This window comes from Nothoprocta perdicaria, unplaced genomic scaffold, assembly GCF_003342845.1.
Source record: "Nothoprocta perdicaria isolate Ctin4 unplaced genomic scaffold, notPer1 scaffold_32, whole genome shotgun sequence".
Classification (NCBI taxonomy): domain Eukaryota; kingdom Metazoa; phylum Chordata; class Aves; order Tinamiformes; family Tinamidae; genus Nothoprocta; species Nothoprocta perdicaria.
In genome coordinates this window covers 5,282,385-5,354,473 of record NW_020455555.1, presented here as the reverse complement: position 1 = coordinate 5,354,473, position 72,089 = coordinate 5,282,385, and the positions used below count along the sequence as shown (strand labels likewise).

Below are 72,089 nucleotides of genomic sequence, written 5' to 3'. Positions count from 1 at the left end.
TTCTTGGAAGGTAGGAATTGAATGGAATGCTCAAATTTCTCCTCTCTGACTCATTACTACTTGCTTAAACAGTTGTTTGCTCTTTATGACCACCATGATAGTAAAAAGTCCTATCACCTTTACAGTAAGCTGAAGGGCTGACAGGTACTGTTAGGTCTGTACAAGGTTGTTAATACTCCATCTTCAGGGACAATACTTATCACTGGCCTTTCTTTCCATATTGTATTGTGACTTGTCTAATAAAGTGCAACACAGTCATTTTCCTCTCTCAGTCACTCCCCAAACCACAGTGAACTACCGCCTGAGCTGTCTCTGTACTGCTATGATGCTATGCCATCTGTAACACTCTCGTCCCTTCTAATACATTAACCCATCTTCCAACAACAGAGCCTGAATAACGAGATTCAATCCATCACTAACATGAGCACAGCCCTCGTCTGTGCCATTTCCACTCATTTGATTAGCTTTCCTTCCCTTTCTGTTCAGGACAGGAACAAGGCAATATTTTCACTTTCTTATTTTCCACAAGTACAAACACACACATTATTTTGAAGTTCTGCCTAATTTAAGCATTATCACTTTGATTTACTTGAGATAAGTAAGACCCAGGAAAGACTATGCTACCTATTGAAAAGCAAACTGAAACATTATGCATTTGAATAATTTTTATGGTAGCCCTACGCCTTTCGCTTGAGAAACCTGGCTGCCACACAAACTGCACTTGGCAGGCCCAGAGCCCAGTGAGCTATCTCTGCCTATTACTGCAGTCTAAATTATAGGTGCAGCTGAATAATATTCAGTAGAAAAATAAATTATATTAGTGAAGAGATTTACAGTATAGCAATAAAAAGGACCCCGGGAAAGAAGCAAAGAGCACTGTGGGGATAAGATTCATATTTTATCCTAGCTGATTAAACTGATTCTGAATCTGTGCATACAGATACAATGTCTAGAAGCACTAACAAAAGGTATCGATATAAGACATCAAACTGATCATCCAGAGCAGTGTAATTTGAAAAACTCCATTGCTGCTATTATGAAGCTGAAACCTTTCCTCTGAACAGAAATTTCAGTGCAAGGCTGGGTTTTTCTGCAGGATGCAATTGTCAGCTCTATCCCAGAGCACCTCAGACCTCCACACACACAAGGGCAGCCACTCACCCGCATATACTACTGCATACCTTCGCAGCTTCAGTGATCACACCTGACCGTGCCACTTCAGGACAAATTTTGTCATTGCCTCCCTTCCCAACTTCTACTGAAGTATCCATATTAAAGACTAACACTTTAATTTAATTTTAGTTTTATTACCTGAGGTATCCTAAACACTGCTTTACTCTTACTTGCAGATTCACATGCCTTGCTGAAATCTGGATATTATACTGTTCTCAGAGGATAGGTATGTAATCTGATTCTTATTTGCAGCATCCTGAGCAAACAGTATAAATTACACCTACACCTATGGCAAGGCTCTTTACACTGTCACTACAATTTAAAAGATATCTTAGCCTGAGTAAGAATTGATTTTGTTAGAAATCCATGTTCTCTGTCCTGCTTGCTTAGACATACCATTTCCAGTTTCTCTGCTGCTTGTATGCGAGGACAGTCTTGCATGAATATGGGGYACACACACTGGCTTCTTCATAGTAAAGAAAAGGAAACTTAATTTTCTGCTTCAGAAAACAGAATTGCTGGTTCACAAGGTCATCAAATACCAAGCTCCTCCACGGAGGAAAAACAGGGAAAGGAAGTCTTGTAAAGGAACACTCTCATATACAGTTAGATCCCCGCAAGCTGACTTTCTGATAGTATAAGAAGATGGAGAAGGTACAGAAGGCAGACCTATGACTGCAAAAAAAGATCAGTATCAACTTTTGTAGATATGTTCAATATTCTAACACACAGAGTACATGCATACAGAGTACACAATATTCTAACACTTTAGAGTACGTGCTTTCACAGAATGGTTGAGATTGGAAGGGACCTTTAGAAATCATCTAGTCCAACCCCCCTGCTCCAGCAGGGACACCTGCAGAACATGTGGCCCAGGGTGGCATCCAGATAGGTTTGGAAGATCTCCAGAGAAGGAAACTCCACAACCTCCCTCGGCAGCCTCTTCCCAGGGCTCTGTCACTCTCATAGGAAAGAAGCTCTTCCTCACATGGCGATGGAATTTCCTGTTTTTCAACTCATACCCATTACCTCTTGTCCTGTCACTGGCCACCACTGAGAAGAGTTTGGCCCCATCCTCCCGACATTCTTCCCTGAGGTATTTGTACATATTGATAACAGCACCCAGAATGACGGAGGGCGCTAAGGGGTAGTGGCACAGCAGATTACAGCACTGTTCTAAAACAGATTTCTTTTCCACTTTATTAGGATTAATGGCCAAGCTATTCTTACGCAGCTCTTTCTGTTCTCTCAAGGCTGTTCTAGATTGCTTTAAAATAAACCAACCAATTCCACTGCCATAACAGCAATGGGACTCTGGCTGTTACCATCTCTACGGTGTGCCCTCATTCACTGGTCAATTCTCTGCTTTTGTGACCCAGTGGGTATATATACATTTAACTCTGAAAAGTGTCTCAGCTTCAACAGAGAAGCATGACACATGGAAAGCTCAGACAATTAAAACATAAGGTTTATCATGAGTTAGAAAATAGTGATTTTTGCAAGGCTAACAGGACCACACTTAGGAGATTTTTACAGGAGGAAAGTATTTTTATCATATAGTTACAATTATGCTAAATGCCATACTCCATCTCAAAGCCATTTGAAAAAGCACACTGTTACAATTGTAATAAAAACTGAGCAAATAAAAATAGCACAAACAACTAGAGTTTGTCAAAAGCAATATAAAGAGGTAACTTCAGATTTAAGGCCTGCATCTCAAGTATTCTAATTTGGGAGAAAGTGGAATATTTTCTGTGGAAGAACATAACTCTAGACTATGCCTATGTATTCCCTGTTTTTCAGTATTTAAAATGACTAGCTAAGCCAACATTAAACTCACCAGCATCTCCTCAGATAGAGCCAAGCAAAACTTAATGTTTGCTGTTTTGTGATCAAATATCCTCCAAGTATAATTGAGAGAAAAGCTGAAGGTCAAACATCAAAATTCAACTCMTGTCTTTTATCAAGTCATTGTTAAGAACTAAACATGAAGAAATTTGCTTCTGGTTACACACTTTTATGAATATAGGCCCTCCTATGTCCTATGCAAGTTTTAATAGGAAAACTTGTTTCCTAGTACTCACCAGGGAGTATTTTGCTATTGTGCAAGTTCTACTGTGCCATTTGCACAATTGTAATTTGCAACAGTCACAAGTGTTGCTATTCAGGAGAAATATTTCTAGGTTATTTACAACACACACAAAGCAGACACCTAAGTTTTCCTGATTTTTTTTTTATTATTTGTAGCAAAGAATAAAATTTCATGACTGTACGCGTAACTTYTACACAGTAAAGCAGTGCATAACACAGAAGTTCTTATTGTATATTCAGATCAGCTCAGTTGGGATAATTTTGTTTTAATGTTTAGACTTAAAAAATCTAAAAGCCAAATTACCTCAGAAAGCCTGTGGAGCTTGCAGAACAACATATTAATGTATTTAAGAACAAATGTATTAGCAATGAAGCCACAAAATGCTTATATCAGGTTTTCTTGCAGCATGTGGGACATATTTAATGTTCCATAGACAAAACAGCAATGTGCAGCTTTCAGACTTTTCAAAGCAGGAAATAAAGCACATAATTCTATACTCCATATGTGCTGTTGTGCATTTAAAGTTCGGTTGATTGTAGAAGCACCATCCACTAAATACATGTATTGTACRTGAAATAGTTTTAACTGGAAATAAGAGTGGAAAGCAAAGGAAGAAGGGGAAGAGTATGACTTTCAGAGCCCCAAGAGCACACTGTTCAAAGTTCTCAAAAAGGCTGTATTTGGCCAAAAAAGCCAGTGGCGGGGATTTCTTTGGGCACAGAATATCGACTGAAGCATATGAAATAGAGTACGGATGAAAAAAAAGGGGGGGGGGGGGGGGCTAAGGAAATTTTATCCCAGAAAAGTTACGCATGCAGAAAGGTTGCGGTTCCTTCATTTATATTAACTTAACAGTTATTGAGTAATAACATACTGATTATTTATTGCTCCTTATATGACTCTCAAAGTTTGTCTTCCTACCATTCAGAGAAAGAAACAGCTCTTGATATTTATTGCCAGTTAGGCAAACATCAATGTTTTCATCTATCTTGGAAAAAAGGAGATGAAGAAGTAGCTGTGTGGTCTGTAAACACAGGTTAAGCCTTGAAACAGATAATAAAAAAACCCCAAGACGTACATTACACGTAATCATGTGAGAAAGGTCTAGAGGGAAGAGCCAAGGAGAGCATTCAGAAATTAACCAGTGAAGCTGCAGAGAGACAAAAGGGAAAAGAAATAGGAAGAAAAAGATTTAGAAACCTATTTAAGACAGGCAGACAGATCTGCCACTACAGCACCACAAGCTTCAAATCCACATCACAGTAAGATTCMAAGTCAACAGCTGTGTCTCCTTTTTCCTTCATACTGCAGACAATAACAGTCTTTCACCACCGTATTCCTGGATACCAGGAATAAGGCCTTTACAAACACTGTCTAAACATACTTGACTTGATTATCTCTCTCAACAGATGGACAACCAGTCCAAGGAGACCGATTACACACGTCAGTGTTACTCAACACAATAAAAGCTGCAGATCCACAGCTAATACAGGTCTCAATTAAAGAATAATTTTGCAATTCAACTACAAGGTGAATTCAGTGTTTCTTAAAGGCTGGAGTCTTGAGTGATCTGGCTGTCCTCGAGCAAAATGTGCAAATGCAACCATGCTGCTCTGCTCCAGCCCTGCTTGCAGGCATCCCTTGTTGGATGAGCCACTGCTCAGCTTGCATCCACTCAGGGTCTCAACCTCTCTCCCTGGTGACCATCACTGCTACTGCCACTTAGAACTACATATGGTGAGAGCTCTCAACCAAAGGGGGAAAGTGTTATATCTATTATCTATTTTCTAAACTATTCAGTATCCAGCATGGTAATTTTAATTAAATCTAATATTTCATTATKATTATCTAACACACATACAGTGTTAGCCATTATTTTGGTGTCTTGACAAAAGATCCTAATTAATCATTTTGCCAGCATTAAATGTGTTGCTTAATTGCTCAGAAATACAGTTATATTAACACTACCATTAGCTATTGAAAATTGGCACAAATACCATCAATAGATAAAGCATCATTTAAATTAACTGTTGTCTTTATTTTTTTTCCTATGAAAACTAATGCACAGAAAAGAAGCATTCCCAACTTGAAAGACAGTATTTCTTATTGGTGAGAAAGAATAGTGAATGTGATTTTTCCATTAAATAAAATCTGATCACATCTATTTTGTTGTATTTTTTTTTAATTTGAATTACCACTCTTCAAAATAAGTGTAAGTGTACTTTTGAAAGAATCTTTAAGGTCACATACAAGTTGCTTTAAAGATTTAGATATCTCACTCTGGATGTCTACATTTGTAATCTTTGCTTCCATTTTCTATTATATTTTATAAATTATATATTCTTTATAAAAATATTTCAACTTCACAGGCAGCATGTTCAAAACAAAAAGAAGGATTATTTTATTCAGCATATGAACTGTTGGAAATTACTGCCACAAGATGTTGTGAGAAACAAAAATGTAAGTGGTTTAAGAAAGAAAGGAGAAACATGACTTGAGAACAGACTGTCTCTCACTTGTTAGAAGGGTCTGTTTGGTGAACACCTGGTTGAAGGATTACTTCTCTAGACTTAATTCTTCCAGCAAAGGATCACACTATACATGCTCTRCTCTTACAAAAAAAGTAGCATCTGCTATTACATGCTATCAAAAATGACTCCATCAGGAACTAGATGACCCTCTGTGTCTGAGCAAGTTTGGCAGTTTTTATATTTGCACAGCAATGTGTAATGCAGTAATGCTGAGCTGTCCTTGCAGAGGGCATAAAAACAAGCAATTGCCAGGGCTGCAAAAGCTTTTCTGATCAAGAGCATTATTTCATATCCTTTAAGTAATACAGTGATTCACATGTAACTGYGGTTTGCTGTCAGGGATTGTGAAGAGTAAGCTTCATATCGAGGCAATGCAATGCAGAAACCGACAGTCTCTTTCTGCAGAGGCACTGCAAATGTTATGTCTCACTCCAGGATCTCAGTAAGGTCTAATACCATCTGTCAAATACTGCAGCTCTAAGATTATGTTTCATAGTTAGGCAACTAATAGACATTTTACTTTGCAGGCATACAGACTCCTTTGTCTTTTTTCCTATTGGGGAAAGGAGCCAATTGGGTTCATCGTAATATAAAGTATCTATCATACTTAATCTGAGAAGAACACATGTGAATGTAGTTACATGCAATGCATGTAAATGTTAATTATAGTGGGTTCTTTACAATATTACTCAATAACATCCACACAGAGAACTACACAGGTAGAATTTTTACAGTAGCTCCTCCTAAGCTTTTTTCTGCCATGAGTAAGTTGCAAGACTTCTTAACTGCAAGAAGGCAGATACGTTTCTAAGCAAGTTTTCAAATCTTTTAATTTAAGAGTGGCTATTGTTGTTTTTGTTTTTCTTAAATAAACAGAAAACTAATTATATCTCCCAAATAGATCTAAATTAAGTAATACACACTCTAACAAAGAACAACATTTAAAGCAAAATCAAACCAAGTTCAAATATCAAACATGTTAGCCTYAGTGTTGGTTGAATTAAATGGGGGGGTTGGACTAGATGACCTCTGGAGGTTCCTTCTAACCCTAAGCATTCTATGATTCTAAATGAAATAGATCAAAAGAATAACAATCAAAACTTATAAAACTTAAACATTAGCGATCCTTATGAACACTAAACATGGCAGTAAATTCTACCTGTTTAGTTACAAAACCAGCAGAAGAACTGCATTTTTGTTGGTCATACTTCAACTTGAGATACCCAAAAGCTCCTAAGATTGAAAACAAAGTCCAAGTAAGTATGTAAAAGGAGCTACTCCAGAGTAACTCATTCTTTTCTCTCTGTCTCACTGTTCTTCTTCCCCAGCAGGAATARTAAATAAATAAATAAATAAATGAGGTAAAAGGTATTAAAAACTTCTAAAAGGCAAAATGTCATAACCTGTGTGACTTTTAAACACAGGATACTCCCTAGTGAGAACCTCTATGAGCCATACTCCATGAGATCTTTCTGCATTTTCCCTTGCATTCAAATACCAGTGCTCATATACACATGGATGCAGATTCTTACGATAAAGCAGTTATGAAACTCCTTGACCCCTGACCTCTGACAGGCTTCTGGACTGGGAATAGGACCATCACATTTGCAAACACATTTGCCTGGTACAGAGCTATGTGATCTAAGTTTTTTGCCTTTTCCAGAAGCAGGGACATAGGCCAAATGCACATATAGAAACGTCACAACTTCAGGTTGCAACTACCTCCACCTAAGACAGACACACCTTAATAGATCACAAAGTTTTCCAAATTTCCTTCAGTGTTCACTACTCCAGAGGCAACACAGGGAATTTTTCCACTGACAAAGCTTAACTTAGCCTCAGTGACGCCACGGGTTTCACTGGCTTCAACCAGCAAAATCTAGTATAATGCCATCTTGGAACCATGGAACTTTACATAGCAAGCTTATATAGGAAATGTTTGCTAGTGGAGATTTTGAGAAAAGCAATATTTAAACAAGAAATTATGAATATTCATTTGCTTTCTATTAAACTAAATTTGAAGGGATAGCTTTAAAAACATAGAAAATGTATAGCATGAAAAAAAAGTTGCATGCTTTAAATGCTTWAAAAAAAAAAGCAAAATTGTAGTTTCCCTCCCTTGTGCAAAATATGACAGAACAATAATGGATTTCTTAGTACTTACCCATTTAGCATTTATTTTACAGCTAAATTAGAAGCAAACAAGAACAAATTATAAGCAAGAGAGACTACAACAGACAATTTTACAAAGTGGCAAAAACTCCAAATTATCTTTGGAAGTCTTCCCTGTAGTCCTAAGAATCTCTGTGATAGAAAGTGTTAGCTAAGTGAAATGGTAAAAAATAAAGGGATCGTAAGGAGAATGATCACATTCATATAATGTTCATATAAAATTCTGAGTGTTGCAAGATATCTTGATAACAGGGTAACTCATTGGGTAACTTGSCATATTTGCAGCTGCTTTCTTGCTGTTTCCTAAGTAAGAATAAAAAGCAGATTCCTGTCTATGYACTTTTCTCATTAAGGTGTTCTTTGTCACCTCAAGAAATCAGTCAAACAAACAGGAAAAGACTGCACTATTTTTTTTCTCTGGAAAAAATAGTGACAGGAAAAGTCAGTATCATCTTTAAAAAATGTTTAAAGGGAATATCTCATGTCTCAGATTTAATTTAAATTTAATTGAAATATGTCTCTTTGGCTCCGAATGCCCAAGCATAGATACGTAGTGGCATATCTAAGACACTGCCTGAGGCTGTCAGATGTGACAAGACCTACAGGAGCGGAGCACTACGTGCTTGGGAAGCAGCAGATAATTATCTAGTTCTTGAATTGTTCCCCCTTGCTTCCAACAGTGTCATTCTATTGGGATTAACTCAAATTTAAAAATGCAATTTAAATGAAGTCCTAAATTACCTCAAAATAATATATAAAAAGTCAGACTCCTAATACAAGCCAATCTGTATTTCCGCATTTGTAAACMCCAAACCTGTTACTAAAATCACACAGCTCTTGTCAACTCAGCTCATCCTAGTTTGCAAGGCAATTTGCTTATTTTGGAGGTTTTTTAAACTTGAGATTTCTAGCAATTAGCAAATTGTGCCACCAACCTGCATCTCTTATTTATTTCTCTCAGCTATCAAGCAAATATTTAAATAACCATATGCAAGGCAAAACAGTTCACAGCAAAGATTGAAATCATATCTACTCTAGACTACAGACAGGCATAAATTTTGCAACATAAGGATGAATAGTTTCTGGTCTACTGACAAAACAGGGAAAGAAATCTAGGATGTTAGAATCAGTTGAGAAGGTTCAAGAAAATCATTGCAGGGAAAGAGGTGCAGAAAAAGCTCATTCAGTACCAAATTTAATCTGATAAGGTGCCACTTACGAAAAAACAAATATCTGAAAAAGTATCTTTCAGTCCTGAAAAGAAATTGAGAAAGAGAACACAAGAGACAGACCTTCTCCTACCTCAGAACTGTCAGTGGCTCAATACTCAAAAGATGAAAGACCTGAAGTTCTAGCTCTTTTATTTTTCCAGGGCATTTTTTCCTAACAATTCCTTCCTAAAGAAGTTAAAGTGAACTTGAAYGAAAAGTTAAAAGAACATGAAAGATTAAGGAAAACAGACTTGCTGTCCTGCTTACTAAATCCTGACAGTGTATCATCCTTTCTCTACTAATACCTTAAATGCTTGTTTACTTACAAAAAGAGTAACAAAAGGTTTCAATGGACCAAATTCTGGAAATTTTAGCCAAAGATATTCATAAGAATGGTTTATTTTGGACTATTGCCATTTCAAAGGAAAATCCAGAAACCACAAAATTTAATTTTCAAATAGCTTACTAAAGCTCTATTCAGGTCAAACTGTAAGGATTAGACTTTGTGTCAGAGTATTTCTACAAAGACAAATATTTAACATTAACATCCACGAGAAGAATAATTTTGTGCTAGTGATGGATGCTATATTATTGTTGCTATAGGTTAGAGTTACATTTCTACAATTTATAGCCAGATAGTAAAAAAGTGTCAGCAGTAAAAAAAATAAAAACAAAATAAAAAAAAMCCCAAGACTAAATTAGGTCTTCCTAGACTATAAATGCTCTCATCACAGGGCATCTCTGTTACAAAAAAGTATCTTTGTTTTATATTGTATCACTAATCCACAGCCTATAAATTCAAAACTTTCTAAATTTAAGAAGCCAGGAATATTGCCTAACTGCTTTGTAGACATGAATGCAGGCAATTGTGACAAAATACACATATGCACAGTCCATAATGAGGCAAATAAAAATGCTAACAACAGATTAATATTAGAATAATTTATGTACTCTCAAATTGACACATGAACTTTACGTAAATAAAAACTAATCATTAGGGCTTAGCTAAAATAAAAATGCCATCTTTTGGCTTTGTCCATCTCTATAAAAATACATCAGAAAAATCAATTAGAAGAAACCAAAAATATCTATCAATACTGGCATTGCCATCCAATAGCAAACATACATGATGAAACAAGTCCAACATGAAGTTTAACAACATTGTAACTCATTAATTTTTGGTGGACTATAATGCATCATTCGAAGTCTAACAAAACAGAAGAATTTGTTTCTGAAACTTATCACTGAGATTTTGTTCTATTCMATGTTCTCTCAAAAGTAACTGCTTACTACCACACCATAGATCATGATGTGATAGACAATGAGACAGGATACAAAAAGACAAAAAAAAAGACTGAAGAGATATATGAAAAAATAGTGTTTCCATGGTCTCAAAATACAACAGTAACTAAAAATGAAAGACAAAAATCAAACACATAATGATATGTGAGAGTAATAACTGAAGACAGTTAAGTATAGTGAGCAAAATTGTGGACAGGCATAAGATAACAAGGAACAAAACCTCTGCAAGCGGGCAAACAGTTCAAAGAGGTTGGAAATATTTTTTGAGTCAGTTAACAAACACGAGAACATAAATACAATGCATGCATAAATACAGACCACATCCCTTTCAGCAGCTCTACAAAGAAAAGCTCCTAGCCCTAGTTCCATGGCTATCTGTATTTCATAGACTGCTCTGCCACAGCTTGTTAAAGACTTATAAAACAGAAAGCATTTATTCAAATTTATGTTTTATTAGTTTAAGGATGTGATCTGGATTTGAATGTCTTTCTAAAAAATATGCCAAAGGACATTCAGACCATATGGTAACTTTTCATCAAGCTGGTTTTGTATATCTGCTGGTTTCTGCATGTCAAGTGCTCCAAATAAATTTACTTGGGTGTCTTTACCACATACAGAACTAATGTAAGCAAATCATACAATAAGTATGTGTAAGAACACCTGGTATGTATCCAAAGCTGCTAGATAGGAAGCCAGTAGAGTAATTTTTCTTTACATCTATCCTCATTCCATTTCTTTCTTTCTTCCTTTATTTATTTATTTATTTTTAAATAAAGACGCAAGGAGTACCTAATGCCACGTAACACTTTGCATGGCATTAAATTCAGTATTAAATTTTCTAGGTATGTTACTGTTGAAGGATATTATCAACACAGTCCTTAAATAAGTTAACATATAGACTTTCAAGTAACTTGACTCGTGGCAATTTACCATTATCTTTCCTAATTCTGGAATAATATCTTATTTTCCATGTTATAGCTAAATAATTCTCTTCTTTATAGTCATTATTGTAAAACAGCATATTATTACTATGTACTATGTATTTTAAATCAATTATCAGTAATTATCATCAATTTTGAAGATTTAGGATGTTTTTCAAAATAGCCTTGCCTAAAACATGAAAAAAGTTAATTCCTGAGAATGGCCTTCAGTTTCCTAACTGCGTCTGCAGAACAAACACCCTGCAGGCATCTTTTCTCAGCAAGCCCTATATCTGTACTTACTCTAATGTCTGGCAGCTACCATAGAATTTGCTTTTATTAGTTATTAAAAAAAAAAAAGCTGGACATGTCCAAGACACACAGTGCCCTATGTTAACATCCCATTGATCTGGGGTTAGAGATAACAGAGTATATAAACAAGTCCGAGAACACAAAATGAATTAGTTCATAAATGACCTATTAAACTAATACAGAGAGTTTTTCAAACCAGCTTCACAATAGCCCCAGGTTTGGAAAATTGACACCTGCATCTCCTCATATATTCATACACTAAGGGATAAACATAACACCTAAGCCCCACAGCTTAGGCATACAGGAACTGGAACTACCATGTCATGGAGAGATCAAAAGGCATTAGTCTGAATTGGTAATGATCCCAACTTATCCAGAAATAAATATCTTTCTGACATGAAGAAATGATCCAAGTTGCATAAAAAAACATCCTGCAGGTTGAGAGAGACAATCTAATGTTCCTTCTAGAAAGGGAATTCTAGACAAAAGATGCTACCCTGAACTTGAATTTTGACATTAAAAAAAAAAAAAATCTCTCAAATGTTTTTCCATAGAAGTTTCTGTCAATCCTCTGCTCTTGCTTTAAACTAAGAAACCTGCTCTAAAATCCCCTTTTCTTCTAGCATGGAGTTTCTTGTAAGACTCTCACAAGAATGATCCCTGAAGAGGAGAATGGAAGGCAGTCAAAAGGAGGAGCAATAGCAGCATATTTTTAATAGCAGTAGAAGCCTTAAAAGTTATGAGTTATGGTGTGCAAATCCCATTTTTGGAAACTGTAGACTGACAAAACTATTAAAAAAACAGCTCATTCATGAAAGATATGGAGTTGTGTTTTTAAATGGCAAGAAAAAGAAATAAGAAGCAGAATTTTGTAATTCTGTAATATATCCTTGCACATTTTGTCATGGTGCTGAGATGCTCTAGATTTGAAGGCTAAACATACAGATCATATAGATACCATGCCTCCTCCTAAACAGCAGAAACAGAAGATGTGCCCACTAGACAGCACAAGATTTTCTTTATTGTAAAATACAGCACTCAGAACTAGTGGGAGAAGCTCGGAAAGTGGAGAAGTATGAGAAAGGGATGTTAAAAGACGCCAAGGCCCAGGACTCAAAGAAAGAAAGGCTCTCTGTAAGGGAGGCTCCTAAAATGAGTGAAAGAGGACCTAAGAACAATAAAACTTGAGAATAAAAACCAGTAATTAGCCTGAATTGCAAATAAGCAAAGCCAAATCACCAAAAATGCCTCCAGTTCAGCCAGCAGTAGAAAAAGTGGGGCGTTTTCTGTCCCTCTAATGAGCAAATGGTACTACCGGCTGAGGCTTGGAAAGCATTGCTGCACACACAGGTCAACAGTGCTTGCATAGATGATCCTGCAGTGTGACGCACATACAAACAAGCACTTGAAAGAGAATTTATGAAAACATTGAAAGCAATTGTGTGACACCTCCAGGTGTAGCCTGAGGCTCACTGCAGAAGAACACGTGCCTTTCCCTCTACACTGCATTGCTGCTACAGAATTGCCATCACTATAGCTCTACTACTGAATTTAATTTAGTCTGGGTTTTAAAAAATGATATGAACCTTTTACCAATTGTATTCTTGTAGCAGAGCCATAAGCTTCTGATTGCATAAACTCAAGCTGACTTAGGATTTTAGAAGGTGCAACTGGTGCAACCTTCAAAATCAAGTTAAAATCTATCTGGAGCCAGCACTTTGGTCTGCAGATCTTCCAAATATCTGTGGCCCATCTTTTAAAGAAAGGTATTCCCTTCTTTCAGAAAGCTGCTGTTACCAGCCTGGTTAGCCTAAACTTCTCAGTGAAACACAGAGTAGCTGCAGTATGATATGCATATTTCTGAAGAAAGAAAATATCAGGGTTGATATCATASATTTTCAAAATCAAAACACCTAAAAATCATCAATACAAGCTCCTACTCTAACAAGCAAGTGATCGGAGTTAAGTAACAATATTAGGCAGAGCCTATCACGATAGGCACATTAATGAATTCGGCATCATCAACTGACTTTCTGAAAGCTTCCTCCGTCACCATCTCCACCAAAATACACTTCTCAGTGACTCTGAATTGCACCAATACTGGTCTGTAGATCCTGGTCACATTATGTTGCGGATATCAATGGTTCTTTAAATACTATTTAAAATTAATACACACCGTTGGACTAAATGGTTTAGCAGTTACTTTTTTTCTCTCAATTCCACAGAAAGACTGCTGCATTAAAAATGATAGCATTGTTTATGCTATTTTTATGTTTGGATAAAGCATAGAGCATATACGGATATAAACATGCCCGTCTTGACATTTCAAGGATATTTCGAAAATTTGCAATAACAGCAATCCAGGTGGAACAAATCTCTGAAGATTATAAAACAGAATATCCAATCTTTTCTAATTACTTTCAAAAATCTTTATGTCTGCYTCACATCTGCCTCCTCCATACATGCTGCATTTCCCCCTCACAAGTAAATCTTTAAACAGTTGTTGCATTCTCAGGCTAAAAAGCAGTGTGACATCTGGATTCAAAGTCAGCCAGATGGTAGCTATTTATTGAAGACATGTAATTTTACTTTTCATTTGACCTGGCGTAATTGGCAATGCTAACCTCAGTGATACAGGATGCTGTTCTATCCCTGTTTCAGTGATACAGTAAGCTGAATCTTCTGCTGGTTTACTGATCCACACACAAATCTATTGCTCAAAAGGCTAAACCAACTCTAATTTAGAAGTACATTAATGCAAAAGTATAAAAACAATGAAAAGAAAACTGGATTTGTCAGTACTTTAAACCTTTTATCCTTCACATTCAGAGTATAAATAAAAACCTTTTAATAGAAAATATACTAATTCCACAGAGTTCTCACTGAGAATAATGTGTTCAGAGACTGTTAAGCATGTTTAAAAGATTGTATGATCAAGTCCAGAAGAGATTCTAAAGTCAAAGTCTGCATGCGTATCTATATATCTACATGTATATATCTACATGCATATCTATAGATCTTGTTACTTCCAGCAACGCTATCAATACTGCTTTAAAATATTTGCATTAATGTTCTGAGAATACTTTCTTTTGAACTTCAATCTTTCATATATATAGCCCCAATCCAAAATATTTATTCTAAGAACATTTGAGACTCCATTAAGCCATTTTTAAAGACATTTGAGATGCTTAAAAATGGATTTTTATGAGCTCCGAGCATAATTTTGTCACCACTACTGTAAAAAATGCTGTTTATAACTTCAAAGTTTGTATGCCTTTAATATAGTTTCCTAGCTTTAAATGCAGAAAATAAGAACTGGAAAATACTGCAAGAAGTATTACGATGAGTATATGCAGTACTTTTGGTTGAGAACATTAGCCGAACAATGGTATCATAGACTGAATTTCATGCTTTAAATATTTATAATTTATTTATAAAAACACAGTTCATACTTTATCCATTATAGCAGGTACTTCAAAGAGTATTCTTCCTTCAAGTAATGCCCACATGCAATCATATAGGCATTGTGTCAGATACTTGGAGAAAGTCTAGTCCCAACTGTACTATGGACCTACTGAAAGGATTTTTGCTAATTTTAATTGACAGTTTTCTATTAGAGCACTGATTTAGCTGAGTTTTAGCCATTTTTGCAATTATTATGGCTATTTAATTTATTTGTAACTGGTAAAATAAGTTCTAAGCTAATTTCCATAAAATATTTGGAAGAACTCGAGAAGCATCTTTTTTTTTTTTATAAACAGATGTAAAAAAGAATAATTTGAATCAGAAATTGGCCCAAATTTTTGCCAATACACTTAACATGAACTGTTCTAATGTTGCTCTACTGACTTAGGCCTTATTGTTTCTTATTAATTAGAAAACATCATGAAAACATATTATGGCGTATCTTCAATATCATATTTAAATGAAATCACATAAAACAAAGTGCAGATAGGAATAACTCCAGGTTAAACTTTATGAAATGAACAATGTTTGCTATCATGACAAAAGCTCTCATAATCAGGAGGAAAATCCAGATTAATTAGTTCTGACAAAATAAATAGACTATATTTGTAGATCATTAAGATCTGCATTCAGGAACACACATTACTACTACCTAGATACAAGATGCTAATAGAATTATTCAATTCTATGGGCCTTTTCTTATGTAATCATTTAAAAAATATTCCTGATCTAGCACTACAGACAACCAGTTAACTGAAGAAGATGGAAAAGGTTATGAAAGCATAACATTTCTCAAGAATATTTTTATCATCTGTTAAATGGTGACTGAGTCATGCATGAGGAGTAAAGAAGTAGCAGATGCACTACAACACAGGTCTTTATCAAGATAATAAAGCTGGAAATATCTTTAAGCAATGAGATAAAGAGATTTTATTCTAATAATGATTTTCATGGAGGATGTTCAGCTCACTGATGAAACTTCACCTTTGCAAAAAAGTCCTTCTATACAGTGTAACCAATACAGGATGCAATGCACTCATTGTGGAAATTTAGTGGAAAACAAAATGATTCAACTCAATGCAGAATATTAAAATGGCACTGATTTTTTGTTGTAATTTTATAAAACACAAATGAGACAGATTATCTCAAGGACATACTTAACTGGTTCCTCCAGTACAAAATAGAAAATTGAACTCTGCTTAACACTTTTTAATGCAAAGCTCTCACCTTTACCAGTAAGTAACTGATATATGTAATGTCATACAGACTGTGCCAATGGTGTGGATAAGCTTTGCTGGAAGTGGAACTTCCTTGAATTCATGTCAGAAAAACACCTGTGTAATGAGAAATTCTTTAACACTGCACATGACTAGATGACAGAATTTCTAACTGAGAATAAAATATCTTTTAAGCTTCAATCATAGTGCAATTGCCTATTTTTCATAGATTAACACATCCCTTAACTGAAAATGTGGGTTTATGAAATGCATTTTAATAAAGACTGGCATTTGAATTTTTTTGTCCTATGCAATTAATATCCCAGCAAACAGTTGACTTCAGACAAAACTGGTCTATCTGCATATTATTATATCCACTCCCCACTAAAACACTCTGTATTTATCTCTTGCTGAAACTAATATATCTTCTATTTATATCTTTTCCACAAATCATACAGATTTTCAAGATCAAAATTAAACTGAACAGAAACTTAGAGAGACAGAAAAAGACACTAATCCTAAAATTATTTCAGAAATTGCACTGTTGGACATTTAAGAGACCTACTTAAAAATACAATTGTCCACATTAACAGCTACCCTTATGGTCTACAAGGCAAGACCTTTCATTGTTTTCCAACAGGAGCTGCAGTGGCTGCTTGCTGTTGAGGACTTTGGCAATGAAACCTACAGACCAGAGAGCTTTGCTTGAGACCAAAATACCACCAAGGAAAGGACAAGCATTCTTATCAATGAGCAAGAGAGCAGTACCCGTGTCTAATAAGTACAGGGTTTCACAAACAATGCACTCTAAGATATTTGTTCTAGATGCAGTCCCATATACTTCCTTCCTCTTCTATCCCTCCTCCCTTGCAGGATTCAAAAAGAAATCTCAGGAAGAAGGAACATCTAAAGGAAACAAAATGCCATGCCACTAGGGGGCTGCACTTCTTTTTCAGTTGATAACCTGACTCATGTTATATAAAGACAATTATCTGACTTTATTTATCTCCCTGAACATTGTCAGACATGCACCCTAAGAAATTCTGCCAAGGTATATGGTATCTGTACTGTTCTTACTACAGACAAAAATAAGGAAATGGGTCAAAACAAGAGGACTACTGAAGTAACTACTGAGTTTTATGAGAAGAGAGACTATTGAAGTGCTAGCAAAGAACAGAGGAAGCATTTGTGCTGGTGGGTGAGAGTAATGAAGTCTCCTGGGACACAGCACTGTAAGAAAAGTTTGGAAGAAGCTTCGAAGAAAAAAGGCTACAAGCTCTCTGAAGAGGACAAAGAAAGAATTCCAAGTAAGCACATTCATAGGCTCCGACATCTCTGGTAAAAGGCACCTCAAAAGAATTTTCCCGAAGCTTTCAGGAATAAAAATAGACAGGTTTACCCCAAGGCTCCAGACTGAAAAGGCTACACACACCACCAGCTACTGCAGACGTGATGCAGAACGACTATAACTAGGTGGGTCTTTACAGAGGGACTCTTATTTCCTGCAGCGCTGAGCTTGGCTCAGTGTGCCTGTAAGGTCAAGTTGCTCTGTGCAAATATAGTCTCGTGCTTCATCTGTAGCTTTTCACTGACTAACATGGAGAGAGAAGAGAATAAATAAATTCCCAGCAATCTCTTTCTTTTCTTCAACAGAAAGGAAGAGCAGAAAGAAGGAGAAAGGAGCAAAAATGTAACACAGCAGTGAAGAATGAGAAACTGAGGGCCCAGTGAGGGTAATGATAAATGTAAGTATGAAGGGAGTTATTAGAATTGAAGGAAGAGAAACTGCACAGAAGCTATGGGAATGTGAGACAAGAGATGAGAAAAATCAGGAGGAAGGAAAAAATGAAACAGTATAGAAAACATATCCTGACAGTCACTGTTTAACATTGCTCCCAGGGACAGAGTTGTCATCCCTTAGACTAAAGAAACTTCGCTACAGAATCCAAACAATAAAGGGAAAGAACAGGATCAGAGTAGTTTTTCCTCAAACAGATCAGGCCCCCAGCTTCTCATGTATTTTAACAATTGGATATTGGAACAAGTCTTAATCTCTGATCTCAGCTAGCCAGCTCTCCTTCCAAATCTGCTGTGGCTAGCACTCCTGGTAGCATCTCCCTCCTATCTCGCCTGTTTTTTTTCTTTCTATTTTCTGTTTATTACCTCCAACTGCTACCACTCTAAATTTTCCTTTTTTTGGGGTTTTTTTTTTTTTTTTTTTTTTTTGGCAGAAATCATAGTGACAGGCCTGTCTTTGAATTTCTCTAATTCAGAAAACATGAAGAATTCTGAATCTCACCAATTAAAACAAACTGTAACAGTGGTGAAAACTCCTGTCAAGTCAAGTAATTTGCTTGTCTTCCATACTATGAGCCAAAACTAAAAATGCTGCTTGCCTAAGGTATGGAATAAACAGAATATTCTATTAATATTTTTGAGCTTTTAAAGCTCACTTTAGTCAACTGACTTTTAAGAAAGCATAAGGAAATGAATGAGCGGGAAAGACTGTGGATAAAAGATGATGACAAAGAAAGCATAAGGAAATGAATGAGCGGGAAAGACTGGGGATAAAAGATGATGACAAATGACTGAACGGTGGTACAACAAAAGTTAATTTAATATGTATTATGTGTGATTTCTTTGCTAGACTTAAATTAAATTAGCAGGTATTAATAGAATCCACTTGATTTTAGACTTCAGATTTCTATTAACTATGGGTATGGGGGGATTTAATTAGGATTTTGTTAGAAGAATGAATATTATTCATCAGCAAAATACCTTCTTATATTAGGAAGAAAATATTTACCTGACATTTAGTAATTTTACCTCTCCTTCCCCAGCTACTAATATCATTTGCAAGGTCCACTTTGGCTTCTCATTTCCTCCACACACCCTAAATTCAGGCTAAAGATATTATGGCTTTAAGACAATACCTTGAAGAGACTTGACTCTTATTTCCTTTTCTTTCCCCTTGAAACCCTGCCCATTCCTACCCCATTACTGCCTCCCAAGCTCTGCTGACCAAGCTGAGGGAACCCTCCTGTTGCCACCTTGACTCAAGTTAACAACACATTTGGAAAACCTACTGGTGTTGCAGCATTGGCAGAAACTCAGTATTTCATCCAGCTCTAGTCTACTTCTGAAGAATAGAGTGAACAAATTACGTTTGAAAAATTAGAAAAAAATCTGTCTTGTTTTGGTATTATTTGGCTTGCTCATTCTTCAGCATGAATTTGTAGCTCATTTTATTAAGTGTTATCTTCTTGGATTTAGTTATWAAAAATAAAGGAAATAATATACTATATTATTGCCATTTATTCTGGATTTCACCGCAGACATCTTTTTCTCTGCAGGAAAATAGTTCTGGGAGAGGAGGAAGACATCAATAGGTATTTCCAGAAGGGAACCAAGTACTCCTTATTGCATTATTGGTAATTACCTGATCAAAGACATTAAAAGAATTTTTCTAGTGCTAAATACCAAGGAAAGTACAGAATGACCATGACATGCCACACACAGTGACAAATGATGACCTGCAAAAATTTCTGATGGCCACTGTCATCTACTTAGATAAGCAGACCTTATCTACTGAAGGAACTGTTCTATATTATTTTAAAGAATATAATATATTTGAAAATCTACAGTTTCCAAGCTAGTAATCAGTAATTTACAAATTCTAGCTTTAAATAAAGCTATTATCTTTCTCAACATTTCTACAGAAAGTTTATTGAAACACAACTCTTATACTGATCTGAAAAGCATACTGTTCTGAAATGTAACAGCACTGTTTCCTAAATATAAGCTTGTAAACAAGTAACATCTTTTTCTCTAAAAACAAAATAAAAAGCCATGTTTTTGCAAGCCAAAAGTGTGCTCTTGTATTACTATCTTTTAAATTTGGACACGCTGCTAAAAATCTTATCTTTCTGCAAGAGATTTTGAGAAAGAAGCTAAGAGTATCGTATAAAACTATAGAACAGTTCGTGGCAAGAAGTCTTGGCTTAATTCCAAAACAGTAATCAAAGCTACAAAAAAATGTTTATGTTATTAGATCAGTTGTTTTAGGCAGGTAAGATGTAAATTTTCAGTTGTCATTCAGTTTCATTTTTACTGAGGAAAACAAGAAATTGTCTCAATGCAGCCTCATTTTTAATTACTTTTCCTCTGATAGCCTTTCTCCTTACCAGGCTTACATTTTTCCCCATACTGTAAATTGCTACCTCTGCTGAGCACTTTTCTCTCCCCCATTCTCACTGCCAATATTATTAATTAGTAGCTTGGTAAATTCTAGTTGTTAGTATGACTTGTTATTAACAAGAACAAAGCCATACAACTATAATAAATGGCTGTCTCCAGAGGCATTTGCCTTATCTCATCTTGATTAGGTAGCTAAACCCTGACAAAAGTAAGGACCTATTGTGGAAGTGTAACACATTTTTTTCTCTTCAAATGTAAATCTTGGGTTTTTTTTGTTGAGCTAACTTCTGTGAAAATTACTTGGAAGAGCCCATAACAGACTTCAGATACTTCTGGCTAGCCTTGATGAGGGTTTATTTAAGCAGCAGTTCTAAAARCCTTGAAGTTTCCAATTATCTATACATAAACCATCAAAAAGATAAAATACTAAAATATTTGAAGGTGGGCAAGCAAAGATATAGTAAGACAAAGTCAGGGTGATTTCTCATATATGTATTTTTTGTACCATTCATCCATGTCCATGTATTCATAGGTGAATATATGCATACTGGACTGATCATGTCACAACCTACCAAATTATGAAGAAGAAAGGAAAGCAACAGTTTCCAACAAAGCAGTACTCCCTCCTGGAACCAACAGCAAAAACCACATGAAGGAAAGTTCATTCATTTGTTTCCAAATGCAGATGTCCTGTGTAGGTACACGACATCCCAGACTCCCTGTTGCATGGCACTTCTGCTCAGCACAGCAGTGAGATTCCTCCTCTCTGACTAATATGTTTACCTTGGAAGAAAGCAAGGTTATGTGCTACCCTTTGCCATCTGTCAGTAATTAGTAAAACTAATCTGTGGGCTACTTTGCATTCTTGCACCCTGATTTGTGTCACTTCCTTTGCAGTTCTCTTACCTTGTTTTCTGTATGCTCCCATCTGCTCTTCCATGTCCCACTCCAGAAGGCAGCTCGCATACTTCCTCTCTCCTTACTGTAACTGTTGCCACAAGCAGTCCAAGCAGCATCTTGCTGCACTGTACTTGTTGCTCTCCATCCTGGCTCTACATTTGCTTCTGCTTCCCAGCTGAAGGATTCAGAAGATGTGAAGTGTCCAGTTGTATCCAGGTTCTTGGTGTAAGAAGACAGAAATACAGCACAGGGCCCAAGTTCGGGAAAGCAGAGTYACAAAGCCAGAGGATATCCACAGGGTTGGTGCCAGAAAGCAGCACAGTCACTTTCTTTTCTTCAGAGGAACAGCATAAGGCTTTAGATTTTTAAAAGCAAGAGCCTACTTCAATACTTTTCCTCTTCCAGCTCTCCATGCCAGACCGCCTTTGTCCACACTTTGTTTCTGTAACAATTTTTGTAAAAGCTTCCTAGGAGAGTCTCTCCCCTGTTGCGCGACTGTGCATTCTGCACAGCGGGCTCCCACTGGATGCTCAGGCACAGGTGGGAGAGATGATGGGCYCACATGAGCCTCAATGGCAGCAAGGCTGCCTATCCTGTTAGAGGCACATGAAGCTTGGGTGCTACCCATGGTGGTATCTCAGGTAATACAGGTAATTCCTGATATACAGGGAAAATAAACAGTATCTCAAACAATGCCATGCATTTGCTGTCAGCAATTCTTACCTTTCAAAAGATATTGCAACAAATCAGAACCCTAGCTTGTTTTGTTTTTCTTTCGATATTCATTTTTAACATTCAGAAAGGCACTTGCTGGTGTTTTCAGATGAGATGGAAATGCTTTCATTGACTCCTGGAGTGGGTCTAGTATCAGACTTGGAGAGAGCAACTATTCTCTTTCATCCCACTGTTACTATAGGGACAAAGGCTTGCTGAGGTAAACGGGCATGAATTAGGTGGAGTCAGATTATTTTTACAAATAAAGCATGCAGCTCATAAAATCATTCAAAGAAGCCTTTAACTGTCTGTTCTGTATCTGCTTATATGTAACTTCTTAAAGAAATACATTTTCCATCACTACAGTTCTTGTGAATTATGAATGAATGTTGAAAACATTGGTAGTGATTTGATGATAAATTTAAATGGAATAGCTTTCCTAGAAAAAGAGGGRAAAAAAAAAAAGAAAATCAGTGCACCATCACCCCACATGCAAAGATCCTGTTTTTGCAAGTGATGTGTTCTTGCAGTTAGTTTTATCTTTACACATTATACTATCATGTTGCCAAGTCCCCATTCATGCTAAGACCACAAATTTGTAGATAATAGTTCCCAAGTATCACAGTACGATCTGCTCTTAACTACAGCAAATGAGTAATAATTCATTTCAATTTCACAGCAGTTTAAGATGTGTCTATTAAAGCAGCTTGACTTTTTACTGTTTCTAATAATTCAAAAAAAAAAATCTCCAAAACAAATCACAGTGTAAAGAACCTAAATTACAGTGATCAAACCCTACAATTCTCAGTACCAAACCATGCTGCACTGCTATAGGCTCTACACCAGTTTACAACTCTATTTAGCTTGCTGATTTTTTGTTTGATATGATCCAGTTCATAAGTAGACCTTAACACCTATGCAAAAATTCACATATGATATCTTAACAGATAGCTGGACACTTAACCTCCCCTTCTTTGCAACTCATCTACAAAAAGAAAAAGCCCTTCATATTCTTTAGTATTTGTCAAACAAACCTTCTATTTGAGCTCATTCTCCATCATCATTACAGTGTAACAGAAGCCTTTTAGAAGGTCTGAATGAATCTTTTAAAAAAGAAAAGCTGTCATGATCATCAGAGACTAAATAGTCTAATTCCTTTTCTGCCCACATRTTTCTAATCATTGAAATTCAACTTGCTTCTGCTGTTAGTGCTTCTCTCACTGCTACACACATCACCTCTTCTGCCATTTTGTTTTTTATTATCAGAGGCATTTATACTGATAATAGTCATGAGTATTATCAGCATAAATTTCACATATACTACCTGCTGCTGCCTCTCTGCTTCCAGTTCTGTTAGTTCTCCCACAGGCTTGTACAGAGCACTTAGGTGTGAAATATTTCTGAGCTATCTTAATGCAGGAACATTGCTGATAGAATGGGAGCGTTAAGTAAATCAGCCCTCTTTTAGGGATAGTTTACCTTACACTCAGGATTTGTTCAAGCTGACTTAGTGATAAGTCTGTTTCGAGTCCTGTTCTGTTTTAAACACAACTATCATGCTAATCTGTGATTCTTTCATACACTGCTTTCTTTTGTGAGAAATGATATTGTATTGTACTGACATTGTCACTGGAGCTGAGCTAGTACCATTCTGAAATGAAAAGGACAAGCAGGACGCAGCTCTAAGTTGTTACTCTAAATTGAGAAGTCTCTCAGTCATAGCTTCTTTAAGTTTCTTGTAAATCACTGTAAATTCACTTTAGAAGATCAAATCAAAACAGAGCATATGTCTGTAGGGTATGTGGTAGAGTGTATGTGGCAGTGCAGAGAGGTCAGACTAGCGCTGGTATATCTGCACAGAACAATATTAACATGTTAGTGATGCACTGTGTCTGTGCTCACAACTCCTGCTCTCGTGAAGGCTTACCAACCATAACGCAATACCAGCTTGACATAGTCAGCTACAGGTTCCCTGCAGCAGCAGTGATCTGTAATCAGATCGAATCCTTGTTTGGTTCAAAGAAATTTGCTTGTTCATTATCACCATCTTTAATAGCATTTTTATTTATGGAGATGAAGTTACTATGTGAAATCTGCTCACTTCAATGCAAGTATCATCCCATTAGGGGCAAGTTCATCAAAAAATATATAAAAGCAAACAAAACTTGAAATTAAAAAAAAAAATTAAACCAAAACCAGCATTAGAAAACAACAACAATTCTCAAAAAGTGAGAGTTCTTGACATCTTAAATATCTGAAGAGGATTTTGGGGTTTTTTTTTGCATAATTCTTCTTCATTCTTTGCTCTTATCTGTGGAACAGTTCTGCATAAGCTTCTGCTAGGCAGAAAGGGAGAGAGTACACTGCTTCCTACAAAATACCTCTGGCCATCTCTTACAATTTTCCTGTGTTCCTCTTCATCTGCAACACTTCAAATCTTCCTCAGAATATTCTTCTACAGTAACAGCTGTTCAACCTTGTAGTTGGTGTCAGACTATTTTCTAAGTTTTGACTTCTGTGTCTGACCTTACTTTACTTCACTTTGAAAAGTCTTAGGTAATTTTGAGCAGGTGCTTACGATCTTCTTCAAGGCGTTTGCTTTTGTTCATAGTTACTAGGCAGAAATCAGAAATCAAACAGGAGGAACTGTACAGAGGACACAGATCAACAGCAACATCCCAGAGCTGGTGAGTGGGTGAGGAACATGTTACAACCACACTGATTCTCAGTTGGTCAAACAAATGATTATATCCCTATATATGTGTGTCACAGAATTCTGAGAACAATAGTTATCACCAGAAAGCAAGTTTAAAATTAGAAGTATGCGACGATTCACATTAACCCTAAAATTCACAAGTTAACTGAGTAAATATATAGAAAGTGTTTAAAAAAAATAATGAACACAGAATCACAGAATATTCAAGGTCGGAAGGGACCTCTASAGATCATCTAGTCCAACCTTCCTGCTCAAGCAGGCACACCTAGAGCATGTGGCACAGGGCGGCATCCAGGCGGGTTTTGAAGACCTCCAGAGAAGGAGACTCCACAATCTTCCTGGGCAGCCTGTTCCACTGCTCTGTCACCCTAACAGTCACCTGGAGATGGAACTTCCTATGTTTCAACTTATACCCATTAACTTATACCCAACACAAGCAAAATCTTTCTTCTTACGATAAATGYTGCCATAAAGAAAGAAATTAAGACAGGTGAAAAAAAATACCCCTTATAGGGATTCCCTCACAGGAAATTTCTATCTAAACTTTAACAGGCAGATCGACAGGATACCAAGCTTTTTCAGCCCCGGCAAACAAAACTCATCATTAACAAGTAAGATCATTTCAGAAAAACATCTTCTGAGAATGCTAGTTTTTCTGATAACTACAGGAAGATTTTTTTTTTTTCTAAAAGCACCCTTCTGAGATAGCTTTTGTCTGTCAGGACTAAACGAAGGGAGTCCAAGAGATCCTCATGAAAGACCCAAGTATGTAACATGGCAGCCATGTTTCACTGCCACTGCCTTGATGTTAACTATGAGTGCGGATGAAAAGGTTTCTGGTGAGAAGATTAATTTTCTTTTGGTTGCTCTTTTGTCATAGCACCAAGCAGGTAAGAGAAAGATTTTGATTAGAATTGTTGGAAACTATAATCCTATCATTAGTCAAAGGCCTGAAGGTGAGGCTGAATTGGCAGGAGCAAGTCTATGAAAATGAGGAGTATTTTCCAGGGAACATGGCAGTATGATGCTTAAGGTGTTTGGCTAATGCCCAGCTTGATTGCACAGCTCAGAACAAGCCTTTTGTGTTATGAAGCTCAGGTAAAAGACAGAGACCATGGCCAGTCATGGCCTGACAAGCAGTCTCAAACAGATTTGCCTTCTGCTCTGATTTGGGAATTTCACAAGGAGATTCACTGCAATGCTATTTTTAACAGAGATCCAGGACAAAACTCATGAATTCGGTAAGCAATATTTCCTGCTGTCTGTTTCCTTTGAAGAGATGACTCAGTCTAGGTCCTGCCCCTTCCTTCTTTGAAAACATCAGTATTTAAGCTCTAAACCTCTTCTCTAAAGGAACTTAATACTTTGGWCCACACTGCATTTGTGCTGCTATTAGTAATTAAATGCTTAGCTTTTAGAAGCTGTACCTGACTTTACCACCCAGGAACACACTCTTTATCATTAGTACTGTCATATATAAAACTATATTGGACTGTAAGGGCAGAGAAATCATTTGTTCTGCCTCCCCCACACACACCTCTTCCTCTTATTCCACGTTTTATTGTCAGCTCCTTGATCATCTGAAAGCAGCTCCAAGGGCTGCTGAATCTGCCATACTTAATCAGGAAATGAAAGAGAAGATACAATTGATTTCAAAAAAATCTGTTATTTTGGAAAGGGCAGAAAGTAAAGTGAAAAGCACCCAAGGAGTTTCCAAGAAATGAGGACAGAAGGAACAAAGATGTTCTAATTTTCAAATACGGAAGTGATACAGTTTACTTTCACTGGCCCTTGTTACTAGTAGTCCTGATTTCTAGGAAACTGACCTTTCAGAATAATCAGTGACATCCTTCTGATCTTGGAAATGCTACATGTATCACCATCAGCTTTGTAGAAAAACAACCATGTTAATACCTAACTTCTGCAAACAGGTTTCGAGCAGACAGATTCCTGATATACAGTTAGGTCATGATACAACTGCAGAGGCAAGTATGATCTTCCTGAACAATATGAAGATTCACAAGTGTCTTAGTTAAGGTAGAAGACATAGAACAGAGGCAGTCAGGAGAAAAAAATCTTTCTCAGAAAAGGCATTAGACATGGAATTGGACAAATTTCCTTCCTCTGCAAGCCACCATGGATACATGTGTCCAGATGTAATTTAAATATCACAACGAACAATAAATTTCATGTTTGTTGTTAATGAATTTCATAACAAAAAAGAAATGTCACCAATTATCCACAGAAGGTAATCACACTTTGAAATCTACTGTGCTGCAAGCATAGGTCAAAAAAAGCCCAGCAAAATGCTTAGATGAATATCTCTGCATTCAAGGTAGTAACTTTATTTTTCCTTTTTTTTTTTTTTTTTTTTTCCCCTCACTTATATTATGTCACTTAATACAAACAGATTTAGCATCACCGGTGAATTATTACTGAAATGAGATTCCTATTTTGAGAGAGAATTTTCACATTATAATGTATTTGAAGTCAACTTATCCTAAACAAGACATCTTAGGTTAGATAAAATCCTTTTAAAAACTTAAATTACTTTTCCGTTCCATTCTCCAACCCAACAAACCCTCACCTACACCTGAATTACTGCATACATAAAACTTACACCAAAACGGATACCAGACCTCTATGGCATAAAATATTTATCCTCCCTTAGGCCTCTGGACTTCCTAAATTCAGATGAGTTGTTCTCAGTTATCATTATTCACTTCTAAATTGTGTTCTAATATCATGTGCCACATTTCCTGAATGCATAGCGAACAGTGTTTCCAAATGGTTTTTTTACACCATTGGAAGCTTGCTGTCAACACACTCCATTCCCCCAGGAAGAGTAAGAATTGAAACATGAGTGCAGAGAGAGAAATATTCAGGATAAATTACTGCACAGCCTGTCCARCCGGCAGTAAAATGAAATTAATATAAAATAAACATTGGTCTTTATCTACATAATCTTTCTAAAAATGTCACCTTTTGGTCTTATCTGCTTTATTTTATTAAAATTGAGCTATCATTTCTGTTGATATTACCCTAAAGGAAGCTGCAGAGCTAGAAGCTGGATGAATGACCTCTTTCTGCTATACTTCCCTTCCTAGGAGTCCTTTCTTTATCCTCAAGTTCTAGCTCTTCACCATTTCACTTCTTCAGCATCTCACTGGTAAGAGTATTGTAAGAAAACTCATGTATTTTTCTTTTTTAATTAACAAGTTTTTTGTTAATTAATTTCCCTTCATTATTTAGTCTCTAAAACATCTGTTTTAAATTAGACTTAACAGAGCACTGGCAACAAATAGTAATATTTACATACAGATATAAAATAGAAAAGCTTCTCTAAAATTTACCCAAAGATAACATGAAATAAAATGGAAGAAGACATTATGTCTATTATATCACAGTATTATATCACAATAATCAACGTACAGAGAATATCGTGTCAGTTAACTTCTATTGAAGGCATCATCATTACTTATGAGCTGTTCTGTAATGTCTTAGTCTCTATTCTCCTTGAATCAAGAAATTGTAACCTTTAATACACTTTTTTGAAATCTGATCAATAAGCTATTTTTCTTTCTCTGGAACTTATGTTTTCTTCTTTCTTATTCTTTTTTGCCTCTTCTTTTTCTTTTTTTTCCCCTTACTGTGTTCTGTTTCTCCCTGATCTATACTGACATAACTACGGTACCTGCTGCTGTGGGTTCTGCTGTTGCTTAGCACTACTCTACTCAGCAGTGGGATACCGCTAAGTATTTTAAGTAACTGCCTACCCATCAAGCATGTGTGAAGACGCTATTGAACTTATTGGGATTAACTGCTAGGTAAAGTGTTAGCCAACATAAATAAATCAAACAGAAATTGATCTTCAGTGCCTTACTTGAATTATGTCAATAAACAGACCTATGGGTCTCTTGTGTTAATTCAGAAGTAATAAACCTGAATTTTCTACATTTCATTGATTCATGTCCACAGATAACACTACAGGCAACAAGCTTAAAAAATATTCAGCTTAAAAATGCAGTACAGATTGAAAACTCTGAGCTTCTCAAAGAAAATCCATGCAATCAATTTATTGGATATAAACACTTTTACTGGATTTACTGGATAGAAACAAATATACAATGCTTGAGTGAATGAAAAAACAAATCAAGGGGAATTCCAAATACTAGGCTCCAACCTCCTTCCAACTTTCTTTTTGGATACAACTGAAGCAAATTACCTGACCCTTCGTTTGCATCTGCATCCTTTCCTACAATTATTAACCTCTTTTCCCCTAACGTTTTTCTCAATTTCCTTGAGAAATGGAACTAGGCAGAGCTGAATAGTTATAAACAAATACCAAATGGTCCTGCCACCAACTGTTCCAGAAAAACTGTCACTGATCCAAGATGATCAATGAAAAGGATGAAAATTAAGTTAAAACATCAGAGCAAGTACCAGCTGAGCTAGCAACATTGCCTTATGAGGTTCTGCCAGTGGTTAGCCAGCAAACTATGTCTGTGGAACTTATGTAGAAGTTAGAGACTTATAACATTATGCAATGCAGGTCTCAGTGATACACTTCATGCCCTGCTTGTGCACTTCATGTCCTAGGCAGGCACAATCATCCATTAATTTCAAATTGAAACAATGACAAAACACCAAATAAATAATTAGTTTGAGGGTTATTTTTATGGTAAGTCAGCAGTATGGGTATAGTACCTTAGCATCTACTTATTGAAAAGAACAAAGAATGAAAACGTACTTCCATTTGCAAAAAGAAATCTTCTAGGGAATGTCAATTGTAACAGTTTTAAGACCTCAGACTCAGGCAAAATATCATTTTCACAAGGCAGCCTTTGCGATCAGTTAAAAAATAAAAATGATGGATATTAAATCATGCCTTTTGGTTACTTCTGGCTGCCTGTTTTTCATTTTTATTTTCTTCCTCATGCCCTTAGGAACTCAGATGAAAGAAAAAAACAGGTATTTTCTTACAATGGCTCCTTATTTTCATAACTCTGATATATGCAAGAAATGATGATTAGGAATCTAAAAGCAAATGTGGAATGAAATAAATATCCAAAATGCATTAGCTTACAAGGAAAGCTGTTCCCTAGAGTGATACTACTATTTAATGTAGGTTTAAATTAACAACCTAGTATTTATGTAATAATTTATGACTACAATTGACTCCCCTTATTGATTTCTTTTTGGCAAGGCTTTGAAAAAAAACGAAGGGAAAAAACCAAAACTCTTCCAAAGCTCAGGAAGCTACCGAGGGAAGATGTCTTTATTACCAGAAGTAAGCTGAAAGGGTCGTGTTTGTATCATTCAGCTTTCATTACTATACCACTTAATGTCTCTTAAAACATCCTTTCTCATCTTTTTGCTCCCACTCTACTCTTACCCTTGCAGAAACATAAATTAGAACAATATAGGGAATCCATGTAGCACTTTTTCTGCATTAGAAGCATTCTGACAGAAAGTAAAAAAAAAAAAAGAATAATAATAAAAAAACCTCTGTCACAATAATCAGGTGCTACCTGACAGAAGATGCTATCACATTTACTAATCAGAAATTTGATATCGTTTCCTTTGCATCGGAAGGCCATACTCATTATAGTAGAATTTATTATTCTAGATTTATGTTTGTACAACTTTTAAAAAGAGCACAAAATCTTTTAAATTACCTCTGCCTCACAGACTACCAAACGAATTCTGGCTTTTACACCTTTTTTTTTTTTTTTTTTTTTTTTGGGGTAAATCTACTGTCCTCCATAAAACTAGAGCCCATCTTTGAGTTCCACAAAATGCAGAAAGCACAGCAATCTGCTTTGGAATATGCACCTTTCATTTCACTAGGAGAACAAACTCTATAGCACAGCATGAAGTATTGCAGCATGAAGTATTCTTCCCAGTATCACATCAGCTAATTATTATAAACATTTGCTATTTATAGTTTGCTTGCAAGCAGCATTTTACATAAGACAAAGGAAAAAAAGTTAGAAAACTGACATCAAGTCTAGATTTATCTCAAAATATAAAGAACTCAGTTACCTCTGAAGTTTATACTAGAAGGCGGCAACCAGCACATGAATCCTCTTCTGTATYACACACAGTTATATTCTTTAGCATGGTGTCCAGATTTCCAAGTTCTATTTTACACTGCAATTATAAATTCAAAAGAAATCCTTAGTCTCCTATTTTATTACCCTCTTAAAGAACAGCAGTAAACTTGGGAGATATAAATTTCCAGTGTAACAATGTGGCAATCTACAACATCATTTAGCTTTTAGTTATGACTGTCAATGTATACAGCTCTTAATATGTCAGCAAATTTGCAAAACTGTCAAACCAGTGACAAGTAATTGCAATACAATTAGGTTTACAATTTAGATCTAAAGCTATATAGTTACAATACACAGTATGTGGATGAGTAGGCGCATGCACATACTTACCAAAAAGAGGGAGATGCCCCTACACATCCCTTTCATTTTTTTTTTATTTATTTTTTTATTTATTTATTTTTATTCTGACAGGATGTAATTAGGAATGAACAAACAGGACAGGACACATTCACGTTGATTAGTTACTCTATGGTTTACATTTCATTAGCACATACAAGTCATTCTTCTTCAAAAAGTAAACTACAGCTCTCAGATTTTGAATTAGCTATAGAAATGAGATAATTAAAAAATATATAATAAAAATATATAATAAAGGAAGAAAAATACCAGGGAACTACCAGACACATTACCTAAATCAATATCTTTGCTTAAAAATAATACTATAAAATCATTATTAACGTAAGTGTTGATGATCCACATTCCATTGGTTCATAAAACTTGACTGTCATCTACATTGTTATCAGTATTTTCTGGACCACTTTATACATATAGATTGAGTAGGTTGAATTTTAATTCCAGTGTTGTAATAATACTCCTGGTAAACTTGATTTGGCTTTCAAATCACTGCAGCAATGCAGTTGAAAAAATTAAAACTTATTTTACTATGAAAGAGTATAAACAAATCATTTTCATTTCACACTAGTTGCATTTATTTTTTATGCAGGTACTCTTCCCTCATCTTTAAATATTACACTGATTATTATCTTGCTGGAAATTAGGAATGAACAGTAAGATAGGTCAGAAATTACTGTCTGTGTTTTAACTTTCATAATCTCTAAAGTCTAATCTCTGAAGTCTCAGAAATGCATACATGCTAATAACAAACCTATTTTTATCCTTATGATGCGAGCTATAARCATCTTTCCTTCCTATGGCTCTAAAAATGACAACCATTAAACATTCCCTGGAGAAAGTGTCATACTTGCCGCTGCACAGACATGTCAGTCTTCTCTATTTTGTTGCAGTTAGGATGGGGGGAAGTCAGAATAATTTAGGAGAAAATAAGCCTAGGTGGGTAATGGGAGGTTGATTTACATAAGAAATTATTAAAGATTCTCTTAGCTGACAAGACTTAATTTAAACAAAAACCAAAGAAGTAGGAATAAGAAATGGATTTTCGGAATGAGCAAAATTGCAACGAAAAAACATGTATGGGGTTTTGCCGAAAGTGGACTGAGAAGGATTATTTTCATTATCAGTTTAACAGTAGTACTTATGGAACCTCACTCTGATGATGACTGTAGAGGGGGTTCCAGTTCCCCTATATTTAATCTACATACAACAAAGAAAATAGTAGAGTGGAAAGAAGGAAGGACTTGCCCTTTTTACTCAACAGAGGATGGAGACATGGGACACCTGAGGAACATGAAACACAGAACACTTAGATGGCATGTATCACACCCCTGAAATTTTAACACCATTCCAAGCTACTGAAAAGTGCTATTTTGGCACAATTCAGTGAGTAGCTTCACATGATCTGGACAAATGCACTCCGCACTGAGGCCTTAAACCAGATAGTATTACTTAATCCATTCAGTGTTTCTGACTAGCTGTAGCTAGACCTTTAACCAAAAAGTGTAAATAATCACCAACCAATAAACCAAAAAATGCACAACACTTCTTTCTTTGACTTTAGTCAAGACATTGCAGAGCAAATTTCCCTTCAAAAACACCACTGGAGCTAGTTAAGTTGGTGGTGATAGAAGACCAATTTAACTAAAAACAATAACATGAGACAACTGTTTATAAATCTAACACGCATAAAATGCCTCTTCTCTGTTTCACCATTTAATTAAGATTTGAATTTTATGAGAGAAAGGTTCTATTGCAGAGAAAAAATTTGATTGGGAGATCAGAAGCATATACTCTTTATAGCTCTACCATTTGTATTATTAATTTTTTCATAAATTCAGAACAGAAATGAGCAGTGAGACAAATTATTATCAATAATCTAAAATGTCTGAATAATGCACACGCATTAAAGTTTTTGGCAGGAATAGARAACAGGATACAGAAGTAAAAATCTCTAGAATATCATGCTTATGCTTTCCATCTTGTCTCTGTCTCATTTCAGTTTGTAGCATTAGAGTTAGTGCTCCAAGTTCCTTTCTTCTATCGGGAATTACATGGACATTTAAACTGAAGAAGCAGCTATAAGGTATGCTGCCAAGCCTCAAGGTAAGTGAAATAACAGTTCCTACACCTGTGCTTTGTATTTTAACCATTAATGTTCACATGCAAGTTTTTCTTCATATTCACATGGCCACAATATGATCATTTTCACTTGAAAGCTATGTTCTGGCCTGTACCACACCTTTAGTTTTCCTGGTTCCAGGACCCTGGAATAGGATACTGCTTAGTATTCTCTTGACAGAAATAAGAAGTTCAACCCTGAGAGGAAAACAAGTTTTACCTTTCCTCTCTGTATTCTTTCATTTTCCCAGTTTATCCCAATCCATACAAAAATCCAAGATGTTAACTCTTATTAACACCAACTACAAGAAAAACAAATCAGAATAATCCCAATAGATTTTCCCTAGCAAATTTACATTCTTCTCAGAACACATGTGCATGCCTCCTCAGCTCCATACAGAGAAAGATTTTTTATCTTATTTAAAGATAATGACAGTGTTGTCAGTGGAATAACTGTGCTGCAGGATTCATTTATAGTTAAAATTAAATCAGTGTCTCTGTGCCTTGAAGACCTCCTAAATAGATTGTACACACAAAATAAGACAGTCTTGTAGATGCAGGGGATACGAAGAACAGATTCTGAAAAAGAAAAAAAAAATCCAATGTGTTAAAATGGAAATCTTTTCAGTTAAAAACTTAAGCTTGGTGGGGAGAGTAGAGAAACAAGAACCAATAAAGATGATGAAAACTGAAGAGACTTTCTACATTGTGTTCTTTGTCATATGCGATGAGAAAAAAGATTGGTGATCATCTAAGTCATGCAAATTAAGTGAATAAAAGGACTGCTTGCCATATAATTAGAAAGGGAAAAACAAGCAAAGTGATTCACATTTCTATTAGTACTAACTGAAAACAACAGTGTCACATCACTGTAAAATCATTTATACAGCAAATACTCTGATTTAGCTACATCAAACTCTTTTAGCAATAAGCATTAAAGACAACAGATATGTGAACAGAATACTAGGCTAGTGTGCATCCAACTACCTCACTCATCCTTGATGCCAATTAACTTGAGATAAACATCACTTTTGGTATTTGACTGGAGGTGAAATCCTGTTCTGTATTAGATACATTCCTACTAGAAGAGCACTGTTACCGGTTGCTTATGAAACCCATCAAATCAACCATACGTTGAGTAGATATTTTGCCATTTTGAGACTTGCTCTCTGGTCAAAAAAGTTTTGCCCTATCTTTAAAAAGAATATAAACGCTCAAGCAAATAGCTTCTTTTTTGGCAGATTGATACACACAAAAATCCTTGTGAGAAGAAAAATAATTTCATGCCTGCTGATCAAAATATTTCCAAAGAATATAAGAGTATGATTGCACATATCAAAGGAAGGAAGGTCTTTTTAGTCTAATTCGCCTTCTCATGGCACCAGATGCTTAAGGCAAAAATAAATAAATAAATAAATAAATAGCCTTAGTTCTGGCACTTACCATCTTTGCAACATAATCCATTTAATTTTACATGGATTGTAATCGTATGTTGTTACAAAATCACAACTGTTTTTCCCAAATAATCCCAGACTCAGTTACTGCTACATGTGAATGCTACTCAATTAAGCATCATTAGGTTCCATTTTGCTTAATCCTTGTTGTTCTTTATAAGATTGGTATATTTATTGCATGACAGTCAAAATGCAATTTAAAGACAGAATGAGTAACACTGGATGAATGTGTCCATGTTTCTCACTATTGCTATTTGTGCATTTCATGAAAAATAATGGATTATTCTTCAATATACTCCTATGGGAGGATGAATTATCATAATTCTTATATAAATTGAAGCTAAGAGAAAATCATCTTAGAACTGCAAAACAGTAGTTTCATTTGCTCAGAACTTCTGAAAATCAGATCTCAAGCTGGTAAACCAAACTGAGGTACATACCATTAATAACCACCTCTGCTTTCCAATTCAGGTGACTTAATCAGAAAAACATAGAATACCAACTGAAGAGGGCAACATTTAACCCTGATATCAACACCTGATATCTTCCACTTTATTCTGTCTCCTCTTAGATTTACTACGCCACTTAAAATCTCTACAACAAATAGGGCTTGCACAATATGAAATGCCTTCTATTTAGCAACCCTGATGCATATGCTTCAAGCAGGGTCTACTCTGTTCAAAAATCAGCACAAAATCCATGGAAAAAAAATATCGTACAAGTGTGTCACATAATAATACACCTTCCTGCAAACTCTCAGGAGAGAGAAATTAAAAAATAATGTCAAAGTCAATCTGACAAAAATGACTACTCTTGTCAACATACAAGCTCATGATCCTTTGCAATAAAAGTTAGTATAATTATTCATACAGTATTCAAAATGAGCAGAACTAAACACCAAATATGTGTTTACTAGAGAACGGTAACTAAACTAAACGTTTATATTGGGCATTCTTATAAATTTGTTGTTCCATTTGCTGCTGAAGTGGCAAAAAATCTGGCTTTGACCCCTAAAAATATTTTCCATGTACCTATACTTAATATAAATTTTATATATTTTTAATATGTTTACCTTTCATATTTTAAAAACTTTTAAAATTTATCTTTTATTATTTTTGTATTTTTATGTATTTTCCATGGAACTTTTCTTAGTAAGTTATATTAGTATGATCACTGTTTTGTGAGACATGAAAAAAAACTATTAAATTATTCCCCCAGAAACCCCCAAACAGTCCTTCATAATCTAGTGCATTTGTTTTGGGTTTAATTATCAAGATGAAAGTAGAAAATCTTTAGAGATACCATTTTTTTTCTTCCCTTTATTTAGGGTACACTAAAAGGTTATTTACTCTGTAACAGAACTCATGTCTCCCCAAATATGTAGTTCTTAAGCACTGAAAGGATATACCAGAAATATTCTCCTTACAATGTTTTCCAACTTCGAATTAGTGTAGTAGAAAGTCTTATGACAAGTGATTCTCTCTCCTTTGTTCTCTCATATACATTTTTTATTAACTTGCAAATGTATAATTAAACTAGAACTGGAAAACTGACTATCTAGCTCTCACTGTCAGCTTTGTCTATTACTCTAGGACTAGATCAATGGTATTTAATATTTTAAAACAAGATGTTAATTTCCTGACAACTCTTTGATTTTGAAAATATCCTCATAGTTATTATCAGACATGACTTTTACTCTCCAAGATAATTTCTCTGACACTTAGCAAGTAAATGTCTTTCAGTGACAGCAAAATAGCAGTTTCACACATTTCACCTAATAACAGATGTCCAGTTACAGTCCGAGTCTGAGTAGTAATATTTGATACCATTTGGCATACAAATTCATAAATTTGAGTTGTCTTTGTTTCTGCACAGTGAGGAAGAGCCCTTCATGTTCCAAAACCTATTCCTATTCCAGTACTCTTACATGAAAGAAAAGGTCAATCAAGTGTCACTTGGGCTTCAGTTGGGAATAATCAGGAATTATCTAGTTATGAGAAGTCTATTTACATTAAAATGAGGTGATAGCAAAAGCAATTGCAAACCTTATACAATTGCCCACCTACTACCATTACATCATTTTCATCTTTGTTATTTTCTCTGTAAGCACAGAGTTTTGTTATCTAAGTTGTGTAAGCACAGAGTTTGTTATTTACTCTGTAAAAGTACACTTTGCTGTAGCTGTGAATCCATCCAATATCATAAACCGAAACAGTAAGCCAGATGTGTTGGGGTGGGGTGGTGGGGGAAGAGCAGTTGGGCATTAGCTTGTGCCTCGCTTTACCATAGTAGCGTATTTCAAGTACTTGAAGTGTTTTCTTTTTCTCCCTATCGATAAATCTTGACCCAAGAATTAAACTGCTTTATGTCAGGTTGACCACAATACGAAAGGGTAAAGCACATGATATACAAGACTGTCTTAGTTCCTGGAGTCTTATTCCAATTTTGAATTGGAATTCAATTCCATTTTGAAATTCCAATGGCTGAAGAACTATATAAACAGCAAGTTATATGGCAAAGGACCTCTCTTGGTCCCTATATAGGTCCTATACTTAAATCTTACATTGCTCCCTCCTGCCCTATACCTAAAGCTTGCATTTGACTTGCCAAAGCAGAATATCAGGTTCCTTCTTGCCTGTTTATGTAACACTACTGCATTTCTCCTTGTTATCAGCAGACAGGATCTGTAGATACATGACTGAAAGACATCACTTGCATCCTGAATGAAAGACTCTAAATAGCAACATGCGAACTCTTGTCATTGAGACTACAAGTCCTGTCTGTTATGGCTTCTTCACCCTTCCCCAGAGGAAGTGATTCCTAATGAAACACATTAGGCAAAAGAGCAAAAAAAGAGTAATTTTGGATAAATTGTGATATGCCTGTTTCCACATGTTGGAGTCTCTTGGTAGACTATGAAATGATGATGCTTGCTGGTGACACCAACAGAGAAGGACTCCTGGGTGAAGTCACCAAAGTGACCAAAAGCAAGAAGGAACTTCCATGTAGCTGCAAAGACTGTCAGCCCTTCTATTTTAACTGGAAAGGAATCTGATTACTCATCCTAATATGTGCCAAACGGGAGTATGAACAAGTAGTGCAAGAGAATGCACTCCCTGACTACTGCAAGAGAGGACTTCCCAAGCCAACAGAAGAACACAGAAGCAGCTTCCATGTACAAGGTATTTGTAGATAACACAACAAGAAGCATTTCTGAGTTAAAACTTTACAGTGGTTAAAGTTAATTTTAAAATAACCTTTCCTGTAAAAAAAAAGTATTAACTTTCACAATTTTAAATACCGTGAAAGGACTTACTGAAATGAAGAAAATAAATGCACAATATGTATGCTAGTGAAAAATAAAATAATGCTACACAGATTATAAATAGAGGAGAGAGGTCCAGAAGAGATAATATACTTGGTTCTTCAGCAGAGCTAGAAAAACCTTTCTGTAGAACAACAAAGAAGCTGGAGCTTTCTCACGTGCTGTCAAGCCCACAGACCCCTTTCAAGTTCACAACAGTAAAACAAAGCATTTTGAAAGGACACTGGAAACAAATACCCTGATTATTTTAGCAACAAATATTAGAATTGTCTCAAGATGAAAAGAAAGCTGATGCATTCAGATTTATTAATAAAGCYACATTTTGAAACTTCTGCTTATAGAAGGAAATTTCAAACAAGGAAGTAAAGATTACATCAATAAAAGGTAAGTCTCACTACTGGATAAGAAAATGGGTGAAATGGGAGACTATATATTCAAGGATTGATTAGTATTGCTACACTGAGCTAACAAATGTGAAATTTTGTATGCACAACAAATACAGGCTATTATTAGAGGCATGTGAAGTACTCGAAATTCACTGAAATACCAGCTTGAAGCTCAAGTGTGAAACAGAGAGATCATTTCTGTTTACGAGTGTAACATACTCTTCTTTCACTTTTGTGCTTGATAGATATACTTTGGGTTTAACTTTCCGATTAACTACAATGTCATGTTTATAAAAACAAAAAAGTTCCATCATCTGTCACTCAGAAGCCCCTTATGAATAAGCATGTCTCAAATTCTGTTATTTGTGAAATAAGTTATTAGTGTAATTTAGAATGACTTACTGTCTCTTTTACTTAAGATGGCTGGATCCATTATTCTAATTGCATATTAACCTCAGTACTGAGGATTCACATTGACACTCTCTGAATGCCACCGGTAGCCATACAGAAGTCACCTGTGCTTGCAGGTCAGCACGTGCCCGTGACTTCACAGGATGAATGTAAATTGTCCGGTCTTTCTCACAGGAAGGCATATAGCCATAGTGTGTTCTCTCCTTTTGTGTTACTTTAAATACTGGTCACATATATCTTGGGATCAAACAAACAGCACATTAAACAACAGAGTGAATGCTTCTTAGCTAAGGAGAACCCATATTTCAACCTCAATTTGGAAGTGACTGCCTCAGCTATGCAATTTCCTCTAGTGCTTTATTTCTACAGTAAGCCAGACTAACCTGACCACAGTTCTCTGATCAGAACAGTATCTTTATGGAGCAAAATGGCTGCCTTGTGTCCTTTCTTCATTTGATCACATTTGTTGCCCTCACAGCATCTGCACTGTTCAGCCATCTCACTCTCCCGTTTCAGATACAGCACTGGATGCCATCAGTGGTAATAACACTGCTGTTATACTTTAGTTTGTAGCTATATATCCTCGTCTGCATTGAGTGCACTTTCCCCAAAATACTTAACATTACTGAAGCTTTTAACAGTTTCTCTCAATAAAGCTTCATGACTCAGTTACACAGTAACAGAATCACACTAATTTCCATTAATGAAAAACAGAGCTTGTTGCTATTCTTCAATTCATTTAAGCACTCAGAGTGTACATGTGAGATTCACAACGTTAATAACAAGTTACAGCATCTCTATGGATGATAGCTAATTACTTTTGATTGAATAAAGTCTATGCTGATTATTCTGTATCTTGGCAACTTTAAGAAACACAACCTTGTTTGATATCTAAGCTGACAATGCATTAAGTATATGCAATGTTATATTACATCTTTAAGAGTAATGGAGCTTTAAGATGTTAAAGACTAATATATTTTTCATAGTTCAATAAACTTTTTCTTTTAAAAAATCTGTTTACTTTTTAAGAGATACCAATACAATACCGAAGGTAGATTTTCACTTATTTAGTGTTCTATGTAGAACCAAAATAACTATGCATAATTTTTAGTATGTTTATCCTCACAGCATGCATATAGTTTCTCCATAAGGAGATCTACATTTAGTTTTTAATTGATTGCATTGATGAGTGCCTTCTGAACTTTCACAAGTCCACAGTTCACGCATGAACTTAGCTGCTAATAAAGGTCCTAGAAGTTTTTTGACAGTGAAATGAGAACGGGTTATTATTTCTCCTACTTACAAATAATACTCTTAAATTCTTATTATGTACATATGTCTACTTAACTGTTTCAACTTTGCAGTGCAGTACTAAGAGGCACTGAGGGACCTGACGACATCAGGAAAAAGATCTCAAAATCGTTTCAAGAAATAACCAGACAGGAAAACTGAAAAGGAAACTATAAATAATAAAACCGAGTTACTTCAGGATATTCGCAATAGTTGTACTTATTTTTGAATCATCATTAAAAGATAAAATTATCCTTGTACAGTAAGATATTCCCTCTACTGTAAGTGTGATGCTTTCTGCTTTCAAACTTGCAGCTCTCATCTCTTCCTCGATCTTGGAGAATTTTCTAGTGATTCCATGCTATGGYCATCTGAATTACAGTTTAATGGAAGAGGCAACTCTACCCCTAATTCATGAACCCAAATCAATAAGGAAAAGGTCTCCTTATCCATCACAAACTTTCTGCGGCGGTATTTACACCTGGCAAGCATGAGTATGCAACAGAATGAACTGTTCTCATAAAACAGTTCATCTGCATGATTTGCAAAGCTCTGAAAGAAAGTCTCCTTCTAGCTTTATTACCAGAAAGAAATTAAGGGTACCCAACTAGAAATCCTGTCTTGTCCCTTCGGCAAAGCTGTCAAGCTCTCTTGTCCATTTTTCTCTGTACAGCTGAAGTTTCATGGCCTACATGCACTACAGCAATGAAGGTATTGCACATTCCCTGCAAAATGTATTTTGTCCGAAGTGTTTTCTGCCAGGAGTGCTTCAGCTTTTATCAACTGCACAAGAACTACCCATTGTCACCAAGAGTCCTTGACTCTCCTGTTTCCCAGGCCACCATTCTGAAAAAGTGTCTTTAATTTCCATCTTCAACACCTATCATCAGTACAGATAATTCTGGTTTGTCTATGCACTGCTCTCAACAGTTGTTGCTATATCTAACATTACCTGATATCCCAGCAGCTTACCTAAGTCTGAGAATTTGAAGCGAAAAATGCATGCATCCATGTTTTTATTACTTAAAATGCCTCAAAACTTATACATTCTTTTGCCAGTAACTGAAAAACAAACAAAACAACCTGTGTCTTGCTATAGTCCAGACAATGGGAGAGTAAGTTGTGTACAGCAAAGCATATAGCTGCCAAGTCATTAAAAAAAAAAAAATTAAAAAGGCACAGACAGTAAAAAAATTTTTTGTTTTGTTTTAATAATAGTAGTCTATCATAGAAGTAACATGTCAAAAAAATTAGACTGGGCATCAGTCTGGGCATCAAAGCATGAGAAGACTTGCTATCATTCAGAGAAGCTCACACAAAGAACACCCACTACTTAGAAATGCAGCAGAGTTTTACACATCTGAGTAATAACACTCAAGCTTAAATTATGTGGGTTTTTTCATATTATTAGATCAAAAAGGAATAACATGAAAGTGCAAACCACAATATGGAATACTAGAACAAGTGTACAACACGAAACTTACAGTTGTAGCTTGCAGCAAGTTAAAAGCAGAAACATCTGTCCAAAGACATATAAAGTAGAATTCAGAGGCAAACAGAGGAAATAATTCAAGAGAACACTAAAAAGGAAATTAAGCAAATCAAAGTCTCCAAAAGATCTCTGCAAAAGGCTGTTTAGAAGGCATGAACCAGATAAAAGCTGTTGAAGTAGAAACTACTATTAAAGGAACAGAAGAGCCAGAGAAGAGCCAGGCCCCCCCCCCCCCCTTTTTTTTTTTTGGTTCCAATTTTTATAGCTTCTGTAAGTAGTCTTACGGTAAATTAGTGACAACTTAGAAGTTGATGGTTAAATCAAGCAGATAACTATAGCTTTTGTCTTAATTAAAAGATTTTCCTCTCCATTCRTTGTAGCATATATTGATGGCAGCACCAGATGGAAAAAGGGCACAACCAGTCGTTCACAGAAATTATTGTTCCTGCATGATCTCAAAGAGTAAGTTGAAAAGGAAATGAAAAGACTCATAAATAGGTTATACAGAGTCCAAGGCCCAACATATGAAGTTTTACCCTTATGTCAMAGAGAAACAACAACGTAAACCAAATGTCTGGAAGCAGAAAAACAAAACATTGAAACAAAGGATACAGAAGACAATTTCTCCAACACCTCAAATGTAGTCAGTATTTTGGCTAAAAATTCCCAGTTACAATTAACAATGCTCTTGAAACAGTCAGTTTTGTTAAGATGAAGAAACAGTACCATGGAGGTTATCACCGATTTGGGTGGATACAGTGGTCTAACACAACAGCTTCYATAACAATTTTGATACTACTACTTTGGCCAGAGAATGGATAACTACCATTTCTTCTCAGTTCAAAGAAAAGAGACTGTACAACACTGCATGCTTATGTTAAATATAGCACTCCCAAGACCTGACCTTCTAATACTGTTTCTTAGTCAGCATTCCCACATTTTAGGCTTTTCCTTACTGTTCCTTTACACTGAATGAGATTTCTTTTTTTGTATCCATCTTGAATACATTCCACTCTGCTCTGCTTCCTTTTTGCCTTTTATATCCAACTTCCTAAATGTTAGAATGCCCTCCTAGATTAATCCTGTCAGCAAATATGATCAGTGTAATCATCATTTATTCTTTTATTTGCGTTATTTTCTCATAACAGTCCTTTTGCAGATATTTTTAACTACTGCCTATGGGTTTAGTTACCTCAAGAAGGCAATATAGCTTATTAAATTTGTATCTATTAGATTTAYCATTTTCACAAATTTGTCATAGGAAAAATTGAGATAGTAGAGATGCACAAAAGCAGACATCACTGAATGACTTATAGCACACACTCAGTACATACCAAATACTGAGGGAGGCAGATGTTAAATAGCACTTGCTCAATTATATTTTTATCTTCAGTTACATAACTTTGGAGATTCTGTTCCATTTTCAAAATTGAGAGTTTTATTTAACAGTTTGCATTACAATCTGTACACAGCTGTAACTAATTCTGCACTTATGCAGCAGAACTCTGCTGGACACATGCCCTCTTCCATTTCTGTCTACCTCCCAATGTTCCAAATGAGCCTTCAGATGACTGTCATTGTTTCTGAAATTTATTTTGTCAGTTCTTTATGAATTTTGCTATCTGGGCCAGCTGATTTTGCACATTTAGATTATAAAATCCAGTGAAGCAATAAGGTTGTTTCTGCCRAACTCAAGTCAATGAAAATCCAGACTCACTTTCCCTATCCGTGTAACAATCAGATCTAAAAGAATGTCAAAAAGGGATGAGAAGTCCTTATCCAGCAAAAGAGCTTTTTAATGTCAGAGATGGGAAAAGACAGAGAAGTTTGTGTTTGCAAACTTCAGAACTTTTACAACACTTCTGATTTTCAGTCAACATACTGGAAAAAGTATTTCTTTAAGGGCAGAAGCCTTATTTTCACCTCTCTTCAAATATTGTCTTCATGCAGTTGATTTTTAAAAGAAATTTTAAAGACAGAAAATCTACAAAAATGAACTAGTTACCTGTTGATACGGTTCTGTAGGCTTTTTGGTGAAAGAAAGCTCAGATCTTCATGCAGAGGAAAATTATCAGAATACAGAGAAGAAATAAACTGCTAGTCTAAACTTACCATGCGTTCTGAAGCTAAAAAAACACTACATGTAAGAGAAACAAATGGTCTAGTAAAAAGGAGCTATCATGGATTGAACTTCATTTCAGTCTCATAGCTTTTTATTGACTTATATCTCTTTACTTTCTCTTTTTAAGAAAATGTAGCATAAAAAGAATGTGTTCAACAGCTAGTTCCTGATTTCAGAAGAGGGATCTATTACATTCCAGCCTCAGTTTTACAGAGCAGTTGGACACAAAGCATCTCAATTCAGTGCAGTAATGAGGTAAAGTATAGCAACATTCTCTTAGAGCTGTGACCTGTTCCTTGCTGAAGAAATCACACACAGAACAAAAGTTAAGAAGTTGCTTTTTGCTCCTGCTGCAAATTGCCTGATGGATTTAGTCCTGAATGTATTCAAGAATGTTAGGCAGTCTTCCCAACCAATACCTAAGCACCAAATTTAAGTGCTAGACCTGGGAAACATTCAAACTTACTTAACATCTTCTATTCACAATTCCTTGACRTCTTCCCTTTTACCTCATTGCTGAACACATACTTGCATATAGTAATGTGCACGTAAGACAGTTTTTTCAGTTTGGGGAATGTTAACAGACAACATTTGGTTCTAATTTATTTGAATTTCACCCCAAAACTGAAATGCTTGGTTCATGTACGTATATTAGCATACCTGTAGCTTACGAGTTCTTCATGGATGTGCTACATTGAGYCCCAGCTATACCCTATTGTTTTAAAAAAAGACTTCTACAGGAAGCCTTTTTTCTCCTCCATCATTTCTGATAAGGCTAGTTATGAGTGAAAGGACTACTTGCATGAAAAGAAATGGTAGGATAATGCTACAGGTTGAAAAAATTAATACATTTTGTAAACAGGAAGTGGTCACAATCACCTCCTCGCAATGCTCAAGAACAAGTGTAAATTAAAGCTATGCATTCACCCTTAACTTTCATCATTTTCCTGCATAAGTTATTTAATGTTAATGTGTGTGTTTTTTTTCTCCCCCTCTTAACTTCAATACATTCCTCATCTATTTTCAGCTTGAACAAAATGTAACACTGACATACGTAGAAAGGCTTGGGGTGAGAAGGAACACATTTTCTTCAAAAAGGTACACTGAAAAAAGGAGTGCAGCACTGGGTTGACTCTTGTTTTCCTCAGATGTTCTTTAATCTRTTATAATTCTCATTTCTTGGGGTACTCTCTAAAATTCATTTCATTTCAACTTCACTGTTCATTTCTTCTCCTTAGTAGTAAATATTAAACACTTCATTCAAAGTATCATTATAATAGCAGTTCAGTGCTCAAGTTGAATATGTTAGCATTACTTGAGCATTCAAGACACCCACACGGTCTAGCGTACTCAGCTCTGCTTGTTTACCCTACTGTGCATAACCCACTAAATGAATTTACTATAACCTGTCAAGATTTTTGTTGTGTGTTTCTTGAAACAAGTAGCTGAAATGTACTTGTTTCATTTCATAAAACACTAACCTGTGTAACTAAATGCTGAAGTTTAGTAGAGATTGATGTATTAAATGATGCCTCTCAAAATTCTTTTTTAATCTCACTTTAGAATTTCTGCAGAAGACAAAGAATTTCTTTAGAATTCTTTAGAATTTCTGCAGAAGACATTTCTGCAGTAGTATACAAAATATATGTTTTTGTGTTTACATATAATTTTAGACATTTTGATAACATTTTCACTGTGAATATTTGGCATTTTCATGAGTTTTTATATTTTACAGTTTAAAGACAGTAATCAGTCTTCGTATTGCCTCAGTATTTTTAGCATAATTACTATTTTTTATTACAGGCTATTTAAAAATCTACCCAAGGAAAATATCCCCACATACAAAACATACTACTGTGCAAAAAGGTTAAACTTCATGGGAAGCAGACATTACACAGGCAGGCAGAATTAAAATATTCTTTTACCAACATTAAGATTTTTTTCTGGGCAGAAATTAATAATTTTAAATGAAATTATTGAATTTCAGCTCCAGCTTTACAGGCCAAAGACATGTATAGAGATACGGGTTAGGGATCATTAGTCTAGGCTAAAGCTTTAACAGTGTGAACAGGAAAGGAGTTACAGCTCCTACAACCTCGATTATGTTTCAGGCTTAAAATGACATACTAGCATACWTCCACTGTACTCTTTCACTTGCTTGCTCAACAGCTATGTTTTTCATCTGCCTTTATTTGTACACGTTTGAATCAGAAAACGGCCATTTTTTTTTTCCCAAATGCCAAATAAAGCAGTGATTAAATTAAACAAAAAGGTCAAGATACTTGTTAACAGTTTTGTTAACTTTTAACAAAAGTTAAAGTCACTTACTATTGTCTGCAGCTCCTTAAAAGTGATAAAGGTAGCCATTTGGCTGAGAGCAGCAGCAGCTGCCATACTTACAATGCAGAACACAAGTATGAAGGATAAACATAGTCCTGAGCATGCAGGGCCAAATCTGATGAAGCCATGAAGTGACTGTGGCTAAATGAGCATTTATTGGCATCGTAAAATTGTCAATGGTCATGCACTGCTGGCGTGAAGTGTTCTCAACCCTTCATGCTCACACCTGGCAATTCCCAAGCACTGATCAAAAATAGATCTGGCTAAAATACATGTATTATATATGTAAACAATATATATGTATTGTCTTGAATATAACTACCTACATATCTCTGTTTTGACACATCTATCCCAGACTGGTCCCGTAAATGCATTTTCTGGAACAAGTGAGCAGAAACTATACTGCAGTATAGTAGGAATATTCTACCACAGGCACAAGTGCTCCTGGGTTGAAGCACTGAAAAGGTTAGATTACAGAGGCAGTGTGTAAGAAAGCATAGACACTTTTTCTTCTGTCTTTCCGCTTTTAGATGGGGCATTTATCATGCCTTCTCTTGCTGAGTTCATCTTCTGGTTAACCCACTGCGCAGATTTCATCATTTAATCTATGCTATTTTTTAACATAATCCTTAAACTTGGCTCTCAAGAGGGGGAAAAAAACGCTAAGTAATAACACACAGTTATTCCAAAGCCATATAATTTACCAACAGAACAGGAATGTGAATTTGGCTCTCCCACTATCTTATTAAATGCCCTTTCACAACCAGCCTATGAATAAGTTTCAGATAGGATTCTCAATTCTTCCTGCTGAAGCTATTCCAGTCTGTAAAATGAAAATTAACTGGCGCATGATTTGAACAATGGTTTTGCAGATAGGTACCAAAAATATCTTCTCCATCAGTTTTTCTCTTTTAGAGCTAAGAAACCTTTCATCTATAATAGTTACATTCTTACAGAATATTTAATGTTTAAGGAACTGGAATTCCTAATAAAATCAGTTTAAGTAAAATTTCTGTCCAGATCTGACATACAATCTAGACTTCTGCAGGAATTTGAATTATCTGGTGCCACTCTTTTTGTAGTTATCTAATGCAATTCCAGAGAACCTCCTTAAGTGAGGCAGAAATTAGATACATGAATCTTGGAGTCTGCAAACTAAATTTTAGTGAGATGTCACACAATTTTATTTTAATAAACTAATTTCTAGTAAATGAATATTTGGAAAAAATACTGAATTCTGTGGAAAACCTAAAAAAAGGAAGTATTTTAATATGGAAATGCATATATTATTTATTAAAGAAGCAATTAAAAAAAATTTTAAACAGCACTTATATAGTAGTTGTAAATGTCTAAAATTTTTTTTTTACTTAGAAATATTGTTGTGCTTTTGATAGCAAATGCTATAGGAACATGCAGAATGTATAGACTGAAGAATGCTACAGTTAGGGTCAATGATGATGGCCTTTCTTTTCCCTTCAAACAGATTCTAATTTCCTAACTGGCTGTTTAAATACACCAGACAACGTATTCCCTACTAATACCTAATCCTGTCCATAGAAAGAGTAATCAAATCCTTAGCCTAAAGAGTATGAATAAGATTAAAAAAAGAAAAACCCACACACAAAACTCTAAGAGAACAGTCTATAGAAAGAGTTAGCTTCATACCAGAGACAATATTCACTGCTTTTAAGACATTTAGCTATGAAAACTGATATTCTTAAATTATTAAGATCTACCACRCTTTTTGAGGAATACTTAAGGCTGTCCTTCCCTTTAGTGCAAAGCAAATATAACACTCTAGAAAACCATGCATATACTAAGTTTGCTTTAAGTGAGTTTTGAGCTCTCCATGTGCTTTGACTCTTCCATACATAAACTCTTCAATCCCACAACATATCAGACGTTTCAGTGCCACAAAAGGAACTAGAAAAGGGTTGGGATATTACTGTAGCCAGTCTAGTAATCTCATGCTGGCAACACTACAAACAAAGTAGGAATCAATGCTTTTGCTTCTGCCTCTCCCTGAAGAGTTAAAGACGACATAGTGGTAATCCCTTTTGTCTAGACAATTAATACTTGGCTCATCTCAAATATATTATAGAGATGTCTGCAGTGTCTATTCTGCCACCAGATCTGCTATGATAAACTGAACACATATTTTGTCTTCAATTAATTATGCTAGAGTTCAATATCTCTGCCTTTTTTTTCATCTTGTCTTTCCATTTATCTCCTTCACTTTTATTTTTTTCTTTCTCTGTCATTTTTCTGTTATGGGGCAAAAAAAAGAAAGCATCTACAAAACCTTTTATGAGCAATTCTGCTCACTTAATCTTCATGGACTTGCAATCAGGGCTCCATAAAGTCCATTAGCTGTGGCAATGCTGAGAGAATTAAGAGTGCATTTAAAAACTGAAACATCATTTGAAAATACACTCTAGATTGTAATTAAAGATTTTCTGAACTTAAAAGTGCAGCAAAGAGTCTATGATTACAACTATCATAAAAAATGCATACCTCCATACTTAAAAGCTGCATGTTCAGCATTTCTTTCAATTTCTTTGACACAGTCCTACCTTAACATTCTTTTCCAAAAAAAGCTAATTTCTACTTATGTGAAAAAAGAGATTMATTTTTTAGTATCTTCATTTGGTAAAGGACTGCTCATATGTTATACAACATATATAGTTCCCTATGTCCCATCAAAATGTAATTTGATATTCTACTATTACTCTTCCTGTTTTCCCAAAGCAAAAACAAACAAACAAAAAACACACAGTAGGAGTCAGATGCATCTATTTCATCATAAACTACAGCAAGGAATCAGATTCAATAGAAAGTTGCCTCCTTCAAATAACCATTCAATCTAACTACCCAGCCCTCTTCAACTACTCTTTCAAGAGTCAAGTATGGACTGGAAAGGATTTTTCTCTAGTTTGCAAGCAGGTGAATACAAGTACTGTAATACTTAGCTCAAAATAAATGAACAAAAACCCTTTCCTCCCCACGCTACCCCACCAAACACTAGTACACTGGAAGCCCCCTTCTTGTTGAGCTATGCGAGCAATGGAAGAAGGCAGGCAAAAAGCTTCTCTGGGAAAGTATGTCTAATTAGACAAGCAGAAATAAGTACACTAAAGAAGTAGAAGAGAACTGAAAAGACAGTTGGCAAAGATTATATATCCAATGACTGGAGATTCTGAGAGTGCTCCAGACCCATAATACAAAAGYCAGGTGTCCTAGAACCAATGTTTACATCTGATATAAAGGCCACACACAGATAAAGGCCTGCTAACAGAACACCGTCAAGTTCATTTTTATAATTACAATATTGGAAAGAGCCACCAATAAAAGATAAATCTTGATCTGTAAACATTTYGCTTTCTATGCTTTACATTGAGCAAACATTTGCCCATCATCGGCACATTAGCTACACCTTCCATTTGGTAAAATGTTTCCCACACAGAAAAGAAAGCAAAAACATGCTTCACTGCAACTGCAATCAAGAATTTGTTTAAATGTTAATTGTAAAAATGTTAAAAGCATTTTTGCAAAGATTATCTTAAATAAAGACTAATCTAATCTTTTGTATCCAAGCTTTCTTAGACTGTGATCAAAATGCTTTTGCATATAAACATCATCTTCAAATTCAGCAACTCAGACTTACTAAATTTAAAAAAAAAAAGGACAAGTGCAAAATTAAAAAGTTAATCCAAATGTTACATATCTAACAGATGGGTGAAGCTTACAAATCCAGATGTTAACTGGATGTTAATAGGAAGCGATTATGTTTGCAGATTTTTTCGAGGATGTCATTTGTCTTACTCTTGTCAAGACAACGTAGTAGGCAGTTAACAACTTTCAGACTTTGTTAAAACTTAACTGCTATTAGCAACATACATAAACCTACATCTTATAAATATCAACTCCGCAAACAAAAATCATTTCCTGGCAAAACTATGGTAGTTTACATGGGACCACTAAAAGAGAGGACAATTAAAGAATRTGTATTTAACTGAACTAGTTTTATCTAAGGAGTAGTTTATTTCACACAACTGTGGAAAACTACATTTAACACATGTGCACCTATACAATCTGGGCAAGAATAACCAGGCAAGATCAAAACAAAATCTTATAACTCCAGACACCWGATATCCATTTAGTTTTTAATGGAACTGAAAAATAGTAAGATTTACTTACCCAAATTAAGGCAAAAGATCACCTAAAAGACTTATTAACCCAAATGCATCCAAATAAACCTTTATGCTGCAAGCACTTAAATGTACATAAATTTAAGATGTGAACAAGCTTATCACTTCTAATAGGATTACAAATGTACCTAAGGTAAAGAATACAAAACATTAGTGARCGCTTAAATAAATAAATCAGTTGGTATACTCATAATCTTGCTAAAACAACACAAATTTGGGCTGCTGCCAGAGGTTCTTCTATTCTCAGCTTCCAGCTCTGATTCGACTCAAGAGGTTTGCTGGTTTACTTCTTTTGTAGTGCAAGTTGATGTAAAGCCAAATCGGTCCCCTGAACTGACTTCAGAACCTCAAAAGCATCATCACAAGAAAAGCAGCAAAAAGGCTAAAATGGTCCCTTCCGGCAGCAGCTCAAYTGTATGCTGACTTCAAGCTGACTTTTTGCATTTTCAAGAGGTTTATTTTATGTTACATTACCCAATCCCAAAATGCTTCTGGACAATATACCAGTGAAGAGATGAGTAGGAGAACTTTCAGGATAATAGTGAAAAATATAAAAGTTATGGTATTTAAAAAAAAAAAAAAACCCAAACTGAATCAAAGCAAAAGTGAAAAAAAGAGAGAGGAAAAAAAAAGAGAAAAACACTTAACGAAGTATAATGAAGCCTGATTAAGATTTTTTTTCCACTTGATCACAGGATTCTCAAAAATAACAGTCTACAACTTTTGACTGGTAACAAATCTATCCAACAGTTTAAACATTATTGGAATTAATAAATATTCCTCACAGTATTACAGTAACATAAAGAAGTGGTTTCAAGTAACAAAGAAAAGGCACAACTGTGATAAAAAGATAAAAAAAAAATGGGTGACTTGACTCTTATTCTTTATATAAGTCTTATCTTTCTGCCCTATATATTTCAGTGAGATCTCCGAGATCTAGTCTAGCTAATCTGAGATCAGCTAGAAATGCTGAGATCAGCATTTCTAAGCAGGACTGAAGAGAATAAAACTATTTTAACCGAGCTACTCAAAGCCAGTCATAGAACTAGTAATATAACAGGAAAATTATCTCAAGAATCACATGTGCCATTGACTTCGTTCAACACAGTAATCACTAACAGGCATATACCTATATACAGGCATGTGACACCTTCAATATATCTTCTTTACCATTTTGTTCACATTGTGACTACTTCAAAAATAACAGAATTACATTTGTACATTCATGAAGGCTAATTATATATACTCTTCAAAAATATTATTTCCCTTGCCCATAATTTATCTAATAAAATAAACCGGATTTATTAACCTTATATCTCCTTTCTATAGCTTTCTACATTTCCTCAAAAGGCCAGGTTTTAAAATCAAGGGTAATCTTCTCTGCACTTCAGTAAGTGTCCTGCAGACCTGTCCACTTTTTCCTATGCACTGTAATTTCACTCACCTCTTCAAATGCTTGATTTTATAAAAACTAAACTACTCACAACAATTCAGCCTTTGAGCAGAGCACTGCAGTTGTGAATTCTTCTTGTTACTACTTTGCAACAGACTTGCTATTTCCCATTCCAAATATCAAGGCTGTAGAGCTTACTTGCCTAGCTTGGGCAACTTCTAGGTCCAGTTTCTCTGCTGTTTCCATCACATCTCAATCTAAACAGTTTGCTGTTTTTTCATTTCTTTGTGCTCTTAGCTATCCACATGACCATCTCAGAACTGATCTCAAATAAACTCTACCCAGTGTCAGAAACTTTGAATAAAGGGAAAATATTTAAAACCTGTAAAACAAGGCCTCTAAAATACAGAAAACATAGGGAAGAGAACAGAATTAAACACTGCATGCAAACATCAAAATAACATAGAAACTTGGGATCCAGGAACCGTTAATAAACTGAATTTAGGTTGCAAACTGAAGTAAGGCCAGACAATTTACTCCTATATTATGTCTCATTTATCAGTTTCTTCATATTACAAGTCTTCATATTAATACACAGTCTTAAGTCTTCATATTAAGATATAGCTAGCTCAGGAAGGACATATAGCATGTACAGGTCCACCACCATGTAATAAGGAATGGAATTGTTTCTACTTAGTTTAGTGAGGCTTTTGGTCTTATATTCCTCCTACCAATGCTCAAGCTTCTCCTTTACTATATTCTTCAAGAACAAGTTCAAGTGTTTGTGACTGCTGGATTCCACATCAGTTTGAGTTGCTTCTGCTTTAACCAGTTAACCAACACCCTGATAATTTTGCTTCTAGCAGTTCTCAGACATTTCTGGACACTAGAAATCCATAAATGGCTACTGTGAATCAGCACAGTAATTAAAACTGCATCAGAAGCACAATGCATTTCACAGGTGCACGGACGAACCAGTACTAGTGATGTACTCACCACCTGATGTGTTCATCAGCTTAARGTGATGGAATTCATATTCACAGATTACAGACGTCCATTACTACATGGACATATGCAGATCAATGGTTTTATATTGGCCTGCAGGACATATGTAGCCCATAAAGACAAGAGGCACAGATGCAGGGGATTTGAATAGCTCTGTGATTTTCTTAGCTCTGGCCTCTTCATTCTCTCTCTCTCTTTTTTTTTTTTTTTTCCTAAGTTCAAAGAGCCATCAAAGCCAACATTTTTTAAAAATGGGATGAGGAGGAGAAACAGATCTTGCTGGGGATGACCTTAGGTTCACTCAGAAATTATTACTATCACTAACTCATCAAATATGTAGATTACTGTTTTCTTAGGTGCATTATAAACTGTTTCTTATAAGTTGTTCGACCCGACGACTAAAGTCGCAGGAAAAATGACATGCTTCTGACCGTGACAGGAAAATGCTCAATCGTACACCACGAATATACCAAATACCTACAAACACTTTGAACTGACAATTTTCTGCAACAGACAAGACCAAGAGCAAAGGGAGATGCAGATCTGATTATATCCATTCTTTTCCTTGCAGAGAGGAAAGCTACGGAAGCACTAAAAGTATAYTACATAACAGTATTTTTTCCCCAGGAAGTAACTCAAAAACGAACATTATTTTACTTTACCCATCACTCAAAAGAGCATACGTGGAAGCTTTCTCTTGTAAACTGTTCATGGAGATCGAGTTAATGACTATTATTCTCAATAAAAGGAATCAKCTCCCTACCTTGGTTACATATCTTCATGTCCAATTAGCAATCTGTAGTGCTTCAAGAAAAATATGCAATTTTGTCTTATATGATGTACAAATTTAAATTGTAATTCCATTCCTCACAGCAAAAAAATATTCAAGAGAGCGAACACTAATGTAATTATTTCTGAGTAATATCTGTACATCACAACTAAATTTAAGGACATTTAAAAATAACCTAATTAGAATTACTAGGGATTAAACAGTAAAAGTAAGTAGATGTTTTTGTTTGTTAGTATTAGATCTCAATTTATAAGTGTCATTTGACAACAAATAAAAGAAAGCAGCTTTCCCATTTATACTTCATATATGTACTTTTTGAAAATTGTAATTACCTAAATCTTTTAAAGATGCTTCCATAATCTGAGTTGGTTAAATTGCAGTGATTAGCTTAATTTCAGAAACTGAATTACACTGTAATTATCATTAATAATGCTTTCAAATTAATATGATTTCTTTTCAGTCTTCAGTAATCAGATACATAGGCATTTCTTCCTAAGTAACCTGTAATGGCTTCTGAAGTGCTCTTCTGAATTAAAATACTATTTTTAACAGTATTAAAGGGAGACTTTTGCATCTCTGTTCCCACCTGATTCAGTCTCAAAAGACTTATATAAAAATGATGGCAGTGTCGCACTGCTTTACAAGTTTTTTTTTTAAAAAATAGGTCCTTTGTTTTACCAAATCCATAAGAAATCTCTGTAATATCAAAAAATAACATACCAAGCACTGTAAATATCTATGTCTTCATAACATATAACAGAATCAAGAACTATCTTGTCTTTTCTCCTTTCCAAATATCAGCAACTTTTTCTAAGCAGTCATTATCAAATCATTTTCTAATCACCTCTGACTTTTTTTTTTTTTTTTTTGCTTTATCTCAATGTCACTCACTGCATGACTGCAGATTGCTTAGGACCCTTCTTGGCAAAATCTCAGTCTCAGAATTGTTCTCTTTCTGTGATTTGAAATAAATGTTCCTTACTATTAAGTTATGTTGAGAACATACAACTGAAGTGCAGTTTCTCAGAATACTATTGTGGTTTACAATCACTAATTGCCATTGAGAATACACTCATTTTCTTTAAGAGATATCAGTTCTCTGGACATCACATTGATTTGTTTGATCTTTCTTAAAAGTTTAGATAAGAATCAGAAATTTAGTTAAATTGCTGATTCCTCTGATAATGTCAGTTACTGACATGGCAGGCATTCTAATTTTCTTTTGATGCCTTTTGTAAAAGTGATGGCCTCAAACTTCTGCCAATTGTTACTTTTGGTCTGATTCCATGGTCTTTTTCTTATAAAATACATTGACATATTCCATTATCACCCTCCACTAACTAGCCCACGCTTCACAAACATTGAATTGACATTTGTGATTTTTGTTTAATGGGTGTAACTTCTAGAAAAACTATCTCAAAAACTGATTCCAAAATTGCTACATAACCTGAAAACAATGGTCCTGTTTGCTTTGCTTTCAGGGGTGTGCTTTACCTAAAGCAAATTTTACCTCTACCACAGAAAGCTTTTAAATTAGTTCCACCTACATTTTTTCATGTATTTTTCACAGTAATTCTAAAGAAATTTATTTAAATAAATTCTTGTATGCTACCAGCACAGAACATCTACAACTTAAAAACAACACCACAGAAACATTTTCAGGCCTAAATGGTCTCAGAATTTTCTTTTAAAAAGTATTTAAGGACTGTTACTGAAATATACCATTTTGAAGTGAGGTGTCTTTAAAGAGAATGTGACRTTTTGATCTACATAAAAGCTTCCCCAAAACAAAGATTTGACTGTAGATAATGAAAAAATCATCACTATCCGTTTTTCCTGCTATTTCAAACACATTCTGCAACTGAATTTTACATACTAGCTCCTAGACTCTTTCCTTYGCACTAAGTTTACATGTACTCTCTAACTATGGCAGATGCTCTCTGCTTTTTGTTCACATTTGTAACAGTTATACAAAGCCATGCCAAAGTGCTTTATTTCATATCATTATTTGGAATATTTCCTAAGATGTAGTTGCAACATTCAAAAGACAATTCCATTTTCCTTTAGAGATAATGACAGTTATTTAAAAATCCTGCRAAGATCACCATGTGGATGAAATCTCTGCAGTGACTGTGTAGAATAACTCCAGCAAAGGAAACAAATAGGAAACAAAACAGGGAAGTAAATATGCTATGGTGATTACTAGAAAATTAAACATTTACTAAGTAATCAAAGGTATCTCTTTTACAAAGCATCTCACATATTATAAATCTTACATATTAAAAACCAAAGGACAAAACTGTAAACTCCAAAGTCCAATTCCTCATTGTGACAGACAGCGACAAGAAACCAATCTCTCCAAAAGGAAATTTCCAACAAGCCATGCTTTGTCTGAATAAACCTTGGGCAAACAGAGAACAGAAACATGAGGCTTAGAAAATGAACGTCCAAAGGAAGAGATCTTTTATTAGGTATCTAAATTTCTCTCACTGAAGCTACAACAAGAAAGAGAGTGCTTGCAAAAAGGAGACCATGACAAAAGGATCTTTTTTTTTTTTTTAGTGCTACTTTACATTCTTATAGCTGCTCAGTTGAAGCAGCTGACAAAAACAGAAACCACCACCTAGGAATCTGTCAGAAACAAAAAACAAAAGGCAAAAATCATACACAAGTGGTCACATTACAAGACTGCATAAAAAAATATAAGAAATCAGACAAGAAACCACTGTACTTTATGGCAAAAATGTGTTTTGTTGCTTACTTTGCCAGGTTTGCAAACTAACATAAAGTTTTAGAACACAACTCTTCCTTGGGCTTTCCTCTTAAAATTAAAAAAAAAAAAAAAGAGCTCATTACTTTATTACTTTTAACTTATCAGAGAATCACAGAATGGTTAAGATTGGAAGGGACCTCTACTCCAACCCCCCTGCTCCAGCAGACACACCTACAGCATGTGGCACAGGGTGGAATTCAGGTGGGTTTGGAAGACCTCCAGAGAAGGAGAGTCCAGAGCCTCCCTGGGCAGCCTGTTCCAGGGTTCTAGAAAGATACAGATATAGCTTAACTAGTGATCATGGGAGACTCAAATGAAAATAAACTTTCTCAAATGACATCCTCTCCTCCATCCTACCTCCCAGTTAGTATATAAAAACCAACTATTATACAGATTAAAAAGCTAGTCACTAACTACTTAGCTAGCTGAATAAAACTTGCAATTCACTGTATGGCCTCAGCAATAGCATGAACTGCTGGAATACAGCATAAATGATTTGTGAACAACTGCTGAGCTCAGCATGAATTATAGTTATGCACTGTTAAAATAAAGTTCTAAAGAGAACTCAGGATATATCAGAATTAATACCTGCCTAACACTGGTTTGAAGATGAAGGACTTCTGTGTAGCAGTGCAGGAAGCCTGGGATGCTGAGGTGAATAACCCTTTCAAATAGTTCATTACTGGCCTGGTCCTATTCACATGAACTTCAACAGAAGCAATACTGAGTGCAGATTGAGTACTTTTGGAGCACTTTTGGTACATTTTCAAAAGGACAGTTTCTTTTTTTTTGACAGACAGTTTGAAGACACACCACTTTGCTTTATACTTCATGCTGGCACTCCTTTGATACAAAGCAGAATCTAGAAAGTCATTTTCAGTACAGTAGCACTCTACTTATACCTTGATAATTCCTCTTCAGAGGATTACTTCTACAAAGCATGTTACATAAACACATACTACTAGTATACATTTCTCATGCCAAAGACTCCAGGGCTGGAACCTAATGGCAGAATGCCATTAGAAGTTATTAAGTTGTAGGTGCTTTATTTCTTGAGATGTGCTTGACTGAAACAAAGCAGAAACAAGTGGATCCATTTATTAAAGTCTGGACTGAATGTCCCTGTGAGTCATAAGAGAAATTAAAACAATCTTAGGCTGCTTTGACCTAATTTGGATTCAAAGAGCTCCATGCACTCATTATGAAGGAGGAAATATGGAAGGAGTACAGCATGCTCTAGTGCTCCTTCCTTCAGTACTCCACAACTGTACAGGTTTTCACACTTTCCAGATTACTTGTGCAATAAATACTTCCAAGTTGCAACCTCTCCATGTCAAACAGTCTTGTACTTGCAATGGCATTGCTCCCCTGTGTCTAAAATGACTTGCTCAGTAGCCAGTCAGTCTTTTGAAAAGGATGTTCCAAAATTGACTGAAATATCTGATTTCTATGCCTGTACTCTGTACTCCTATTTAGCTTAGTTTTGTATTTCATAGAAATAATTAAACTTATAAATAAGCAATGAAAAACAGTCAGACTAATCCAAACATGCTTTTCCCCATTTGAAGCCCACAATAATCAAAGGTTCAAAGCTGTAAACTCAGTGAAACAGCATGTGATTAATATCATGTGACTGGATGATGTCCTCAGCATTTAACTGTTTTTTTTTTTTTTGAGACAGCAGCTTTTATAACCCCCCAAAAGATTCTTAAAAGATCCTACTCATTCATTATTGCTCTTTTTTTTTTAATCTCTAGATATGACTCCTATATGATTTTGAAAAATTGATTACTTTTTGGATGGATGATTATTTCTTGCTTTATTTATCATTTAGATGTTGTCCACCTCTTCAGCTGTACTGCAGTTCTTATTTGCCTGTGTTAGTGCTATACACCTTTGTGAATACACATTACTATCAATTGCACCGCAGCAGGTTGGCAAATCTTTGTCACCATCTGCCATTTTGTTCTTCAGAACAAATGGCACAGGTTACCATCATAAGCCTTTTTTCAATGTTAAGAAAAACTTAGTTGGTAATGATSTCTACTAAAAAATACAATATGAATATACTTACTCCTAGATTTATTTTCTTACTCCAAAATCAAGTATTCATGATACTTGAAGTGCAGTGCACCCATTTCTAGTAATAAAAAATATACAACATGCCTATAAAGAAATTTCTATTAATAATCATGTACTGGTTACAAGTGCAAACAAGTAATTCCTGTAGCCATGCCAAAACTGAAAGAAGATCCATACTACATAAGTAACATATATTTGAGATAACTGAAGCACGTATGCTTACTTCTGTGTGTTTGTAGAAGCATACAAATGTGCAAGGTCTTTTTTTTTTTTTTTTTTAACCATGACTCCAATTCCTTTTACAGACTTTAGCTGCTTTACTATAATAATCACTACCAAGCATTTCCTACAGATGTCATTCAGCATCCCAATATATAATAGAATACAAAACCTATAATTGCACCTGAATGAAGTCTTTCCATACCAACATAGTCCCTGTTCCAATTAAGCCCTGCGCCAGCTCTTCACAGTTAAGACCATATCCTTCTGTGTGGGTGAAATACCACAGTAGTTCTCAAACTTCCCGTGAGTGACAGAACGCTTTGTCTTGTCTATCACAGAAATCGAGGATAAAACCTAGAGATGGCAATGCTGAAAATGAGAAAATTACACTAGTAAAAGCAACAATGAAATATTCCTCAACTTCTCTCCATGCTTTGCTAAMGGATGGCAAAGGTTTTTTTGGTTTGGGGTTTTGTTTTTGCAAAGTTGCAATTCCTTCAGTTTAATAGGATGTAGACAGAGTTAAAACTAGATCATGACAGCTCTTACTAAAACACAATTTATAAATCTGATTAATAATGCATAATTTTAACCATAAGTCATCAGAGTTACGTGTTATCTGTTAAAGTGACTCAACATTCAAATATATTTAGAGGAGTCTGAGCTTTAGAAACAGTAAGCCAGTTATTGAAGTAGGGCARTATTCCATCTCTACAAGAAAAACAGAAATTGTCACATACTAAGCACTGATTTTTCTGTGAAACTAATTCTGAGCCAGCACAGTGTGTATTCCTTTGATCATGACAGCACACATAAAACACGATTAATCCTTCACCATAAGTTATAACAAATTAGGAACTTCTCGAACCTGTAGTCATTGGCTGTAGTCATAATGCCAATAAAGTAACTAGGAAAAGAAAAGGCATGCCCTTTTTAACTGGCTACAAGAAGCATACTGGTAACCGTAAAATTGTTATGCTGCTAAAGAGTCATCTGTACTATAGAAATTTTTAATGTTTATAAATGAGGAAAAWATATTTTAGCCATAACGTTCGAAAGTTCAAACAGATAAAGATAAATAGGATTTCATTTCACTGTTTGAAGAACTTTATCCCTTAACATAGACAGGGTTCTTTACTTGCGAGTGACTGGTAAAGAATATAGCTTCTTTACAAAGCTTCAAAAACAAACAAACAAACACTCCAACACACTCCCACCCATAAAAAACAAGAATGTCCACCAGAGAAAATATTAAATTTCCCTCTAATGCTTTGGAACTAACCTAAAACACAAAAGTGAAGACAAGCATGTTGGTAAAGTAATTTGGACTAGGAATGGCTTTTCTATACTGTGGGAATAAAAGGAATCTGCGAATTTTCATTTAGACCCTCATACCCAGGAAACTGCTGTTAGTAGTGGATCTAATCAACTGCAATGATCTTTTGGGTCATCATCTGATATATGGATCAGAAGGTGATGTTTCAATTCACTTCTAAAATAGTACTTTTTGCCGAAGAGTAACTGGCATGAGTTCATAGGAAAATCCCTAAAGAGCACAGGAACCAACAGCCCCATGGTGCTAGCACTGCTACATAAATAAAAAATTCTTCCTAACTTCAAGGAGCTTAAGAATCACTGTATTGATTAAGTTTTAATCTCTAAAACTGACACAGTGACAAGTAGCAAGCTAAAGCAACATATCCTTCTACCTTCTAGTATGTRAAAGGAGCTTTTCTGCTGATGTAGCTAGCAAAATATGTTCCTAGCCACCACAAGGTAAGCTGATGAAGTACTAGCCAGCACAGCTGCACCAAAACTCCAAGTCTATTGATGGCTGCGGCTTATTAGCAATGCCTCAACAATACTGCTGTGTGGGCCTTCGTATTGGGAGCTCCTTAGCCATGTTCTAAGCTCCAAAAAGATAGAAGATGCAACACAGGTGGGGGGGGGGGGACAGGAAAAGAAAAAAAAAGTAAAAACATAGCGTCACATTTACTGCCTTACTGGAGAACTCAGGCAGAGGTGAAGCACTTGCAGATCTTCCAGAGCTATCAGTCAGCTCATTAATAACTGAGGCAGAGCTTTAAGTGTTTCAGATGCTCTCTCACATAGACTCCCCCCTCCTCATCTTCCTGACATGCCCTTCCTGAAGGGTCTATCCACTGCAGGTATCCAGTCATGTGAGTTACAAGTATGTCTCTATGGTCCCAATGAGACAGCAACACTGCAACTGCACAGAACTCTAATTCCTCCTGTTTGTTCCCCATGATGCACATATTTAGCGCACAGGCACATCAGTTACCTAGTGTGGAAGTAACATTATGTCAAGAAGTAAGTTACTAGGGTGATTAAAACCAAACAAAAAAAAATCCCCAATACTTCTGCTCTCCAAAATGTTTCCGAACGCTGCTAAAATGCTACTTGATGCTACATTTTGCTAAGTCTCTAAACTCACTGAATTAGAAACTATACAACAAAAACTCTATATTAAACACAACAGCCCACTGCACTACTTCCAATAAACAAGGCTTGCTACCAGAGGACAGATAGCACAGAAAACAGTGCTACAGGCTTGCCTGCCCCACAACTACGGGCAGAAAAACAGACCAAGCAACCTATGTAATGCTTAAAATAAAATGCTGAGTGTTTATGTCCTTGGGTACTGCATAAAGGCACTACAGACAGCAGATATCATGAACTCCAAGTTACCATGCAAATTTTGTTGTCTAATGGTAGCTTGAAAAAATGGCTCAATTTCCTTGCCTGTACTAAACTGAGGATAGGAAGTATACAAGCATAGCAATAATACTGGAATCATTCTTTGTCTGAGGGAAATCAAAAGAACCTACTGAGCAACAAATCACATTTTGTGTAGGAGAAGTTGCATTCAATACTTTTTTTTTAATCTTCCCATTATTAACTGCTGGCAAAGCACAGCTCACCACCTCTGTTCCTCTCCAGTGTATTTTTGTTTCAATATACATATCAATATTAATTTACCCTGCAGAGTAACTGTCGTGGCTAATGAGCAAACACATGGTATGTGACATGTCTTTTTCTGCCCTTGATTTTTACATTATCTCTAATTAATTCAGATCACTAATAATAAATTTAAGTGGTCACAATTAAAAAGTCATCTGCTGTAAGATTGCACAAAAATTCATATCGCACAAAACCACATACAGCTTTATTATACCAGTTCCTGTCTCCTATCACAAAAAATACTTGTCTGATCTTTCCTTTCAGCTTTGTATTAAGAAAAACAAACAATAAAACTTCACAAGAAGATACAATTACAGTATTAGGAATGGAAATACAGACTACTTAAGTTCAAGCAGAGCATTTAAATTTATAGTGATGAGTTGGCATTGCAGACATACATCCTATATTATGTCATCTTCTGCAAGGTGTTTACATTTTAACCTGTCGAATGCATTGACAGTACTTGGTAATAACAGTTCTAGACAAGGACTCTCAAAATTAATGGATATTATTTTATAATTCATAAGATTAAACAGAGCCTTGGAAGTTAATTTCAGATATTTCTCTCCCTTTGATCCTTCAAATTTCATATTTGTTTCCTCTATCATATTGATACCAATTTCTTTAAACCATCACAGTGGTCATTGTTTGTTAGGAGGATATTAAAGCTTCAAAGAACACAGTGCCTTTCAAAACATAGAACATGAGCCAAAATCCAGGAGTCACTGCATATCTATTCACAAGTACTGAGGACTAAGAGGAGAGGACTTACGGAATGAAACTGTTACTTTATAGAACTTCACAAACATATTACAGTCATTTGAGGGAATTCTTGCTTCAGATTAGCCTTTATCTTACCCCATGGTCCAAATTGTCCATCTGAGATTGAATKCACCTGAGATTGATATGCACCTGGAAGACATCTTTATTCTTTTTGAACTAGACTGAGCATAAACTCTGCATACTCTAAAATCATGTCATGATGTGAACCAGAGCACGGTATGTTGGGATGACAACCAGTTTTTCTTCAGAGAAAACCCAGATTCAAAGTTAGGCACAATGGAAATGTAGCCAGCGTGAGTTTTGTCAATTCAGCAACATCAGGCTTGGCTGCCCTCCCCTTCTTTGCTCTGAACTTTCAGGCTAGGTTTAATAAGACTCAAAAAGTAAAAAGAATTGACAAATTCACGTGGGAGAACAGCACACGCAAACTAGTGGAGTTCTGCAAATGCTAAATAGTCTGCTCCTGTTCACTTTAAAGGACATGTCTATGCTGACGAGGTGACATATACAATTATCGTACTTCGAAGTCCTTCTACCTAAGGTGYTTGCCTCAAAAACGCCTCCTCAGTCAAGGTTCCCAGCAAAATAAAATGCATTGGGTGAACATGGAAATTTTGTTAAGTCACAGTTAACTAATACACAGCAAGAATAATACTTTATATGTTGCATTATCTCCATACTTTATATGTTGCAAAATCTCCATAAACTACAAGTTTTTTCCATCTTCTTTCAATCTGTTAAAATCATTCATGTTGTAATTTATCATTTACATAGTACAGATAATAACATGATCAAAACATGTTATAAAGGTGTGTTTGATATAAAACTAAGACTCTTAATTAGCATTTAATGCAGCTGTAAAGCAAGTGACAAAATGCTGATCAAACTTCAGACATAAATAATCTTTTATCATGGTAATTCCTTATACAGTTTAAAACATATCTTTCTTCCTGTGAAAGAGCTAGGTATCACCCCTCTCACTCTTTAGAGAAGCCACAGGAGCGGATGATACTTCTTCCAAATTACAAGACAAAACCAGTAAAACTGTTCTTTTAGAAAACATTATACTAACTGTATTCCAAACTACAAGCAAATTGGGAGAAAAGAAGTAAAATGACTACTTTCCTTCTTTCTCCAACCTCTAATAAATGTGCTAGAAATTTACTGTGTCCTACTCTATACAGAGTTTCTCACATACTTTGTCCTTTCACTACTTTTTGCACTACTACAGCATTGACAATTAGACAAATTTTGTTTTGAATAAAAGTTTTTCAAGAAAGTAACAACAAGGACTGCCACTAATAAAGTTATGTAAAAGAAAAAATGTTGAAAGGAAAAAGACTGTAAGAAAACATGCATCCAAAGTTTCCCTTTTCTTAAATGATGCCTGCAGAAGTCACTAAAAAAAAAAAAGTCACTGCTTCAGTAACTTCAACTCACCTCCAAGACGTTAAGATGTGTATAAACGGTTAGACCAAACGACTACCTAGGTTAGGACCCATCCCTTACAACAGTCCGAAACCAAATGTTTGTCTAAGTTTTGGTCTCAGACCTACCTAATAAGAATCACATACCTGCATAATGTTCTTGTTAGCAGAGTCCATGGAGTTTGTGCCTCATCCAGAAATGATAAGACATTAAGTACAACAGAATAATTGGTGTCAGAAACACCAGACGTAGTGTAGATGTCATTTCAAAACTCATCTTCACATCCAGTAGGAGCGGGTCTTTAATTGAGGAAAAAAAAAAGAAAGAAAAGAAAGAGAAAGAAAGAAAACAAAATATAATTGAGGTTTAAAACAGTAACTCAAAAACCAGATGGGTCATTTGCACATGGTGCCTCTTGGTAATTGGGGACACCAAAGGGTCCTTGCCCTCCTCCCTGCTTTATTCTGCAGCTCTCATTTTGCCTTCTGCATGATGAGAAACAAACTTTTAATTCTATCATCTCCTCTTTGGTTTGGTTCAGTAAGGTTCAGTTCTTCCTGCCTCTAACATTTGCCCAAGCCATTCCTACCATTGCTGCACAGAAATTTTTCTTATCAATCTCCCCTCATCTGCACCTCAAAACAGCTCCACCTGCTGCCTCTATTATAATTGAAAGCAGCTGCTTCTGACTGGCTGTTTGGTCACAGGTGAGAGTAATTATGTCCTACTGAAGTCTCTTCAGCTGCTGCTGCATGGAAACCATACACTTCTATATGTTCATCTTCAAGAAAGAGTGGTGCATCCTGTGCGAAGTGCACAGAGGGTGTGTAAACTAGCTATTCATATTCTTTTAAGATATTGGGTGGTTTGGTTTGTTTTTAACCAAGATTGGTTCCTGATTATAATAATTATTATTATAATTCATAGTTATGTCTTCTGGCTATCAGGTTTTAGTCAGGTTTTAGTTTTACCTCAGTGGCAGGTTAGAATTAGATTGCATTTTTCCCCTATCTTTAATGTGCACATCACTATTGTGCAGACCACTTTTTTAGACAAACCTGTATGTTCTGAATCTTGCCTGTAAAGACAAGAGCAGGTGTAGTCTGTCCAATGTAGCTGAAAAAGTCTTATCACAATGATACACAAAAACCTATGTTGTAAAAATGGTCTCTTCTCTGGTTCTGATACGTAAAGGCTTTTCCAATCAAAAATTAAAAATAGATTAATTTCCATGGAAGATAACTATGTTGTATGCTAAATACTAGAATAACTTCCCAAAACAGTCTGACAACTTTCTGCAACTTCCGAAAGAGTGTTTGCTACACACTGAACTACAACAAGTAATGTTAACTCTGATTTGTAAAGGATTGTAACTGTACAAAACTGTATGAATCAGATTGTAATCTTGATTGGTACTAACTGTGATAAAGCAGGATTTTCTCCCAAGCTCTGCACTACAAGCATGGATAAATTTTCTGGGGAAAAATATAATAAAAATAAAAGAAAATAAGAAAACAATTTCTCTTAAATGAGACTGATTCCATCCTTAACCTATTTTTACCCAACAAGACTGACAGAGATTCACGTGCTACTTAGCTAAAAATAAAAGTAACAAAGAAAACTTATCTCCCTCCCTCTACCTTTTCCACACCGCTGAACTCCTACAGCGAGGCTTATACATTTTCTCCTATGCCGGTGTGCCGAGAGGAAGCATTTTCCTGCGGAAGGACGCCCCCTACACCGCTGCACGCGACGATAGCCAACGGTTATCTAAAAACCAACCGTTAGAGGGATGAGACGCTGCAATTACCTCAGCGCCGCACGCGGCAGCTGCTAACGGCTATTTGAAAATCGACCGTTAGCCCCGGGGAGGGGGGGGCGGGACGCGAGCAAGGGGCGCGCGCGCTCCACTGTGCAAAAGGCAACCGCCCCTCGCGGGCCCTGCCCTGCCGCGTGAACGGCAGTTCTCGAGCCAGAGAACCAACCGTAAAGGAAGTTTCAATAGCAAAAAATGTAATATTTTCCCCAACAGTCAAGTGCAATTACTTTTAAAYAGAAGTAGCATTAGATTAAAAGAGAGAGAGAGACAATGAAAGAAAGAAAAAAAGCCAAAAAGCCTGTATGAAAATTAAAGGTGCAAAAGGTTTGATGCCAGGGACAGGGGAGACAAATAAAGAAAAAAGTCTTCATTTGTTGCCGGCCCCAACTAAAATCTTTCTAAAACAGAAGATTTGTACTATTTGCATTGCCAGATATGTTTATAAAAACACCTAAAGAAGCCAATTGTGAAAACTCATAGTATATCCCCCAAACACCTGATACTTTTTTTATTTTTAATTAAAGGTTAATTAGAAGGCACCTAAAGCATCKAATAGTTTCAGCCTGTTTTATTCCAATGTAATCATATGAAATTAGACTAACTTGTCACTTTAAGGTCTCCATAAATACGGTGAAAACTCTGGTAAAAGAACAAAATTATCTGATTAGCTTTTTAGTCAGCCATAGGAATGACAGAGATGTTTTTAGGTGTTGGCCCATCTGGTTCACATGGTATCTAATATAGTGCATTCTACAGAGAGACTACTGTAACTGCTGTAGCTTTTTTCTATCTTATCCCTTTCTCCATATAGTTTGAGATAAACTCATTCACCATTAACCTTAAAAAATATCCAAGTATTTGGGGCTTCTTTAAATAGTTTGTGGTCTGCTTCATAGCTCTCCAATTTCTCTGTACAAGTGCCCTATCAAAGGTCTAGCTCTAGCAAAGGTCTGATGGTTTCAGAAATACAGAGAAAAATATCTTTCTTGCAACAAGATATTCCTGCACGTTAGAGGGACCAAGCTGAAAAAAATCTAGTATCTACCTTATTGTACAGAGCATCTAATTACATTCAGACCATAAAAGATTTTTTGTCCAAATACTAGATGATACAATCACAAATGAAAATTTGTTCAAGCATTGATTTCTCCTCATTTGCTTTTCTTTCTGATCCTTTAAGATATGAACCTTCTAGAGCAAAGATCTGTTCTTTTTTTTTTTTTTTTTTTTTTTTAGTGGCCTGAAATACAGCCCTTACATGAAGGTCTAAAACCATATCTGAGCCACAGCACTTCCGTTTTCGCTAATCCCAGGTTGCTCAACAGTGAGTCCATTTGCTTTAGGCAGCTTTCTGCACAGAAGTTGAGCTGTTCTAATTCTGCCTCTCTTCACAGGGAATCAGAAAGTGTAAGATACATCCTGCATTAAACTTCCAAGGTCTAGCTGATGAAAAATACACACTGTAGTAACCTTTTTCCTTTTTAAGGACACAGTCCCATATTTTGTTCATTTCATTTCTAATGAAGTGTTATCTTCTGCAAAGGTACYGTCTAAAAAAACTAAAAGGGATTCTTTCATATCTTATCCTTGTCAGTTGAGACTTTTACTACCACCTTTACTGTTCTTTGTACTGGTTAATAAGGACTGATCTCCCATGCACCCCTTCTTAGCCAAAAATTGTTCCAGGCATTTCTCATTACCAAAGGGTTTTATCATTTCAACAGAAAATATTTTCTGCTCCACACACCACTACATTCTCTTTCCAACTGAAGGTACAAAAACGTTGACAAAATTCTTAAACAGCAGGAAATAATGCAAGCACAAACGAAGGTTACTTGAAAAGATTTAAAGGTTTCATGTGTATTAACTCTTGGCCTCTGAGCACTCATTTACAGAGCTCTTTAGGATAAATTCAAGAACATAAACATAATAATATAACTTTATACCTCTAAGAAAATTCAATCATGGGAAAATCTCACCTCAACTGTAATTTCTTGCTCTTATTGTTTCTATTTGAGAAAATCTCTTTTTAAAATATTTAAAATATTTTATCTTATATTATATCTTAATATAATATATTAAAATCTTTTTTAAATATTCACTCATCTTGAAATTTTATATAAAAATAAATTGGTAAGAATAAAAATTTACAAATATTGAAGTACTGAGGATCACTTTTGGAATACTCTAGCACATACCCAGTACTGTTTTCTTTCACTCTTCAGGGACACCACCTCTTCTGCTCACAAAGTTTAAATGTTTCCATCATTTACAGGGAGATGGTAAGGGAAATAATTTCCATGTGTTCTCTATAAAAAATAATTTCTTTAATACAAAGCAAACAATCATGCCATACATTAATAATGTTTTTAAATACCAAAAATTCTATATTTGCAAATGCAGTATTCTCAGTAGATCTATGCAATGATAGTTCCCTGAATACTTGGGATACCTTCTCCGGAACACATTAAAATTTTGCTTTCAGGGGCAAATATTCAAGAAATACTTAACACATTCTCAAGTCTAATTAAAAAATACCAATCATATACCTGAAGAGACTTCATGGGAATTTATACCTTATTCCAACTTTTTAAATTTTTGAAATTACGTATTTTTAAGACACTGAAAAGACAAACCTGAAAACAAGCAGTTTCACAAACCCCTGGGATATTCTGAGCCAGTCTGTGCTATTATGCAAAGCAGCCTCATTACCCTATAGTACCAGCCCCCAAAGCATCACCCCAATGCAGAGGTCAGAAATGAGAAAGGCAGTTTTCTTGGCCTGGCTCCTGCAGTGCTTGCAGGCAGTTCTGCTGGTTAGCAGACCAACTTTATGAACTTGCAGACATGTAATTTGGAAACCCTTCCTATCCATGGATCTCTCATTTTTTCCTTATCCGTTACTACAGCTTTGTAGTTATCAACCTACAGATCTAAACCAGATTGTTACACTCCTGAAATGAAATGTACATTGATGTCAGCCCCAAGTCAGAAACAGGATCAGATCAGAAAGAGAATCAAATCCTCAGCCTTTTTTTCCAAATGACAAGTTCTAAATTTTCCATTTGTGAAGAGGCATACGAAATATCTCTGCAGGATACCTACCTCACTACCAAGCCATCAGTTCATGCCTTTCCTCTGGCAACCAGAAAACATAGCTTTTTAATATAACTCCTGTTGTTTTATCCACCCTGACAGCAGAAATATCTGCTTCATTGAACGGTTAGACAAGCTGGCAGTAGAGGGTGCCAGATAGAACAGTGAGGTAACAGGTCTCTGCAACGCGAAAGAGAGATAGGATATATAGAAGTTATGGAATTAACTTTGTAGGAACTTTTATCGCATGACTTTTCCTTTTCCGCTTTGGATTGTGCTTGAGGGAATTTAAACATCCACACTATGAGGTAAGCATACCAACCGTAAGGCTCAAAAAGCTATTGTTAGATCCCCTTCCAATACAAGTAACTCCTACTCCAAGGAGTCCATTATATTTCAGATAACTTTGTGCCATTTCTGTCTACCTATACCTCTCCTTGAATCACTTTCCATAATTCCTTTCAGCTTAACGCTGGTCCTTTAAAAATCTCTATAGACCTCCTATCCAAAATACTGCCATTTGGATGAGTCAATGTTTCTCCAAAGCACAAAATATGAATATGTCTGACAAGTTTCATCACTTCTGGCTATGTGCTCAATTGCTGATGTTCAGGAAAAAAAGGTCTTCCTGAAGCCTAAGAGCTCCTCCTGTATAAGAAATTCTTAACCAGGCCATTTGTAAATTAAAACAGTCAATACCACACTTTTAAAAAGCTTATTATAAATACTTGCTGCTACTAGCCCCATTAAAATGAATATAATAACAACTGATATAATTTGCACTAAAATAAAAACTACTTTTCATTCATCTATAGTAAAAATACAGTCTACAGGAAAAAAACAGTTCTCTGGACACACATCTCTTTCCATCAATTTTTTCCACATCTAAAATTTTTACTGCTAGCTAATAATGAAAGACATTGCAATGAAAGACTATAAGCTCATCTAGATGGTTTGAATAGTCATATCATTGCTGCTGCACTGGAAGTCAACAAGAATTCAGCCTCATGCACAAATAAAATGATGTTTTAATGTTAACATGACTCTACAAGCCAAAAATGCCACAGAATCACATTCTTGAGTAGGTGACATTGCCTCCAACGGAGCCTCAGGGACATTACGCCAAAAGGAAGTACTAGGTGGGAAAGGAAGGTGCCTTTCCAAATGAAGAAGATCCCTGAAGTTCTCAGGGGCATCAGAGTCCTGACAAGCATTTTCATAAACAAACACTACGACCACCAATGTCAGAGAGGGCTCTGCCAAGCTAGAGAAAGAAAAGCTGTAGATCTGGCTCTTATGTGTAAGGGTTTCTATTTTCAGATTCTGAATAACTGTAACACTGATGACCAGCTCAGCAGACTATCAAAATAGTAACCTCTGAGTTGCTCTGGCCGGTAGAAATATAATTATTAGTCTCCAAGGATTGTGTATTTTTGTTATATGATAGTTTCTTGACCACACTACCCGGAGCAGAAAATATTTTAGTTCTGAGTGGGAAAAAAAATAACTACCAGATGATTTCCACTTAGTAGCAGTTTGTTTTCAACTTCTCATACCAGAAATCCCATATTAATTATTTTGACAGAAGAACATTGATAAATGGGAATATTTCCATTTCAGATAATGTGTTTTAGATATTTTGCTTTTTTTAGGTCACAACCAGCAGCAGCTTTTATCTTTAAAACTGAAATAACATTTTTACTGTTATTTAAAATGTTATGTTTTGAGGAATAAGAACTCAAAAGAGTTCCCAGGAACACAGTAAGGTAAGAAAATGTATCATTACCATGAGATTAATAAATAAATCATATTCACAATTAGTTCACTGCCCTTTCATTGCTGTCCCTATGGGGTATATCCACAGGGAAAAATGAAATTCTATGTACAGTTATAAACACATTTGTTTTTAATAAACTGCAGTCTCTCAGGCTGTTGCGATGGAGCTTTCCATGTGAAAGCACTAGGAAGCACTACTAGAGAGTAGGTGGTAAGAAGCAGAAGGTTTGACTGAGGGCAGACTGTGAATCTGAATTGCACCATGACCCTGTCAAGCAGAGCAAATTACAGTTTAACTTTCTTTTAAAATATTTAAACTTACATGGACTGTATGAGAACAGGACAAGCTCCCTTTCCACTCCACTACCGAGCAGCCCTAAAACCTCTGGGGTGTATCTGCCAAAAGATGTTAGGCACTCAAATCTATACTGCATTTCAGCAGGAAATGGATGCCTACGTCCCATAAGGAGCCTTTAAAACTTTCAATTGTAAAAATGTACATGTCTTTAACCATCCTCAGCTCCCTTCCCTCTTTCTCAGTTTGCACATTTCAAACTTCTGAGGTCAAGGATGTGACTTCTGCACTATTCGGAAAAACTCATGATAGATGCTGACCGGCATAACATGGTATCTAACCACAACAGATGTCCACTTGTTATTTAATTCTTACAAATTAAATTCCCTATAAAGTGGAGAGTGGTGGTGGTGGGGAAACATAGTTTAACGCCTTTTTTCTTTGCTTTGGTCAGGTAAGTTACATGATCCAATTATCTGCAGGAGACTAGGAATTTCAGGGGAGTCTAGGAATGTTAATTGAATAGGAAGTGCTTACTTACAGCACAGTTCCTACAAAAAATGGGGACACCTTCTCTTTCATTCTTAACACAGAAAGCCCAACACACTTGTATATTGCAAATTCGGCATATACACACCAAAAATTCTGAATATTTTTATATGCTTATTCAGTTCACGGATTTCAATATGAAAAACACCACTTGGACTGTTTAAATTTCTACCATTTAAAAAGCTGTCACTACTTTCAGCTAACTTTTCCATTCTTTCATTTTAGTAAAGTCACATTCAGGAACAGTTCAAACCTCAGCTGAAAGCACAACCTTTCTAGAAAGCAACCCAGTGTATATTCACTCAATGATCTATGATTATAATGTAACATATTTAATCACATATTATATATTACATACATATACATACATATTAATCACTTTTYAATCCTGTAATTGTCAATACAAAATACGTTTTTTTTCCCCAATGCAAATTTTAGTATGATAATTACCGAGATTCCTAACATAACCGTGGTGATTGGCCACAGAGAACAGTGTCGCACTGCTAGCTACACTGCGCTGCAGGATGGAAGCCAGGACAAGGTCTCAGCACAAGCAAG

The 72,089-nt window shown here is 35.6% G+C and overlaps 1 long non-coding RNA gene across 1 annotated transcript; it reads right to left on the bottom strand.

The window, feature by feature from the left end:
* Positions 1-21,975: 21,975 nt before the first annotated feature.
* On the bottom strand, positions 21,976-64,343 carry LOC112950512. Its single transcript, XR_003250029.1, has 3 exons — positions 64,143-64,343; positions 30,968-31,075; positions 21,976-22,645 (listed from the first exon to the last, which is right to left on the bottom strand). It is a non-coding gene; the product is annotated as an uncharacterized LOC112950512 (long non-coding RNA).
* Between the last annotated feature and the right edge of the window lie 7,746 nt (positions 64,344-72,089).